Source organism: Chelon labrosus (genome assembly GCF_963514085.1).
Source record: "Chelon labrosus genome assembly, chromosome: 15".
Classification (NCBI taxonomy): domain Eukaryota; kingdom Metazoa; phylum Chordata; class Actinopteri; order Mugiliformes; family Mugilidae; genus Chelon; species Chelon labrosus.
The window spans coordinates 6,325,320-6,397,408 of NC_140348.1; the positions used below are offsets into that span (position 1 = coordinate 6,325,320).

Here is a 72,089-nt window from a genome sequence, read left to right on the forward strand (position 1 = left end):
TCGGACATACGGTTCAAAAGTTACATGCACAAATGTACTTCAAACTTTGACCCGTTGGTGGCGCTAGAGCGTGGTTAGTGCTTACATGAAACTCAGTCAAAGTAATGTTGAGACTGTCCTTAAGCTGTGTGCAAAATTTGACAACTTTTTACCATACGGTTCTATGGGCTGCCATAGACTCCCATGGCGGAATAATAATAATAATTAAAGCTGCAAGCAGCATTGAGGTGGCCAAGCAGGAAGTTCGGCAGCGCAGATTTGCCATGTAACTCAATGCAGTCGCATCAGACATAAAGCATTAAGCAGTCACAGCAGGTTTCGAGCCAAAAAAGCCAGGATCCTGTTTGGCGAATGCTTTTGCCAGTTGTTCCAGAAAGCAAATACATCGATAAGGCATGGTCCGAAGATGGCCTGTTCCAATTTTGGTGAAGATCAGATGAAATTTGTGACCTGTGAAAATGTTTTGATGTTTCTGATTAAATCCAATATGGCGGCCGAATCAATTACGATGACATCACAAGTTGACGTGGGTCGGCCTAATGACGTCTAACAGTATAACCAGACACCATTAGTACATTTTAATTCCAAAGACATCAACAGCTACAGGCCAAAATGCATGGTTGCTAATTGCAGCGCCCCCTAGAGGTCATAGGTCGCCAAAATTTATTGAGCGTTCCCCTGATCGGGTCCTGAGTCCATGTACCGAGTTTGGCTTTGATACACGCAAGGGCTGCTGAGATATGAGCTCACTTCCTGTTAGGGGCTTCGCCGCAAATTTCGATTGGCTGTTACGGGAGAACGGTTTTAGTTCCGAAGACAAAAAGTAACGCATTAATGAAGCACGGTCCGTAGATGACGTGTGTGAAGTTTGGTGTCGATCGGACAAAAGTTGTGACCCGTGAAAACTTTGAAGTGTTTTCGATAAAATCCAAAATGGCGGAAATTCCAATGGGGCGAAATTAACATCATAGGTATCGTCGATCTCGGCATGATCCAAGGAGTCCAACAGTACCAAGTTTTTGAATATCAGGCATACGGGTCAAAAGTTATAAGCGAAAACGCAATTTTGCTAATTACATCGCCCCCTAGTGGCCGAATGACACCAAATTTTCATTGCGCACTTCTAGGGGAGTGTCGAAGCGTGTGACCGAGTTTGGTCTTCGGAAGTCAAAGCGTCGCCGAGATATAAGAAAACTTCCTGTTTGGCGGCGTTGCCGCCGACTGCGATTGGCTAACGCGAAAAGTCGGCATGAACTGTCACTGGGGCAACCCACGGTATCTGTGGATATCGCAATTTCATTTCAAATAAAAACGCATCAAGAGATATGAGCAAAAACAATGTTTTGCTAATTATAGCGCCCCCTAGTGGAGAAATGACACCAGATTTTTATCGTGCACTTGGGACAGAGTCTGGAAGCGTGGTACCAAATTTGGTTTCATTGCACCAAAACGTTGCCGAGATATGAGCTCAAATGGAAAACGGCGCCTTCGCCGCCAATTTTGATTGGCTGTTACGGCCAAACGGTTTCGAATCTGAAGATGACTTCTGATAACTTTTGTGCGCATTGGTCAGAAGACGGTGTGTGCCAATTTTCGTGAGAATCGGACAGAATTTGTGACCGCTGAAACTTTTTTCGTGTTTTTGATGAAATCCAAAATGGCGGAAAATCCATCATGGCCGAAATTGACGCCATATGGTGCGTTGAACCCGGCGTGGTCCAAGGATGCCGAGGATACCTTGTTTTCAAAAATCGGACATACGGTTCAAAAGTTACATGCACAAATGTACTTCAAACTTTGACCCGTTGGTGGCGCTAGAGCGTGGTTAGTGCTTACATGAAACTCAGTCAAAGTAAAGTTGAGACTGTCCTTAAGCTGTGTGCAAAATTTGACAACTTTTTACCATACGGTTCTATGGGCTGCCATAGACTCCCATGGCGGAAAAATAATAATAATAATAATAATAATAATAATTAAAGCTGCAAGCAGCATTGAGGTGGCCAAGCAGAAAGTTCAGCAGTGCAGATTTGCCATGTAACTCAATGTAGTCGCATCAGACATAAAGCATTAAGCAGTCACAGCAGGTTTCGAGCCAAAAAAGCCAGGATCCTGTTTGGCGAATGCTTTTGCCAGTTGTTCCAGAAAGCAAATACATCGATAAGGCATGGTCCGAAGATGGCCTGTTCCAATTTTGGTGAAGATCAGATGAAATTTGTGACCTGTGAAAATGTTTTGATGTTTCTGATTAAATCCAATATGGCGGCCGAATCAATTACGATGACATCACAAGTTGACGTGGGTCGGCCTAATGACGTCTAACAGTATAACCAGACACCATTAGTACATTTTAATTCCAAAGACATCAACAGCTACAGGCCAAAATGCATGGTTGCTAATTGCAGCGCCCCCTAGAGGTCATAGGTCGCCAAAATTTATTGAGCGTTCCCCTGATCGGGTCCTGAGTCCATGTACCGAGTTTGGCTTTGATACACGCAAGGGCTGCTGAGATATGAGCTCACTTCCTGTTAGGGGCTTCGCCGCAAATTTCGATTGGCTGTTACGGGAGAACGGTTTTAGTTCCGAAGACAAAAAGTAACGCATTAATGAAGCACGGTCCGTAGATGACGTGTGTGAAGTTTGGTGTCGATCGGACAAAAGTTGTGACCCGTGAAAACTTTGAAGTGTTTTCGATAAAATCCAAAATGGCGGAAATTCCAATGGGGCGAAATTAACATCATAGGTATCGTCGATCTCGGCATGATCCAAGGAGTCCAACAGTACCAAGTTTTTGAATATCAGGCATACGGGTCAAAAGTTATAAGCGAAAACGCAATTTTGCTAATTACATCGCCCCCTAGTGGCCGAATGACACCAAATTTTCATTGCGCACTTCTAGGGGAGTGTCGAAGCGTGTGACCGAGTTTGGTCTTCGGAAGTCAAAGCGTCGCCGAGATATAAGAAAACTTCCTGTTTGGCGGCGTTGCCGCCGACTGCGATTGGCTAACGCGAAAAGTCGGCATGAACTGTCACTGGGGCAACCCACGGTATCTGTGGATATCGTAATATCATTTCAAATAAAAACGCATCAAGAGATATGAGCAAAAACAATGTTTTGCTAATTATAGCGCCCCCTAGTGGAGAAATGACACCAGATTTTTATCGTGCACTTGGGACAGAGTCTGGAAGCGTGGTACCAAATTTGGTTTCATTGCACCAAAACGTTGCCGAGATATGAGCTCAAATGGAAAACGGCGCCTTCGCCGCCAATTTTGATTGGCTGTTACGGCCAAACGGTTTCGAATCTGAAGATGACTTCTGATAACTTTTGTGCGCATTGGTCAGAAGACGGTGTGTGCCAATTTTCGTGAGAATCGGACAAAATTTGTGACCGCTGAAACTTTTTTCGTGTTTTTGATGAAATCCAAAATGGCGGAAAATCCATCATGGCCGAAATTGACGCCATATGGTGCGTTGAACCCGGCGTGGTCCAAGGATGCCGAGGATACCTTGTTTTCAAAAATCGGACATACGGTTCAAAAGTTACATGCACAAATGTACTTCAAACTTTGACCCGTTGGTGGCGCTAGAGCGTGGTTAGTGCTTACATGAAACTCAGTCAATGTAAAGTTGAGACTGTCCTTAAGCTGTGTGCAAAATTTGACAACTTTTTACCATACGGTTCTATGGGCTGCCATAGACTCCCATGGCGGAAAAATAATAATAATAATAATTAAAGCTGCAAGCAGCATTGAGGTGGCCAAGCAAAACGTTCGGCAGTGCAGATTTGCCACGTAACTCAATGCAGTCGCATCAGACATAAAGCATTAAGCAGTCACAGCAGGTTTCGAGCCAAAAAACCCAGGATCGGTTGAGATATAAGGTCACTTCCTGTTTGGCGAATGCTTTTGCCAATTGCTCCAGAAAGCAATGCATCGATAAGGCATGGTCCGAAGATGGCCTGTTCCAATTTTGGTGAAGATCAGATGAAATTTGTGACCTGTGAAAACGTTTTGATGTTTCTGATTAGATCCAATATGGCGGCCGAATCAATTACGATGACATCACAAGTTGACGTGGGTCGGCCTGAGGACGTCTAACAGTATTACCAGACACCATTAGTACATTTGAATTCCAAACACATCAACAGCTGCAGGCCAAAATGCATGGTTGCTAATTGCAGCGCCCCCTAGAGGTCAAAGGTCGCCAAAATTTCTTGAGCGTCCCCCTGATCGGGTCCTGAGTCCATGCACCGAGTTTGGCTTTGATAAACGGAAGGGCTGCTGAGATATGAGCTCAGTTCCTGTTAGGGGCTTCGCCGCAAATTTCGATTGGCTGTTACGGGAGAACGGTTTTAGTTCCGAAGACAAAAAGTAACGCGTTAATGAAGCACGGTCCGTAGATGACGTGTGTGAAGTTTGGTGTCGATGGGACAAAATTTGTGATCCGTGTAAACTTTGAAGTGTTTTTGATCAAATCCAAAATGGCGGACAATCCAATGGGGCGAAATTAACATCATAGGTATCGTCGATCTCGGCATGATCCAAGGAGTCCAACAGTACCAAGTTTTTGAATATCACGCATACGGGTCAAAGGTTATAAGCGAAAACGCAATTTTGCTAATTACATCGCCCCCTAGTGGCCGAATGACACCAAATTTCTATTGCGCACTTCTAGGGGAGTGTCGAAGCGCGTGACCGAGTTTGGTCTTCGGAAGTCAAAGCGTCGCCGAGATATAAGAAAACTTCCTGTTTGGCGGCGTTGCCGGCGACTGCGATCGGCTAACGCGAAAAGTTGGCATGAACTGTCACTGGGGCAACCCACGGTATCTGCGGATATCGCAATTTCATTTCAAATAAAAACGCATCAAGAGATATGAGCAAAAACAATGTTTTGCTAATTATAGCGCCCCCTAGAGGAGAAATGACACCAGATTTTTATCGTGCACTTGGGACAGAGTCTGGAAGCGTGGTACCAAATTTGGTTTCATTGCACCAAAACGTTGCCGAGATATGAGCTCAAATGGAAAACGGCGCCTTTGCCGCCAATTTTGATTGGCTGTTACGGCCAAACGGTTTCGAATCTGAAGATTCCTTCTGATAACTTTTGTGCGCATTGGTCAGAAGACGGTGTGTGCCAATTTTCGTGAGAATCGGACAAAATTTGTGACCGCTGAAACTTTTTTCGTGTTTTTGATGAAATCCAAAATGGCGGAAAATCCATCATGACGGAAATTGACGCCATATGGTGCGTTGAACTCGGCTTGGTCCAAGGATGCCGAGGATACCTTGTTTTCAAAAATCGGACATAAGGTTCAAAAGTTACATGCACAAATGTACTTCAAAGTTTGACCCGTTGGTGGCGCTAGAGCGTGGTTAGTGCTTACATGAAACTCAGTCAAAGTAATGTTGAGACTGTCCTTAAGCTGTGTGCAAAATTTCACAACTTTTTACCATACGGTTCTATGGGCTGCCATAGACTCCCATGGCGGAATAATAATAATAATAGGGAAGAAAAGGTACAATCACAATAGGTGTCCTACGCAGCTTCGCTGCTTGGCCACCAATAATTAAAGCTGCAAGCAGCATTGAGGTGGCCAAGCAGGAAGTTCGGCAGTGCAGATTTGCCATGTAACTCAATGCAGTCGCATCAGACATAAAGCATTAAGCAGTCACAGCAGGTTTCAAGCCAAAAAACCAAGGATCGGTTGAGATATAAGGTCACTTCCTGTTTGGCGAATGCTTTTGCCAGTTGTTCCAGAAAGCAAATACATTGATAAGGCATGGTCCGAAGATGGCCTGTTCCAATTTTGGTGAAGATCAGATGAAATTTGTGACCTGTGAAAATGTTTTGATGTTTCTGATTAAATCCAATATGGCGGCCGAATCAATTACGATGACATCACAAGTTGACCTGGGTCGGCCTAAGTACGTCTAACAGCATTACCAGACACCATTAGTACATTTGAATTCCAAACACATCAACAGCTGCAGGCCAAAATGCATGGTTGCTAATTGCAGCGCCCCCTAGAGGTCAAAGGTCGCCAAAATTTCTTGAGCGTTCCCCTGATCGGGTCCTGAGTCCATGCACCGAGTTTGGCTTTGATACACGCAAGGGCTGCTGAGATATGAGCTCACTTCCTGTTAGGGGCTTCGCCGCAAATTTCGATTGGCTGTTACGGGAGAACGGTTTTAGTTCCGAAGACAAAAAGTAACGCGTTAATGAAGCACGGTCCGTAGATGACGTGTGTGAAGTTTGGTGTCGATCGGACAAAAGTTGTGACCCGTGAAAACTTTGAAGTGTTTTCGATTAAATCCAAAATGGCGGAAATTCCAATGGGGCGAAATTAAGATCATAGGTATCGTCGATCTCGGCATGATCCAAGGAGTCCAACAGTACCAAGTTTTTGAATATCAGGCATACGGGTCAAAAGTTATAAGCAAAAACGCAATTTTGCTAATTACATCGCCCCCTAGTGGCCGAATGACACCAAATTGTTATTGCGCACTTCTAACGGAGTGTCGAAGCGCGTGACCGAGTTTGGTCTTCGGAAGTCAAAGCGTCGCCGAGATATAAGAAAACTTCCTGTTTGGCGGCGTTGCCGGCGACTGCGATTGGCTAACGCGAAAAGTTGGCATGAACTGTCACTGGGGCAACCCACGGTATCTGCGGATATCGCAATTTCATTTCAAATAAAAACGCATCAAGAGATATGAGCAAAAACAATGTTTTGCTAATTATAGCGCCCCCTAGTGGAGAAATGACACCAGATTTTTATCGTGCACTTGGGACAGAGTCTGGAAGCGTGGTACCAAATTTGGTTTCATTGCACCAAAACGTTGCCGAGATATGAGCTCAAATGGAAAACGGCGCCTTCGCCGCCAATTTTGATTGGCTGTTACGGCCAAACGGTTTCGAATCTGAAGATTCCTTCTGATAACTTTTGTGCGCATTGGTCAGAAGACGGTCTGTGCCAATTTTCGTTAGAATCGGACAAAATTTGTGACCGCTGAAACTTTTTTCGTGTTTTTGATGAAATCCAAAATGGCGGAAAATCCATCATGACGGAAATTGACGCCATATGGTGCGTTGAACTCGGCTTGGTCCAAGGATGCCGAGGATACCTTGTTTTCAAAAATCGGACATACGGTTCAAAAGTTACATGCACAAATGTACTTCAAACTTTGACCCGTTGGTGGCGCTAGAGCGTGGTTAGTGCTTACATGAAACTCAGTCAAAGTAAAGTTGAGACTGTCCTTAAGCTGTGTGCAAAATTTCACAACTTTTTACCATACGGTTCTATGGGCTGCCATAGACTCCCATGGCGGAATAATAATAATAATAATAGGGAAGAAAACGTACAATCACAATAGGTGTCCTACGCAGCTTCGCTGCTTGGCCACCAATAATAATAATAATAGGGAAGAAAACGTAGAAACACAATAGGTGTCCTACGCAGCTTCGCTGCTTGGCCACCAATAATAGGGAAGAAAACGTACAAACACAATAGGTGTCCTACGCAGCTTCGCTGCTTGGCCACCAATAATAATAATAGGGAAGAAAACGTAGAAACACAATAGGTGTCCTACGCAGCTTCGCTGCTTGGCCACCAATAATAATAATAATAGGGAAGAAAACGTAGAAACACAATAGGTGTCCTACGCAGCTTCGCTGCTTGGCCACCAATAATAGGGAAGAAAACGTAGAAACACAATAGGTGTCCTACGCAGCTTCGCTGCTTGGCCACCAATAATAATAGGGAAGAAAACGTAGAAACACAATAGGTGTCCTACGCAGCTTCGCTGCTTGGCCACCAATAATAGGGAAGAAAACGTACAAACACAATAGGTGTCCTACGCAGCTTCGCTGCTTGGCCACCAATAATAGGGAAGAAAACGTACAATCACAATAGGTGTCCTACGCAGCTTCGCTGCTTGGCCACCAATGAAATGACGAATCTGATGAACAAAGATTGATTTAGTGATGTTGCAAAGCCAGGTAAACAAAGGGTTCTTTCTACAGCATTGTCAATTAAATGCAAATACAAAAGAAAAAAAACAATAAGCTACGCTTTTCGATATAGTTTTCATAATGTGTTTTTACCACTATGTGATTATTTAATATGTGTGATAATAAGCAACAGACACTGGTTTTTAAGACAGTGGTTGGAGAAGCAGCTTTGGGACTGTGTTGTTACTGGTTCCCTCCCATCCCTATTATGTCATTAAGGTCAATGTCATGATTTACCCTGAGCATTCATCCTAAGCACCCCAAACTGATTTGACTTTTACCCATGTCAACAGGAGGCATCTTTGGAGGATATCCATACCAAAAAAGTGGGGGATAAAAAGACTGTTATGTCCCGTCAGAGGCATCCATATTTACCTTTTAATTTGTCTGTCACAGTCACACTGTTAACAAAACTCCCAGATAGCGATGTCAAACCGTAATGACTCTTGGGGAATACACTTTCATGGAAAAGCCCTGTTTTTCAAAACCCTGTGTGTGAGTGTCTGGCTGGTCGCCAGTTGTCAGGACAGCTGTGTCCACCACAGCCTGCTGTCCCGTCTCCAAACTAATTGTCAGGGACAGTCTGGTAATTCGGCAGGTAATAGGAGAGCAGCCCTCTGCTAATGGATTCCTGCAAAGGAAATGAGACTTTGGAACCACCATGACAAGATGACTGACAGCTAGATTAGAGCACAGACAGGGAGGATAGGTGAGGGAGACAGAGAGAGCAAGGGAGCGCAAGAGATGGCTATGCAAACAGAGAATGTGAGAAGAAAAGAAAAGGGAGGAACACAGAAAAAAGATGGTGGAGAGAAAAAAGGAGTTGAGATGTAGAACTTAGGGACAAAAGAAAAATAACAGAGGAGATGCAGCCCAGGAACAAAAGTTTCAATATAAATGTCTTCTGAGCAGTTCTCTCAAGGGAGGGGCACCACTGCAGCAAATGTTCAGATTGCAATTGTGCAAAATTGGAATTAATTAGCATGTTGTTTCATTAACCTTCGTCCAAGATGAGGACTAGAGATTAATTTGAGAGGGGAGGGAGAGGAGAGGATTGTTTATTAAAAAAAAAAAAAAGTAAAAAATAAAAAAAAGTGATGGTATCAGAAATGTCACATCGGCCACAAGTACAAGCATGTTTTACTCAAAAAAACACTTGCCTACTTCTTAACCCATTTAGGCCTAAAACACCTGCTAAAAAAGGCCTTTTTATGCCTAAATACTCTTCTGTAACCCCCTCTCAAAACCTGAGGTTTTTCAAAATATGTCAACGCTTACTAAACCTTAATTTCTCAGGCTCTGTAGCAGATAAAAACATGAGATGAAAAGCATTTGACAGCTTACTTCTTTGGCTTTCAACTTGACTGACTTGCTAGGGCATAATCTTCAAATGCATTTTTTTTTTTAAATCAAAACACCAAACATTTTTAAAATTTTGAAAAAATCAGTAAAGATCTATTTTTTCAATTACTTCGTCAATATCACTTCCTTCACTTGAGTCAGCCATGACGGATCGCTAGCACGGTGTTTAAAATTTTCGACCAAAACATACTCCACGTGTAGGCTTATTTCGACCAATCACAAAGCGTTTTATTAGTCACATGAGTTTAAAAAAAATCCCTAAGCATCTCTGTCACTCACCCCAAGAATATTTCAGCCAATCACAGTGCATATAATTGGCCATGTGCCTCGAAAAAGACAACAACGCTCAAAATGACACAGACGCGTTTGCCGGCCTTAATGGTAACTACGCATTGATGCGTGATCCGGTCTGAATGGGTTAAGAGAGCAACTCTAAATGCTTTAAACCACTGGTGCAGACCCAACTTTCACTGTAGCTCCTTTTCTCTGGGTCCTAATGAGACACACAGTCATTTTCCTTATAAGAGGCTTTAATGTTTATTCATTCCTAATCTCTGTGTTGACAGTCCCTCAGAAGCTAAGTGTCATGCAGAGAGATTTACTCCGCCTTGGAAGGTGAAGGCTATTAACACTCTGACATAATTTGACAACATCAAATTGTTTGCATGGAAAAGTGATCCAAGGGGAACCTTGACTTTAAATAATCAACATATTGTTACTACATCTGCAGACAAGTTTGCAGTGGTTACCTTCTGCACCAACAGACAGAAATTAAAGAATCAAAGAGAAGCAATTAGATATGTTCAGGTATGTAAAACAAATGCCATTTTTTTTCAGAATGCAGCACAGCATCCAAAACAACAGACTTATACGTAACAGAATTATATCATGGCACTGTTTCAGTAATTTAATTTGGTTTTCACTTCTCATGATATGACTGGGTGTCTCCCAAAGCAACTGGGATGTATTTTCCAAACACTATGGCAAAAAAGTAGATTTTCTGGGGATTGCTTCATTGAGCTTCCTAGGGTGAACACTATTACTGCTGGGACATCATTCAGACAGCAACAGATGGAACATGTATTACAGTAGGCCTCACTACAAGGGTTGACTTGGGTAGGTATGTTGTAACTGTGATTGGTGCCTGATTGCTTTCTTTCCCACAACAAAAGGAAATGACAGCTACAAGCAGCTGTACATGTAACATAGAAATCAAATCTGGTTGCTTTCAGATGAAATCCTCCTTGCACAAAAGGGCTGGTTTTCAGGAATTTAGATACAAACATGATAACGATCAGGCTGACCATCATCTTCTGGCTAAGCTGGGTCTGTTTTGCCATTTTAACAGCTGTCAGAGCCAGTCTAACAAGGAAACAGAAAATAATCCTTTTTTGTGTATGTATCTGCATCTTTTCTTTCCATCTGTCCTCCATCTCTCCCTTTCCTAATTATTTTTGTCCTTCTTTGTCTCCTGTTGTTTTCTATTTGTACCTCTTTTGCGAGACACAGAGGACTAAAGTACAGATGAGACTAGTTATACAGTTTCTGTTTTGTGCAGCTTCTGGTTTTCCTTCACTCCTCTTTTCCCTTTTCCCTCTTCGTTTTCTTTTCACTTTTGTTTTGTCTTTTCAAGCTCAGATGAAATGTGTCTTGTGTTTTTACTTCCGTGGTTTCTGCCTCTGTCCAATTTTTGCTGCTTCGTACAGCTCACTCTGTTTTAATAGTACTGATCTGTCTCTCTTTTCTTCTCCTCTTTCATACTTTTGTCCTATTCTTTTTTTTGAAAGCAAAGTGAGAGGATGTCTTTCTCCTTCCTACTTTTGCTTGTCGCTCTCTTGCTCTTTCAGCTCTCTGTGCTAAGATGAAAAGATCAGTCTAGTCTGCTGTTTATGTTCTGAGAGTTTTTTCCTCTGCTTTGCCACATGCTGTTAGTCTGACGGCTCGGGTCAAACAAACTGACCCACCACGCATTGCTAATGTGCTCCGGGGGAATCCGTTAAATTATACTCACTGCGGGGGTGAAGACATACATAACACTGGCATCAAAATCCTCAAGGTCATGCAGCTTTTAGCCATACAGCTTCCAGCTGTTTACAGGAGATGAGGCATGTTTTGACAAACCGATATGTCCTACGGTTTTGCTTGTGTTTGCAATGAGACTGACTGAGTCTAACATTATGGTTGTAGTTCCACACTGGCCTCCAGTGGCCTGAAGTCCAATACAAGATGATGGTTTGTTGGCAGGAACCCAGCTTACCAACTTCACTGTTATACACATCAAAGGGTTTTATTTTAAACATTTTGACCAGATCTCAGCCACATTGAAAGAGCACAAACTACACATAAACTGAGTATATTGGGTCTCTGGTTTAAGTCGGACACAGCTCAGCATTTAGACTCCAAGTAGCCCAGTATAGAACGTACTCTAATCTACATTAATCTATTTTAATCTATTTTCTTTTTACTTTTATTATGCGACACAAAGAACAGTCAAGTGTCTTATATCGTCTTCAGTGATTTTGTGAGACCCTGGCTGTTCTTGGGGAGGAGGGAGAGGTCTACTGTCTTAATAAAAGCCCCTAAAAATCTACCATACCCCAACCATTAAAAACTATTTATACAGTATATGAAATGTCTGCACATAGAATAAGAGCATGTGTTTTGTGTCAGTTAAATTACTGTAATAACGCAGTTGTTGGATTTAGCAACAAACTGTGGAGTTCACATACAGGAATACTAAACATAATGCTGTTGGCATTCTAAGGACAGATATATGTAAGATTAAACAATAATAGTAAACAGTTGACTTTCAATTTAACTTTGCTGCCTAGCTGTTATTAAGTTAAGCTACTTCACTTTATGCCTGTAGTCGTTTCCTCCGGGTTTTAACCTAATTTCTTAAAATAATTGTAAATCTCTACGGTCTAAAAAAGTCAAGGGCACAAACATTAGCTTTTAAACGGTGGTGCTAAAGTCCACTTTTATGACTGAACAACGCAAAGAGCTTCACATCATTGCGAGAGTTACGTACATTGTCCGTGCCATTTTCTCAGTCAGGTTAAAATCTGTACAGAGCCGGTGAGCGGCCGGGGTATGTGTGTGTGGAGAAGGGCGTGGGTTCAGGCAGTTTTAAGGTGAGGAGGGAGAGAGCATCTAACTAATGGGTAGAGATGCTTTTGGGAGAAACAGGGCAGAACACAACACAAACAACGTTGTTTGAGACATGCAAAAATATTTCCAATCTGGTATGAGACCATGGCTGAGTAAATTAGACCCTTGTGAGCTGCATAGTATTAACATTGTATAGGAAACCCAGGATAAAATATATTGATGTATACGACATCTTCATATGACTTTTAGGAAATGCCATCAGGGCTCAGCATTACATTTTTACTATGCTGTGGCAAAAAATGACAATGACTTGATAAATCAATTACCTCTCTGGGTGTGTGCTGAATTCCAACTGAAACTGGCTGACTTTGTAAATTTCACATTCCAAACACAATAGACAGGCGAACAAGAAGACAGGAGGGTGAACAGAAATAGATCAACAGACAGACAGAGAGGAGCAGACATGTGAAGCCCTGGGGAGGTGTTGTGTCTAGGTAAGGTTTTACCATGTGGAACATCACAACACATCCATATCAAACATCAAGAGGATTCTACAACAACTCTCCCCTTTCGTCTTTGTCATTTCTCCGACTTCCTCTCTTTCTCTCTACCACTCTTTTGCAAATCTTTCTGGAGCATCTCCCTGCTGCATCTTTGGTTCCTTGTCAAGTCTGTCTTCTTTTATTAGGGGTAGAAGGAGACAGATAGTAACTTATTTTCTATATTTCCAGGCATTATTCTGCTGAAATTTGAAATCTCAAGCTTTTGCCTGAATAGTGTTAGAGTATATGTCAATAAATAGCTATTTAATATTTTTGTCGTTCATGAGAACTACAGTAGATAAACATGACTTGCCACAATTTTTGCCAAGAGTACAAAACTTTTTTTTTTAGCATTTGTTTCATTTACTCTGACAAAGTGTGCACTACAGCAACAATAGTGGGAAGGGGAGAGAGATGTCGAAACAAGCTAACCTCAAAAACTATTTTTCTGAAACAGAATAGGTCTAAGGAGGAGAATGATTATGATGAGGCTGAGATGCAATTTGAAATCTTGGAGACCGCCACAGATGATGCCATGGCTCCCGCCAAAAAGAAAACGAATAGTCGGGCGTGATCACGTCATCGCGGTCAGTCTATTTTCACAGCAAACAGCAATGAAAGGCCACTGTGAGAAGGCAACAGAAACTTTAAACGAGATAGATAGATAGGTTTTTATTTGTCACATGCACAGTTATACATAGTACGATGCACAGTGAAATGTATTCTTGTACCTGCACCCAGTAGTAAAAAAAAAAAATAAGTACTAAAGTAAAACTAAAGTAATTGCAATTTCTTAACACACACAGAAGCTGTGCTCTCAGCTACAGGTTGTATTCTATATGACCAAAAATAGCATGTCATCAGTATGAGGGATTGACTGAGCTACTTGGAGCAGTTAAGGCTCCAGATTTTGTCACGCGTGAAGGTATTTTCCGGCACAGCGACTCCGTTGATGACATGGAAAAGGCGCTAGAAAGCGTTGTGATGAAGCAGCTGGATGAAAAACTAAAGGGGAGTGACTTCATTGGAGTTGTTATTGATAAGACGGTAAATAGCAGCGCTCAGTGATGAAGACATGACAAGTCTGAAGCACCCGTGCATTTACGCTGGTTATCATTGCACAAGGCAGTGGAAAGCGTGAAAAGTAACTGGCCTGCTCTAGTGATGGAGCTAAATGAAGAGGCTGTAGGAGGAAATGCTCAAGCCCAAGGTATCCTGGGTCAAATCCAGCCATACAGCTTCATCGCCTTAACTCACACACTGACTGATGTGTTACCTGTGATGACCAAATTGAATTTGGTTTGCCAGACAGACGATGTAAATCTGGCCACAATCAGACCAATGGTTCAAGCATCAGTTGCGGCACTAACACAGCTACGTGATGCGCCAGGTCCTGAAGAAGAGCTGTTTCAGGCGGAGTGCAAAGACAACATGTACAAGGGTGTCCAAGTGACACGCGCAAGAGACCGGGCCGTGCAGCCTTTCAAAAAAGCCAGAGCACACTCATCCACCATCTAATAGACGCGTTCACTGGATCTGCTTAACTGCTCTGATGTCCTTCTGAACCCCTCTCCATACCCACAGGGAACGAGCGGTAAGTTGAAGCAAATTTGATAACCTAAAATGCCTGTATCACGAAATATACGGTCTAATCATCATCATCATCACAAAAATAATCATAATCTATAGGCTGCATGACAAAAGGTCCCTGTTCTAAAAATAAAGTGCCATAGCCTATATTTGCTATATTTAGCCTATATTTATTTTTCAAAAGTTGTTTATTGATGTTTCAGTAAAAAAAAGAAAAAAAAAAAAAAGAAAAGGAAAATCACTCATTATTTATCATTCTGTCTTTTCAGAGCGCCGGGAGTATGCTGAATCAGCCATCCAAACCATTATCGGTCATTTTGGCAAAGAAATTTCAAGTGAGGACTAGTTGGCTCCTGCAGCAGCCCCGCTCATCGATGCCACAAATGCGCAACGAGACGCCACCGCTGTAAAGACAGCGCTCCGTGGTTATGGAGGCTTGAATTTCTCAACAGCCTGCAAAGTTCTGATCAGAGATTTCAGCGAAATCTACCTGGAGTGAGCTAAACTGGCCAAGATAGCCTGCGTGACCCATCTCCAGTGTGCCAGCAGAGAGAGGTTTCTCTCTGCAGAACAGAAGCAAAACAGCGCAGTGAAGTCGCCTGGAGGAGAACAAGGTCACAAGACTGCGCATTGCAAGTTGCGGAGAGACACTTGATACTTTTGCTGCTGCACACTTCACTGCAGCAAAAATGCATTAAAAGTAAAACAAAAACAAAAAAACAAATTTTTTCAGTTTCTTTATATAGCGTTTTTATTGCATATATTTCAAAAGCATATAGTGAACAGAGTTTTTTTTATTTCAAGTTGGCAGCACGCTGCATTACTAAAATGGTATGAGCCATTCCAGATGTGTTGCTTGTTTACTAATTGTTTTATCTGAGAATAGACCTTCAGTTTCTTTATGTTCATGTTAATGTGCAATATTTATTTTAGAACTTACAAATGTGAGTCAGTTGATGGCACTTTCAATAAAACCATTATAAATTGACATGCCTTGATATCATTCTTATATAGCCTGCATATCATTTAGCATTTTAAGTACAATAAATTCAGATAATATTTGACCAGAATTTCAAACATTTGTCCAGTAAATTGAAAAGCTGCCGGTCACGTTGTCCGGTGCCAATTCTTTCTAGTGGAAACCCAGCTAGCTACTATTTATGAGTTCCAGCAAACCATGTAATCGATTTGAGTATTCACAGCATGACGTTTTCTTTGTGGTCATTTCATTGAGGTAAGCTCCAAGTCGCAAACCTTAAATGTTAGGAACTTCATAAACATTGATGGTTTATCAAAGTGTTAGTAACTGTAACAGTATCTTAGTCTTAATTATTTAAGGGTTAGCATACACACACACACACACACACACACACCCAGTCTTGTGCTCAAAGAACATATGGTGCTGAATTCTAAGAAATGAATGACATTTAAATTCAAACCTTAGATAAAAAAAAAAGCCAAATAATTTGATATTAAGCATCTCTAACACTTTAATTCAACACACCACACTGTTACAGAGGAAAAGTGAGAGCGATACAGAGAAAGAGATCCCATGTAGGTCACTCTTTTGTGTGATAATAACTGGACAACGTAGCCACAAGACCCAACATCAGTCACCTATCAGTATTTATGTACCTATCCAAACTATCAACACGTCTGAATGGTCTTTTCATGAGGAGCCACTGTAAGATGTCAGCTGTAAAACTCTGCCTATTTCCAGTTGTATGATCTTCCCTTAGAAAAGGCTAAAGATTGATTTGCCCTTCTCTATCCAATCATACGCATCAGGCAGCACTGATAATCATGACCAGGTACAGGATACCTCATCCCCAAAGGATTGCTGGTGTATGGACCATACCGTATCTGAGAGTATGTGTGTGATCATTATTTTAACATCAAGAGAAAAAGTCTTTTACTTGTTTGTTCAGTGTGATAGTGTCAAGTGTGATATCATATGTATTAATTTGTGTGTGCGTATCTTTTGTTGTGAGAGAGAGAGAGAGAGAGAGAGAGAGAGAGAGAGAGAGAGAGAGAGAGAGAGAGAGAGAGAAAATAATGAAATACCAGTGCTGTCAGTTGTACTTAGCTCAGAGCCCAGTGATGAGTTCTCCACAGTGGCTGCAGGGGGCACAACCCCATTATACACAGGTCACACACTGACCCTTAGTGTGTGAGTTTATGAGAGTGGAAGTCCTGTGTTCTGATTGTGTACTTCATGCTTTACACACATTGTGAGTGACTGTGTGTGTGGGGGAGTGTAAAAAGTGAGATTTAGATAAGCATTAAAGTTTAATATCAGTTACGTTATTGCTTTTTACTAATTTGTATGTCAGTTTCAAGTGACTCTTCGCTGACAATTTAGTCAGTGAAAACAAAAAACTAAAAACAAAACTCAGATAAAAAAGAGAAGCTAAAGAATGAGTGGACAGCTGATGAACAGCTTCTGATTTTTTATGTTATGGGTATATATGGCACAATCTTACACCATTTTTATATCAGATAGATCATGTGTTACTTAACTTTACAAAAAATAGTGAAATTACATTCTCTTTCAAGGAAACTGCATTGGGGTTGTCATCTAAAACGGATACCAAATATAATATCTCATAGAAAAGACCTCTCTGAACTCACTCAACTGTTTGGGGTCATAAAAATTGACTTACTTTCAGCGGCCATTTGTCGGAAGTAGAAACAAGCAGAAAGCTATAGTATATAGGCCCATACATATCTAATAGAAGTGGTTTAGGATTACAAGTCATCGAAGAATCCATACATCCAGCATGAACAAAATGATTAAACATATACCGTACATGACATTTTGTTAAAATTTCTCTTTCCTTCTGTTTTCCCCATTAATCCACAAAAATGTTTTTAACTGTAAGATGTCCATGGCTGAGGTGCCCTGAGCAAGCATCTAACCCCCAAATTGCTCCCCAGTAGGAACTGCAATTTCCCCATTGCAGTACAATTAAGGGTTAAAATTATTGATTATTATTATTTTGTCACGTTTTTAATGCATACCACAGTATTTAAATAAATAAATAAATCTTGAGGGTGTGATCTTCAATGCAATGAAAATCATGTACTCCTTATTCTATTAAACTGACAGAGGCTGGCTGCAGATGACACCACTGGGACAACCTGCTGGCTTTCTAATTAGACAGATTAAAAATGAACAAAACAAACTTTCTCTTGTAATCACCAAACCACCCACATTACCTCGGTTCCACTTAGGGAAAAAAAATAGTAAATGTAGGTAAATTTAAAACACATCATGTTCTCATCTTACAAGGACAAAATGCAAGTAAATATAGAATCTCAACCAAGAATCCAGGCTAATTAAAATATACTAGGACTCTTATCATTTGGGGACTTAAAACGTGATCATCTCTCACCTGGGGCTTGTTCAAAAGGACATTTGTGATTTGATTTCCCCTTCCTTATACACCTTCTTTAAAACAAAAGAACACGTAAGACTTTTCTCTCTTTCGAAGAATTATCACTGCAGAATCAAAGCAGAGAAGAGAAGGAGGAGGACAGGGAAACAGACTTCAAACTGAAACAAATTAAATCTCACTTCCTGCTCATCTCTTTTGTCTTTCTCCTTCTACTTTCACACTGTGTCACAGTCAATACTCCATGCTGTGCAGAGTTGAGTTTCTGAACATGTTTCTAAAGTCCATTTTGTTCATTGTGTGGGAAAACAAACAGATGAACAAGAAACACAAACTCAGCTTCCTAATGGATCCAACCCCTTGACATAGTTGAATCTGGAGGAATCTCAACTAGATAGAAGTCAGACAGAATGAGTTCTTCTGATACTTCTGCTGTTTAGTTATATTTCGCAATATTTTAAGAAATATTACTTGGAATGTATAACTGCGCAAATAACCAAGGCTGACCTCACTACTCAGCAAGATTTCCTTAATATCCACTATTAAACAATGTAAAAACATTGCAACAACAAGATGCGATGGTTAATATCTTTCCAATTGTATGTGTTTATAAAATGCCAGCTGCTGGATATTGTATTATTAATAATAGACTTGTGCTCAATATTTGTTGTGTGAGAAGACTTGAATCTTACTTGAAAAAATGGTCAGGTTCGACGAGTCTTGAGAAGTTCTAAGCAGCCTTAGTAGTCTTATATTCTTTATTGTATGATTATAATGAGAGAGATGGTATGAGTTTCCTATGACAATAGGGCTGAAACGATTCGTCGAGTTACTCGATTAACTCGATTACAAAAATTGCTCGAGGCAAAAACTCTGCCTCGAAGCCTCGTTAAATTCCTATGACGCGCACTATACGCGCAGGGATCTGATTGTTCCACACGGACCGTTGTTTTGGAAGCACCTATGCGAAGCACACCACTAGCGCCTGATACATTGTGTATACTGCAAAGTAGACCTGGCGTACCACAGCAGTACAAGCTCAATGAGCCAGCATCTAAACAGAAAACATCCACATGCTGTTTCACCAAGCGTCGCTGAAACATGGTAACGTAGCCTAAATGATGTTCGCTGATTTTAATTGCATACTGTATTTGTAGCGATGTGATGATGCGGTTTGACTAGATATGATGTTTAGCTTTGATGTTTTTAAGTAAACTTATTCACGTTCAATTGCAAGACAGTATAGCCCAGGGGCGGAGTGGCAATCGGGACGACCGGGACTTTTCCCGGTCGGCCGGCCGAAGGATTTACGCAGCGGATCACAAATTGAGCGGCCGCGAGGCGAACGCGACCGGCCTGAGCTTATCAGAATCATTGACATTACTAAATTCTCCTCGAATAGCGGCCAAATACGCCCATATATATTATTATTATTATAGTATTATATTTGGGGGGGGGGGGGGGGGGCACGTGCTGTGCTGTTCCTCACGCACAGGACGTGTTCACAAACACACAGGTTGCTAGGTTATCATAGGAAATAGGCTCACCCCAGAAATTATGTATTAAATTGCAATAAATGGGCTTAGTTTTGGAGCCAAATGTTGGAGTTGGAGTTCTCTGTTTTTTTGAGAAATAAAAGGCAAATGCTTGATCATTTTACAGCCACATAATTTTTGTTATGCATTATTTGTTTTGGTTGTTTAAAAACGTTAAAAAAAAAAATCCGATTAATCGATCGATAAAGTGCTAGATTAATCGATTACAAAAAGAATCGATAGCTGCAGCCCTATATGACAATTCAAAGCAAGAAATGAAAAGTTAAGCCATGTTCCTTATCCAAGAAACCAAGTAGTAAACTTCTGGATCACAGATGTTAGAAATTATTAATGCTGCAGAACAAAAGTAAATATTAAGTGCTTTTATGCAAGGTACACATCTGATCTGAAGCCCTGAACGAATGTAGTGATCCTGATAAACCTTTGCACGGAGTGGCTCTGATACAAGGGTTAGAGATTCAAGCAGTCTGGTTGTGTTATGGCATCGTTCTATTTCTGCTCATTTCACTCACTGTTGCCAGCAGTTTCCACCCGACTGCATGTGTCCACCATGACACAGTGTCTTTCAGCAAGTCACTGTTTGCCTAAAGTTTCACTGGTTTCACAAATACCCCGTACCTGCCCAATGTTTTTTTTACCAACTATGTCATTTAACCTCCCAGAAGGGTTGGTACATGAGAACATGTAACACATAACGTATTTCAAGCTATCTGTTAAAAAATGTATTACTTCCATCTTTTGTGTTCTCCATTCTCCAAAAAAAATATTATATTATATTACACAAAATTATTTGTTGCACAAAACCACATTTAAGGAAACCATAATAGGATGAGGTTGCTTTTATTGTGTCTAGTAAGGACACTTTCAATTCTCCTAGTGTTGTCTCATAACAAAGGCCTTTAACAAAACCTGCTGAAATAGGTTTCATTCTTCCTCTATCTCTTTGTGTGCCATATTGTAGAATAAACTTAATAAATAAATAAATGAGGATATGATGTCATGGACGAATGACAAACTAATATATCTATGCCCTTTTACACAGTCTGTCAAATTTCGATTAGGCCCCTAAAATGTGAACACGTTAAACATATTCCTGTCTGGTCTTTTCAGATTCCAACCAGTGAAATGGGAGTTCTTCACCAGACATCGCTTGGCCAGCTGGAGAAATCTGTTTCTTCCAATCTTTGGACATCTTGCATGGATATTACTCCCACCTCCCTTTGTAGTGATTCACTAGCTGTGGAAAAATCAACACCTCAGACTGTAACTGTATATAAAACAAATGTACTGAAAATATGAACTATATGGTATGTCTTCAAACTACAACTACTAAATATGTCACTTATTTAACTACAAAACACAACCATCCCTAAAACAAAGAAGCACCCACAGCCAAGAATAAAGAACAGTTTGAAAAACCAAAGTTTAATTAAAGACATAACTTTCTTTTTTTGTTACATCGAAACACTAGTGTATCTTTAGTGTATAACTCTAGTAAAATCCTTGATTTACTTTGGCCATTCCTTGACACTTAGCTGTATTTATAAGGGATAAATGTCAATTAAGACTAGTGAAGGCTTATATTCCCATATTCTACTTTGTGAATTGCTGCCCTCATCCTTGCTGTTGCAGTTCAAACAGAAAAGAAGTCAATTTTAACACTTTCTGGCCCAGATTCTTATTACTGCTCAATCTCTTTATTGCTTGCCATGTCTCCCTCTAGACAAAGCATCAGCTCATCTGAAAACACACACACGGATACTCATACATTGTCCATCTGGGTGCACACATCTTAAGTAGGTCTTCTTTAACAGTCTGGAACTTGTTACGGTGATCTTTCAAGTTTCAGGTTTTGATTCTAATTTACACGGTCCTGATTTATTTCAAATCAGGACCTGTTTCAAAACAGTTTTTCATAATTATCAAAACTAAAAACTAAAACTAATGTTGTTGTTGGGCGTAACAATTGGTTTCCAAGATCTGTTGTATCAATAAAGAAATTAAAAAAATTAATCTGAGGGTTTTAAGAATTGACGTCAGACCAAGTATACCTTTGTTTTCCTGATGTGCTGAGGAAGGTGCTTTACTTTTGTTCTGGAGTTGATATGCACTTTTCACACTAAAGCACATTCATCTCTAGAATACAGAACTTGACTCCTTCCTCAACAGCATAATGGCTGCGTGGGCCAGTGGTGTTTATGCTGGCATATTGTTTGTACAGATGAATGTGGTACCTTCAGGCATTTGGTAATTGCTCCCAAGTATGAACCAGGCTTGTGGAAGTAGACAGGTCTACTTGGTTGTTGTTGTTTTTATTTTCCCTATGATGCCAAGTAAAGTAGCACTGAGTACAGTACGCTATCAGAAGGTTAGAGACTTTTCTGGAATTTTCCAATTTGTTTACAGATGCAGTCAACTTAGTGTATGTAAACTTTAGGATAAACACAAACAACAGTGTACAACATCTAACATGTACTTCCAATTGTGTAATCACTTGAAAAACATAATTTCAAAAAAATTTGATGTAATAATGTAAACAAAATCTATTTTTAATACTTGTATTTGGTTTGTCGTCAGCATAAACTTTGGGTAACTTCACTCATTCAAAAAAGCACACAGTTATATTCCCTTCTAAGAATTAGTCTCAGTTTTGTTATATGAGGGAGACAAGAGAAATATATGGAGGTCTCAAGAAAATGAACGGAGACAGGAATGAAAACAAGGAGAGGCAGTGACACAGACAGTCAGAAAGGGCAACTGAGAGAAAGTAAAAGAGAAGCCAGATGGTGATAAATGTACAGATTGCCAGGGAAAAGCATACCTTAGAGTGCCAGACAGAAGGAAAAAGGCAAACAGACTGAGCATGCTCACACATATACGCTTAAAATACATATATTCATCCTGGTGCAGGTCATAATGCCATCGAGCATTGTGCTGTAGTTTCTTAGTCTTCCACTGCCATCTAGTGTGGACAGCAGTGGTTTCACTCAGGTTTGTGTTTATTTCACACAAAAAAGTATGAACAAAGCTAACTTCATATGAACTGCCCACATCCTAAAACGATCAGTTCACTGTAGGCTGTGATTCTTATAAGCACAACAGAACAACTAAAAGGTGATTACTTGGTAATAGTAATAATGAAAAGAAGAGCCATGTGGTTTGTATGATCAACAGGGAACTCGAGTCAGAATAACACGTTCACTTTAACACAGTCAAATGTTTTAAACACTGTGATATGTTTGAATGTGGTTTGTAGACTTGTTTAGCTCAACAAGTACAACTCTGTTTTCCTGTTGGATTAAAGAAGTAGTGTCTCCTTTAAAACGCAAATTTCACATGAGGCAACATCTGAATCCTGGGATTTCAAGATATTCATCGCAAAATATTGTGCATCTGCTGCTTCAAAGAAAAATAATAACACATTTTATTCTCTGCTCCAATCCAGTTTAGAGGTTTCGCCACATTAAACCTTTATTCCCACAGCTGCTAATGGCTCCTTAATCTAATCATAAAACCAATTGATCTGTGACAAGGCTTCTGACCTGAGAAGTTTTATCACATACAGATGAATATCATCTGAAGAGACAAATAAACCAGGAATGTTTGTTGTCAGTGGCTTCTCTCTTTCAGGTTTAAAATGCTGGATCCATTTGGTTTCACTTCATTAATCTGTCAAGCAAACCAACCTGCAAGCTCAACTTTTACCCCTAGTTTGATGCTCTTAGCCTCTGCTGTGAACTGCACTTCCTCAAGTGGATCCTGCCATCTGGAGGATAAAAGGCAACAACCACGGCCTGGTTACAGTTAATATAGTGTAATTATCTACAGAAGTGCAATATCCATTGCCAGTGACTTTAAATGAGTACTCCTTAATGTGCTGAATTTGATTTAGGATTGATAACAGGAACAACCAAACAATCACGATTTATCTCTGGACTGCTCTCTTATATAAAGTAATTGATCAATGAATATAAAAACAGTCCAAGATAAAATAAAAACATATGCTTTGGAAAACATATTGCTATTTCTTAATGCCATAGCCACACCAGCAGCTATAAAGTCTTCAATACATAAATATCTGAGAAAGGCAAATGAATGAAAGCCATATTACAAAGTTGTCACAGTTAAACTTTAAACCACTGTTGTCTGTGTAAGATTTACAGCTGGTCAGTTGTTCAGTCTGACACACACTGGTGCGTTTACTGTCATTCCATGCAAGCTGGCAGGGTGGTGGGCAAATGTGTATGCGTGTTAAGGGCTAGCAGCATGTGTGGACATACTTCTCATTCCATCAGTGACAGCTTTCAGCTGTCCTTCTGTCTGCCTCCCTGTCTCTGTCCCCTTCTGTCCCCTAAAGAGTCTGTCTGTTTGTCTTCCCTCCTTTGCGCCATGCTGTCTGTCTCTGACTGTTCTCTGCTACTCTATCTCACCGACAGAAGATGTTATGTTGTAGTCATTCCCCTAAGAAAAAACCTACCAGACACGTATGAAAAATGACGACAGTGTTGATGCGTTTATATTCAACACACACACACAGCATACACACACACCCCCAGCTGTCTCTCGTGCCTTGAAGTGTGCTGAGAGGTTGGGATGCTGTTAGGTGGGGGAGGTGGAGTGGAGTTTGCCATGAGAAAGAAGAGCTCAGAGTTCACATGCTGGTCGATCCACCTCCACTGCCTACTTCAACTCTGAAGTGACTGCTGTGGCTTCCGTGCATATGTCAGCTTCTGTTTAAAGTCAGTTAATAGGTTAGGTTGTGACCTGCTAACTGGTTAACAACACCTTATTAATCGGATGCAGTGGATTTTAGGGCCGTTTCTGTAACATCTGTGGAGATATGAACCTTCCTAAGGCCCAGATCTTGTTGGCATGGACTGTCTGTGTATACTCCAGTAAGTCTTCCTCTGTGTATATGCATGTGTGTGAGGGGGGGCACTGGCATTTCAACCTCATTGGTAATGCTTCGGGGCTTGTAGAAGTAGTGCAGGTCCTAAAAATGTAATAAAAAGAGGGGATCAGTCTGTTGTTTCCAACATTTTAGGAAACCACCTCACCACCCAAAAAGCCCATCGTCTACTCTGTAACATTTTCAACAGTGGTTGTATGATAAATGTTTAAACAGAGTATTTTGAATGTTGTTAAATTCATGTCATCTGCCCTGTGAATTATGTACTAATCTCCCTTGAAGACGAACTGCTGTGTCAAGTGGCCATGCAATGAAACAGTAGACAGCTTCCTGACACATGGCCTGGCAACCAAAAAACAGCTACAATGCACACCGGGGGTAGACTTTTAAAAACCCTACGCTGTGGAGTACGTCATTTTATTTTACGGTGTGAATATATACAGGTTTATGGAAATAACAACAACAGGATAGTGCAAATCAAAGTTATTTATCTCATCACTTCAAAAATCTAACCCCATCGTATATCAGATCCGTTTCCTATGGGAATCTTTAAAAAATATATTTCCATAGGAATTCTAATTCTTCTCTATACCTAAATTCTCATTCAAAAAAGGTGCCTCCTTCAATTTGATGATATTCCCTCTCTTGTTTCTATGTTAAGTACTTCTACTTATGACAGAGCATTAGCATTTGTCCTTCAGGTACACCCTTAAAAAAGGCAGCTCAGCATTGCTAGCATTTCTCACTGCATTCATATTTAAGGCGTTTAGTGTAGCTGATGTCCTCTTCAAGAATGATTTATATTTATCAGGTAGCAGGTTTGAATTTAGTGCTTTTAGTGTTCAAGGACACTTCGACAGGGCGCATACATGTTGCTGTACTCCAGGAATTAAAACTGTGACCTTTCAAGTACCGGACAGTCTAACAACCAGGCCAAACATGTCACCACAAAACATAGAACACATTTTTTCAACCATCATCCAAACATCAATATTTCACCATCTCTTGATTTTTAAATGATTTTCTATATAATGAATGCACATGTTTCAGTCATGAGGTGCATGGTCTGCTTATCCTCCTCCACTGATCCGTGCAAATTTATATACTTAATTGCCCATAGCGCGTTGAAAGGAAGACGGTAATGATAACATAATGTTATCTGGTAAATAACAAAAAACATGCTTTTGGCAGTATATCAGAGAAAACATAAGATTTAAGATCTCCTACAAATTAAATCAAGCAGAAGGATCATAGGAAGAAAGATTACCCACTGTCCTCGGAATTTGTCACAGTCATAAAAGTAAACTTGAGATCATCTCTATGGAGATAGTGTAAATGAAAGATTTCAAGTCTTATACAGACATATTGAAACTGCTGCTGTCAGTCATTTTTTTGTCACTTCTATGTTCAACATATAATTTATTTTTCATTTCAATATTTTCTATAAAATTTCAGTCTCGTTCAGTGGATTACTGTTTATCTCCTAGTGTCTGCAACAGAGAGATTAGCAGACAGTCCATTTCAGTAGGAATTATTACATTCATTTTATTTTCCAATTCAGTGATTTGAGTGCTGGCAGCTTTTATGAAACACAGTGATGACAAATTGATGTGATGGCTGCATTAGAGGTGGTATGTCAGCTTATAAGCCACGAGTTAGACATTATCTGCATCACTGCAGATGAGCAATAAAAATGCTCCTAAGCTCCTAATCAGTGTCTAATAAGCCCATGTGGGCTGGGCACCATGGTGTTTGACACTTAAATAAACTTAATCAATCAATCAAAAAAAAACCTAAGTAAATCATTCGAAGAGCTTTATTCCCGGATGTTAATTTGGAAAAATATTTACTACCTGGAGCTGCTCATGTCAGTATTTCAGGCTATTCAAACTTGATTGATTTATTAAGATAAACAACTCAAATTCTGTGACAGCTGATTTTAGAATTACTGTCTTTACTCAGATGTTACTGATGTGATCAGGTCCATTAGTGCAAAAACACATTTTCAACCATTACTTTCACATAGACTGCACAGTCACCAACCTACAAACTGGAATATGAAAATGAAATGTTACTCAGGTCATATTTATAAAACTACTTTGTCCATTTTATGTTTATATACAGAGAGCGTAGTGATGATGTAGTGATAAAACCATATTTCGATTAAGTGGCGTGGCTGTCATCATGAACGCAATTCAACAATGCAGAGTTAGCTTACAAGCTTTCTATAGCCAACCATACTGATACAGCAATGATGAGCTCATAAAGACAGTCTGAAAATGCTAGCTATACCCACCCTTCTATTTGAAGGCCTAAGCCCTGCAAAGACCTAAGGACAATGATAAGTAACACTGACTCAGTTTCCCAGGAGTGTATGTGCCTCACACTAGTGATATTTGGTCAAAAGCTTGCTTCACAACTTGATATGCAACCTAATTTAATATCTATGCACATGCTTTTACTCCTTTTTTCCTTCAACCAGAAGGTGACAGAAAACCAAAAGACTCTGGGGAGTATTTTGCTGTGGCAGTTCAGTATTATGCAGAAACAAGAATTGTTGCAAAGAAGTGGGCAATGAGTGACAGCTCCAAGTGTCTCTCGTGTCCCGCCTCCCCTCTATTTTTGTATGTGTCTAGATCAAAGCGTGCTAGCAGGACAACAGACGGGGAGTGAGCAAACAGCAAGAGGCTCAGATAAAGGCAGACAGCCAGAAAAATGAACATCAGCACTGTACACAACAACTCCACACTCCTTGTCCTGATCTTTGAGAGAGATCCCAGCTGAAGTCTCGAAAGCAAACCAAAACTTTTTGTGTGTATCTGCTTTGTGTGCGTGTCTGATTTGTGTCCTTTGCTCTTGCTGGCTAAATGAAACAAGATCCCAGCCTGCTCAGTTCATGCAGAGTGTAGCACGCCAGCAGATTCCCGAAATAACATGCACAGGATGTGACTTAGCTCGCAGATCTGTCTGCCGGGACATAAAATACAAGATTACATGATGTGCTTTTTTGTGATTACACAAACAAAGGTGATCCAATAGCCCACTTGCTGTGGGATAGTGGCTATACATGGGGGTAAGACAAAGCCAAGTTAATGACAAATTGGTCATGTTTTGAGAGTGCATGCTTAGCAAAGACTGTGATTGTAAACAGTACTGGCAAACTATTCTGGGTTATTTCCACAAAAGATTTCAAGCAGATCCAGACCAGTTTGATGAGCCACTGTTGTCAACTAATACAAACTAGTCATATAACAGTGTTCAATATTAAAAAAGAACACACTATTTAAGAAAGTAATTTTAGTCAAGCATGCCAAATATGAGAGACAGAGAGCAAATCTGTAAAGAAATGCATTGTATTGCATGAGCAAATTTTCAGTTGACGAAAATTGATTTCATGAATTCAGTCTGGCTATCCTTTATGATAACACAGGTTGAATTTCTGCACAACAAAAGCTCACGAAACGTTATATTTTTCCCAGGAAAATACTCACAAAAACAAACAGAGCACAGTTTTAGTTTCATACAACGTTGAGGAGGTTAGTGCCATGTTAAGCATGTCATGTCACCCACACGACGCACTTTAGCTGTATTAGAAGAACTAATTAATATAATATTAATTTGTTATTTTTTGTCTCTAGTTTATTAGAATCCAGCAAGTGAATCTAGTCTTGGCTATACTGAGCTGTAGAGGATTTTTTTTTTTTTTTTTTTTACGATGGATGCGTCAAAGGCATTGCATGATTTATGAGCTCATAAAGATGGTTTAAAACAACTATAAGTCTGTTAGCGGAAAACACTTTTCGTATGAAGAGGTGTTAAATGCAGGTTAAATATTTTGAACTCCAGCTGATCCAGACTTAATGTCAAGTGGATTGGTCAGGGGCGGTTTTCCCAAACACCCTCTTAACACTCAGAATAGGTTCACCCAGGAGTTACAGAAACAGACTGGATTGCTCTGCTTAAAGAGCTCACGGGACGTCCAGTGCAGAGGCTTTTCACCAGTATGGAATGCCAGTCACTTGACTGCTGATCCCTTTGCATCCGCCTGTCACTGCCTCTCTCTCATCTGATAATTCCTCTTCCCGTCTTTCTCCCTTCTTCCTATAAACTCTGATGACCTCCTATGACTCTCTCTCTCTCTCTCTCTCTCTCTCTCTCTCTGTGTGTGTTGCATTGAAGGGTTTTAAGTTGCTGGTTGTAAGCCAGGGAATTCTTTGGCGTGTGAATCACAGTAAATGTAATCTGCTGGCTTCACTCTCACTTCAGCAATGCTTTCACCTCCAGTGTGAAAACATTTGTGCAGGCACTGGTGTCTGTTGGGTGGTAACATGTTGAACTGATAATGTCAAAGTGACCTCAAAATAAAATTCGTAATCAATATGTGGTAAAGAATTTGAGTACAGCATAAATAATTTATAAGTGACCATTGTTCTATCAAGATTCAACAGTTTTTAGCTGAATTCCTCTCCTACAGACTCCACAGCCAAGTCCTCTAAACTCTGATATCCATATGGTGAACGTGATGTGGCTATTAAGCAACGAGACTGGGCTCAACCCAGCTACACCTAACATGTTCAATGGAATAACTCAACAAATAAGCATGACCACCCAATTGTTGTGTGGCTGTCTGTCTGTATTCTAGGTGGAGTATTCTGCTCAGAAGATGAGACCCGTCTGGTAAAAAACCTGTTTACTGGTTACAACAAAGTTGTTCGTCCAGTTAACCACTTCAAAGATGCTGTGGTGGTCATTGTGGGACTGCAGCTAATACAGCTCATCAGCGTGGTAAGGAAGACGGTCTTTCTGTAACTCGATGTCGGCCTTCTACATGGAGAAAGAAACGATTACTCTAATCATTCCGGTCCTCTTTAACAACATGCAGCATCTGAAATTCTAGTTCCACTCAAATATTGTTATAGTATACAAAACACTGTTTATTTTGAAATATATTGTAGTTCCTCAGTGAGTTATGTGCCGTTTTCCTTTTGCATAAACACCATGATTGTATATTAAATTAAGAGTTTTCATTGTGTTAATTGGCAGAAAAAAGGGCATCAAGAGAAAGTCGTAGTAAGTAAGACTGAAAGAAGATCTGGACGTAGTCTATTTTTTAGATCAATCAACAGGATCAGACAACCTAACAGCAACCAGTAAATTAAATCAGGCGAATAACAAGTCTTATGGGAAATATGCAAGTCGTCTAATTCATTTTCGACAAAACCATAAACCATAATATATGAGCAAACAATCCCGTCATGGAAAGAAAGTAACCGCAGCAACATCCCCAACCACATCAAAGCCCTTGGTAATGCAATAAACCAAACAGGTCAGTGGCAAAGTGATGAAAGAATATCTTTCCAGTCATCTAATCAGCAATACACCAAGAAACACTGTCTAGTTCAATGAATCAATTGCTTACAGGCAGAAAGTCACAAGCCTTGACAACACATGAAGTCATGGCAGCCACAATGAAGCGAGAACATCCCACAATTTAAGAGATGTTGGTTCACTGTAAAGAGCAAATCAAGACACTTAGCTCAAATCAACAAGATGACGAACTCCATATTTAGGCCCCAATGTAACTGAGCTGTATTGAATAGGCACGGCGGCCATTTCTGCTTTTGTTGCTTTCTGCTTTACTTATTTGCTCATTTACTAAATTTATAGAGAGACAGCAAGATTTATAATAATGCAAAGGCAGAAATTCTTTAAGAATCTGTTTGGACTTACAGTTGAACAGTTCATGAATAGTTCAATTCAAATTATTATAATTATTTCCTGTTTGATTTACACATTCAAGGCCACATTTATATACTGCTCTGCTGAGAATTAATTTTATAAAAAATAATATAAAATGTCACTATAACTGGTGCAAAAAGCTCCATTATTCCTTCTGACAATCTCGTTGTTACCATTTCCAAAGCTGATTGTGGTCAAAAAACCCACACAGATTTGTTTTCAAACAACTGTGCCCAGACAAAACAACCACAACCGACAACAGCTACAGAGCAGAGTAAGCGACGGCACGGCGGCCACAAAGGTCAACACAAGCTAAATTCAAAGTCCTACTGTTGTTGCTCTCCTTCTGCGCCTCCGGCTAGCTTGACCACGATGTAAACTTGACGACCGGCTGGCAACTCCGTCCTTGTTCGTCCCCTTTAAACGCCCAGCATGTTTCCTCTTGTTTCGTTGATTCAGAGTTCAGTTTCCCATCGAGCTGTTGTTAATTTACCAGCAGTGTTGATGAAGAAATGCTGACAAAACCAGTTTTTTATCCTCACATTAATGGCTGCTTGACGTTAGCCTTAGGCCAGACTTTTTACTTCGCAGGTGTGTCCATTTTCTTGTCTGTCCCTTTAAAGCTGGCCGAGCAGCTTTTTTAAAAAAATTTATTTCAGTTTAACTATCGTGAAAACTTATTCAGAGCTCATTTTAGCAACAAAGCACGGGACAAATAATATTTATCGACACACGTCAACCTCGCGTTTGCATTTTCGTTAAGACGCGCGCTTGTTTAACGCGCATGCGCAGTAGTGAAACAGGAAAGGAGAACGTTGACCCAGATTTTCTTATAAACTCGCAAATAAAACAAATTTCGTCGTGAAAATCCTGACTGTTTTTTCTCTCTCTCTATCTCTTTTCCCCCAGGATGAAGTCAATCAAATTGTGACCAGTAATGTCCGCGTCAAACAGGTTAATGTGATAATAACTGTTCATTTAGTCAACAAGAGACATTTTTGAGCATTTTGTATTTATTTATTTATTTATCATATAAATTAAGGCTGTTCAGTTCTTTACCATACCTGAAATTTGCAGAACACTTACTGAGTTATCGTGTATTATTTATAACAGATTTTAATCATTCATGGGGTAATATTACATTTGGATATCACAGAGAAGCTTGTGTTGTTTTTGTTTAGTCAAAAATGATTTAGTAATACCTAGAATATTGAATAAGGCATGTGTGTTGATACATCATTGATCTAAAATTTTCCCAATTCTCCCACAGGAATGGGTAGATGTGAACCTAAAGTGGAATCCATCGGATTACGGAGGCATCAGAAAGATCAGAGTCCCTTCCACTGACATATGGAAACCTGACCTGGTGCTATACAACAAGTAAACACATATTCCCTCTTTTTTTCCCCATTTATACTTAGACACACCAGCGTTCTTTAAATATCCTCCTGCTCCGCTTGCACTCTCTCTATTTTTGCTAACGTCTCCCTCCTCATCCTCCTCCTCCTCTCCAGTGCTGATGGTGACTTCGCCATCATCCATGAAACTAAAGTCCTGCTGGAGTACACTGGAAAGATAATATGGAACCCTCCGGCCATTTTCAAGAGTTACTGCGAGATTATTGTCCTCCACTTCCCCTTTGACCTGCAGAACTGCAGCATGAAACTGGGAACCTGGTCATACGATGGCCTGCTGGTTGTCATCAACCCGGTAAGTTAAAAGATTCCACGGTTTTCTGTGAATTCATGCCTTCTCCAAAATAGCTGAACATTGGGGTTGTTGAGGACCATAAACCTTCTGTCTTTTAGGACAGTGATCGGCCTGACCTCAGTAACTTCATGGAGTCAGGTGAATGGGTTTTGAAGGACTACAGGAGCTGGAAGCACTGGGTTTACTACACTTGCTGTCCCGACACACCATACCTCGACATCACCTACCATTTCCTGATGCTGCGGCTGCCCCTCTATTTTATTGTCAACGTCATCATTCCCTGCATGTTGTTCTCTTTTCTCACCGGACTGGTCTTTTACTTGCCAACTGATTCTGGTACGTAGATCTTGTTGAGTGTATAGTTAATGGTAAAACAAAAAACAAAAACAAAAAAAGTCTAAAACTCCTGACATCTGTGTACAGGTGAAAAGATGACCCTCTCTATCTCCGTCCTGCTGTCTCTCACTGTGTTCCTGCTGGTTATTGTGGAGCTGATCCCGTCCACTTCAAGTGCGGTGCCCCTGATCGGAAAATACATGCTCTTCACAATGGTGTTCGTCATCGCCTCCATCATCATCACCGTCATCGTCATCAACACGCATCACCGCTCGCCCAGCACGCACACCATGCCCGCGTGGATCCGCAAGGTTCGTGTTTTGTTTTTACTGTAACAACGTAACAAATGCTGATCAAAATACCGGTTTGTAATACACTTAATAACTATCTGCTGCCTCTCAGGTCTTCATTGAAACCATCCCCAACATGATGTTCTTCTCAACAATGAAGCGCCCCAGTCAGGAGATCCGACAGAAGAGACTATTCCCTACCGACATGGACATCTCTGACATTTCAGGCAAGACATTTTCGAAAAGCGGAGCATGTTCTGAGCAGCTTGATCTTCGGCTGTATTCATGTTTGTGTGAAATTCGTGGTTTGGTTCCTGAGACACAGATTATGATTCGAGAAGACGTTCCTAAAACTCTCTGCTCTGTCCTCTACAGGTAACCCCACACGCACCAGTGTCACCTACCAGTCTCCCATCGCCAAGAACCCCGATGTTCGCAGCGCAATAGAAGGGGTGAAGTACATCGCTGAGACCATGAAATCAGACGAGGAATCTAACAATGTAAGAGGACGTCTGCATGAGTGGGGGGCAGTGTATCGGTCCGTACAGTTGGCCAGTCATGCACATTTTACTTACATCCTATCTCATTCCAGGCTTCAGAGGAGTGGAAGTTTGTGGCCATGGTTTTGGACCACATCCTGCTCTGCGTGTTCATGGCCGTGTGCATCATCGGGACGCTCGCCGTCTTCGCCGGGAGACTCATTGAGCTCAACACGCTGTAGAGGCCTGACCCATAAAGGAGTGTGATCAGGGTAGACATCAGGCTTGGAGAGGAATCGGAGAAGTGTTTTTGTCAGTGGTCGCTGGTGTATCTTCCACTGATTTGATTTTTTTTTAACAGTACTGCAAAGTGCTCTCACTCGTGTCTCCTTTGAAAGTGTAAATTTGTGCATTTACTGAAATCTGGAGAAGGGAAGTCCAGGCATCTTAGAGGCACGAATCTCTTGATGTAGATGGGTGAAACTTGAAGTCATTCTTGCCACTAACTCCTTTTCCATTGTTTTTCTACAGTTTGTGATTGCTGTTACATACATTTGTGTAAAAGCCAGAACAGTAATAAAAATGTTGTTTATTTTGGCAGCTTGATTTAAGGTGTGGGTCGTAGGATCCTCCTAAATGTTGAATGTGTTGGTCTTTGAGCACAGGCAAGATATTTTCCTGTCAGGAAGTTTTATTGATTGGTTTTGCCTGATGCTCATTTGACTTCTGGACATCTTGGTTTTAATCATCTATTCATTTGTTTTCAACTTACAATAATATCAACGTAGTAAAGTTGCTTTATGTATCTGTTTGCTGCATTTAAAAAAAGAAATCTGGAGTACAAACGATCGCTTGACCTTCGCCTTATTTAGAATTTATTAGTCACGTCTTGTGCCTGGAGATTTTCCGGCAGTGGCCATACAGCATGTGGCATCAAAATAGTCATTTCAATAACAGTGCATCTTTTATTGTGCCATAATGAATAAGAGAAACAGTGGCACAGTGGAGGAAGATTGTTTAGTCAGGGAGAACATGCAAACTCCACAAAGAAATGCCCCAGTCGGCCTGGATACAAACTCAGAACCTTCTTGTTGTGAGGCATCAGTGCGAACCACCACACCACTGTGCCAACCCAGATGTGAACAATTCCATTTAATTTAACTTTGAAATATCATGGCTGCAGTGTTGCTGCTTGTGTTTCAACAAGCTAAAGGGCAACTTGATTTATTTTGCAGCTGTGTTTCCTTAAGTGAAAGCTAGACCATTCATTTTTGTTCTGCTGCTGTTCTGCAGTGCATCATTTATTGTTTTTTTATTTGCGTAGATGTGGAAGAGTGGAAAATAAAGAACGTATCAACTTACCATTTGTTACGTGTCATCTTATTTTTTATTGACTGATTTTTTAATAGTGGTATTCATAAAAAGCTCAGCCATCACTGACAGATGTTTGTGGAAATTCTCAGCCGTCCAGGTCACGGTATAACTAATACGAGACTAAAACTTGTTTGAGATTTCTTGGGAGGCGCTTCACCCTCTATTCAAGGGGGTATTGGGTCTTTTACAGGTCCTATTCATGTGGGTGTCAGGTCTCAGGGCGCCACCCACAGGTCCTTCTAAAATAAATTAGGATCTGTGGGTTATTAGCTCAAGTCTGCCTTGTTTTAAATAAAGTCACAGATTATAGCACTGAACAATTTTTCACAAGAATCACCTAAGCACCAGCTATAATGGAAAAACCCTGCTGTGAAAAAACACATGGATTTCGTGGACTTTAAACAAGCACAAGCTGAATTTAAATTCAAAAGTTAACCCCAATGATATTTTTTTCAGTGGTATCTGGGCAAGAGCTGAAAACTAAATGAGTCTCTGAGGGAGGCAGTGAAAGGATTTACAAAGAATGACAACACAACTACTGCTTTCCTTTGTTGCTGAAAAACTTTATTAGGCGTGCCATGCGCACACACATGACAAACAGCATTGGCGTAGATGCACCTCATAAATCTAGCAAAGCAAAACTACGAAGTAAACAAGTATTACACGTGTTCGTGACACAATTTGTTCTCTTCATATATCACACTGACAGCTTTAACCACAGTTATCCCCAGCATGAATTGGGAATAAAAAGCTTTGTAATATTGCAACAACAGTAAGAGACAAAGCTGTGGGGTAAAAGGAGGTAAGGACAAAAAAAGAAGTGTCAAGCTGAAGTCAAGACGTAGAGACACTTCATTCATGTAGTCGTCTCTGGTTAACATTTTTGCTTCTGCGGGGGTGTGTAAACCTTTACAGCCAGGTGTCACCAAATGAAGGAGTTAACTACAAATCAGAAACGCCAATAGAATTAGTGAAAATCCCAAACCGCACACTTGAATGTAAACACGTTGAATCAAATTTAACATGTCATCTGCGTACCCCCAAAATGATATTTTACACACTTATCTAAGGTGAGTTTCAGGGACCAGACATGCACAACACATTTCATTTGCATAGACATTCACTATTCATTCTGTTTCCATTTAATAACACTAGGTCTTGGTGTTGGTCAAACAATGAATTTCCTTTCCTACACCTGCAGCTGCAGATAGACAAAGGACAGGTTACACTGTACAACAATGAGTAAGCCAGCTGTAACCAAGGCACACATTATGATGGCACCAAGTATGTTCTGTGAACATTTAAAATGAAGGTAAGCAAAGAAAAGAAAACTCTCCAAATGGTTCAGCAGATTTTTGAGAACCTACTTCCTTAGTCTACAGATTACTGTTTAAAAGTGTTCAAAACCAGTGCAGCAATGTCTTGAACTACAAATTAAAACACAATACGGTCAAATAAGTAAAAAATGACAAAACTCAGTGCAAATGCTGTAATCAAATTCAGATAAAACATCAATGCATTTGGCAAATTATAATCCTACTGAGAACACGTTTGGCAATAAACACAAGTAAATTGGCAGTTTTAGCTCCAGACCTTTTGTTTCTTCTGCTTGCCAAATGTTTAGAGTAGATTTCACCGTTATCTTAGCTAAATCAACACTTAAACTTACACTCAGACTAATAACTTAAGTTAGCTTGACGAACATCTAAACAAACATAAAAACCGACAACTTAATTTAAATTTATAGGTTTGATTTTCTCATTACGGGGAGGAAAATTAGCGAGTCATCACATGAGTTCTGTTTCTGTTCAGCAGAAAAGCAGCAAAGTGAGAAAACACAACTACTGAGGCTGAGGCCGTTTTTGGGTGGCCAGTTTGATGCCGGAGTGTCTTTTGGTAAGCTTTGTATGTAACAATTGTAACTGTGAAAACACCTAGAAATGCTTGGTGTTGTCATTGTCTGTGGCCATGACTTTACGCAAGCAGACCATCAGTCGGCTTTGTTGGAAAATGAGCCATAATCCAAACTTTGTTTAATGTTTGATTGTTTAAATGTTATGTTACTGCAGATATCTGCTGCTAGCCCTGCAGTGATTCAGTATTTGGTCACGTTTTCTCACTTTGCTGTATTCTTAAATATGTTGTGTCTGTGTTGTCAGATGTTTTCTGTCCATTTTCAAATGTTTTCTTAAAAGATTCAGGAGCCGCCGAATAAGGGTGACACTCTCTATTACTACACATTTAGACAAGTTTCATAACAAACATGTGCCTCCGTTAAAAAAAAACGCAGATTCGTGTTCATTTAGTGGGTGGATCACAGCTTTTGGCTCAAAGTTAAACATTACAGAGAATAATTTGCTATCATCTTTCAAAAAGTTAAGAGTGCATCTAATTTAGTCGTTCAATCATCTGGCGCAGACTTCCAGCAGATGGTGTTTGTGATGTGTCATCCTGGTTTTCCCTCTCTAGAGATGCACATGGTGGTTACTCTACTCTGGTCCATTGCTCTGTTCTGTCTGCTCACAGCACATCTCAATGCAACTAGCCAGGGGACACGCTGGTGAAACTTCACCAAAGAATCAGCAGAAAAAATGCACACATGAATCAATGCTCGGTAAAACTATAACAAACGTATCGTTGGTGCTAAATGTTTAAATATTAGATTAAAAATCTTAAATGAGTGGTTAAAAGCAGAAAGAATATGTATCAGTACCCTGAATCTTAACAGCACACTTGTATGCATATAGTGTAAACACAACTGTTGATGTTCTGGTTTGTTTTAACACGTTGTGTGTCGTGAGAACCAGCAGTCCTATCTAAAACTTTGCTTTGACAAATCCTACAGCACCCACCTACTTTAAACCTAAAAGGAACTTACAGTGTAATTCATAGATCATTAAACCATGTCAGTTTGTCTGTTGCCACCTACAGTGACATATCAACAGCCGACTACTCAACCAAGAAACAGCCTTAAGATATAAAACTACAATCATCAATCTGACACCTTCCCCGTCAACCACTCACACTGCCACGACCATGATAAATTGGCATCATTTTAGGCAATAATGTTGGACAATTTAACTATTAAATAATAAATATGACAGACTCATTAAACTATTGTTGGTGACAATCTTATCCATCAATATTGCGTTTAAATGCCACCATCTATCATGGCCAACAGCTTTTGTTTGGACAGAACAGTCACGCATCTCCGGTCCTTTTCTGAACTCTCTGTAACTATGATGGCTGAGATTCTGTCTCACAGGTTTCGCTCTGACTCTGCTCCAGTTCTTCTTTTGCCTCCTCTTCCTGAACCAGTTCTTCTTCCTCTTCTTCTTCCTGCTCCTGCTGCGGGGGTTGCCCCTCTGATTGACTCTCTTCGACTTCTTTAGTGGTTCCTTCGTCTTCTCCAATTTCTTTCTCATCTGAGGAGAAGATGTGTGGGTAAGTTGTGTATCAAGGGACAAAGACAATAGTAGAGAAGGGTAAGAGAGAAATGGGGAGTAATACTACAAATGATTGGTTGTTGAGAGTTAAAATCAATGTCTGAGAAAATCAGCAGCATTCCCTTCATAAGAGTTGACATAAATTAACAAGAGACAGGAAGAAACACAAGGTTAGGGACTTTAACATACTCTAAAATATTCCATTTAACAAGAAAACCGCAGAAGTCTAATTATAAGTGAAGATTTGACATTCCACCCTCAAAATCATCAATATGTCATAGAATTATATTTCAGGAATCAAGATGATGGCAAGCCGTGCTCAACAAGGATTAATATCATGATTATTTTGATACATATGTGCTCTTAAAGTTTGATTCAATAAATTGATTTTATGACAAAGAACGTTACTGTGTGTCCACACTGGATTTCAGGGAAAGATGGGCAAAAATCACATGATACACCTCACCTGGTGATTTGAAGCGTAAATGCAGGTATTTGTGCTTTAAAGTACAGGGTGTCTGCACAGAGTGAACTTTAAAAAATGAAGAGAAGCTTTTCTGTACTGTAACTGATACCGGCACTTGACATGAAATAAGTGTTCCAATACTGAAATCACCCAATCACCTAAAACAAAAAAACTAAACTAAAAAATTTGATATCCCATCTCAATAGAGGTTAAATTTAACACGAGAAAAAACATATCTAAAGGAAGCCAAATTGAGAAGATTAGGCAATTTACCATAGATCAGGGAGCAAATCACTCAGGAAGATGATCAGGTAAATTTTGGACACTCAGTAAAGACCAAATCTGGGCCAAACAAGTGTAATTCTTATTAATACTTTGGTATTTGTTCAGACGACTAATCTGACAATTCTAGTTTAGCTGCCAATAGAAATATAGTACTTCACATGTGTTTGTGTGACTGTCTACACTCTGAATTATAATCCTTCAGTACAGATAACATGTAAACACTATTTGACCCAAATCTGGTACGTTAACATCCAATTACTGCCAACACCCATTGTTGCTTTAGTGTGATTAGAGGTGGTAGTAGTAGTTAGATAGACATTGGCTGCTTTCTACAATGTTATGGATTCTACTGCAGAGATAATGGTTTCATTTGGTGCCAATCAGCTCGAATTACACCAGATGGCACAGAGCAGGGAGAGTATGGGCAGAGGAACCTGGACTCTGCAGAGGTCGGTTCTGAGGGTTCTTTGGACTCGGCTGGATCTGGAAACTGGAGAAACTGTGGACCAAATTCCACGGAGCCGGAGCTTTGGCTAGAGGCAAGATAACACTGTTAAACCCACTCGTGACTGTAATACTAAACTGGAAAGGTGCTGGAGAATGCTGGCGGAGTCAGACCCCTTAGGGAACCAAAGTACATGCTTAAAGGTTGAGGTTTCTGCTTGGCACTGAACAATTTTTACAATATAGTTTCTTAAACACTTCATTATGTCCTGAGGATTGTGATGGTGACAGAGAGGACGGTGATATTTGATGATTGGTGATGTCCTGCCTTAGCTGTCTCCTTGCTCATTGACAGCTAAGATAGGATAAAACTTGGCATCATTAAAGTTAAGAAAAGAATCAAACAAACAAATGTAAAAGGTTAGGACATGGTGCACAGGAGAGGGTAAGAACAGGTATAAGAATACGTGCTCACGCTCAACTCTCATGTTCAGGTGTCAAGTCTGAATCAATATTCTCAACTCTTGCTTCAGATCCAAGATGATGAACAGCTTTAGCATTGGACCTAATTAGATTGAATGCTTGCCATCTTTACCCTAGACTTATCACAATCAGACTTGAGGAGGGCTTGCCCTGTTAGGATTGTCTGTCTATGCATCTGGGTTTTCCTGTACCTCCAGAAGGGGGCGCGCTCTCCTCCGTGTCTGTCCCAGAACGTGGCGCTGGTCCAGGGGAACGTGATTCTGCCCGCAGCCTCCTCTCATAGCTGAACTCTGGAAGCCTGGGAGCCTGAGGACGTGTCTTCCTGGCTGGATTCAGAAAGTAGCAATACGCGCAACGAAAGGCTGGTGGGGAGAGGGACAGAAAAAAAAAGAAGAGAGAGAACATGAACAACATATCAGAGAGAAGACTACGTTATTTTAACATGTATGACACCGAGAATGTTTGACTGTCCTGGTTCTGGGATGTACATGTAAACTCACGGCTGAGTTTTTTAATCTCGAAACATCACCTAAAATATTTTCTTGATTGAGAGTGCATCTCAAACATGCACTGCAGTGTATCTAATCTTACCTAGATATTCAAATTCCTCTTTTAGAGCCATGCCATTATGAGAGTAGCATTGCTGGCAAATCAGTGCATATCTATAGGAAACAAGGAGAGACATGGTGATGAGAAAGGAAACAAGAAATATAACTGTAATTCCACAAACAGCTGTACGTCTTAAAAAAAATATATATATAATATTTTCACCTGTTCTGTGGTCCATCTCCCACCAGGTACTCGATGACTCTGTCCACAGCTCCCCTATCTTTAGGCAAAATGGGTCTTGCTAATGGAGGGCCTGGAGGGTGCAAACCTGCAAAAACGTCCACACATATAAAATTAAGATAGAGAAACAGATGGATCCACTACTCTTTCTGACATACTTTTGCGTGTTTTACAGTTAGTTTCACAGTTTACAGTGGTTTGCTTTGTTCTACCATCAACAGACTATAACTGGTGATACCACAGCGGATTCTTTGAAATTGGAAATTTCAATATGTCTTACATACATATGTTAAATGTCTGCACAAATACATACATTTCTGCAAAGATCCACTTGAAGGCTTTACAACCTACCTACACCTGGTACAGGGGAGCAGGGGGTCCTGGGTACTGCCCCTTGGAGGACAGAGGCAGACAGGGCAGATCTCTCCGGCGGTCCTCCTGGAGCTGAGAGAGGAACAGGTTCTGTTGGAAGAGCAACATGGGATAAAGACACAAACAGATGCCTAAAAGAACCAAATCAAAGGTAACTGGGTTGGTTGATCATCCCAGTTGCCTTTGACTTGATACTTTGCCCACGGCCTCTCTTTACTAAGAATCTTCACATATAGTATGTAAAATATTCTTGCAGACACGTCCAAGGGTCTAGGATACTTCATTACACTAAATGTTGAGTATCTCCATTTGTCCCCTTACCCACAGGTGTGCCCCCTGGTCCCATCATGGGCCGTGCTCCCGGTGGGGGTGTCATTACCATTGCAGATGGGGTGCCCATCGGCATGGGTCTCATTGCCACACCCCTCTGGCGAATCTCTACAGAGAGGAAAGGAATTCACTACAGAATTAGTTCTTCTCCATTGGCAAGAATTTGATCAGCGTAGTGTTTCACAGAAATCCTCTCAACAAACTTTTAACAGATCATCTTCTGCAGTATTGATGCATACTGTACCTTGCCCTGGCCTGGGAGTTATCTGAGACCGCACCGGAGTCGACTCCAGTTCCTAAAACACAACAGTAAACAAAGTCCACAAATGTGAAACAAAGCCAAGACGAAAGATAAAACTAAATAAACAGACAGATAAAATACTAAGCAAGACAACACTCACAGCTTTCTTTTTAGCTTCAGGATCAAAGCGTTCCAGGATGAGTTTGGCATTTTTGTACGTCTCCGTTTCCATGACTTCCTCCAGCTGAAAACACAAACCAGAGAAACATAACTTACAACACACAGACTCAACGGCAATTCCAACTTTAAAACATGAAGGAGCACTGGGAACATGCAAGGCCACAATGTTTCTTCTTGAGCAATAAAAATCGGACAGTTGTAAAGATAAACTACATACAGATTAGGTTTTCCAAAGCTTCTGGAAGGCACCATAAAGCCAATCAATTTTAGCAGGAAGCAAAAAAGAATGACTGAACTACTACACGAGGGAAAAAAGTTGACAACACGAAAACACTCAGGAGAAATTTATAACCCACTGAAAACTTACAATCTTTTTTTTGGCAGCCTTCAAGTCTTCAAGCTTATCACCTAAAAAAGAAGTGTAAATAAATTAACACATCATTTTCCTCCACTGCTGACTTGAAAATCCAAAATATCAAGCTTATTTTGCAGTAGTGCTAAGTGAATACGTTATTAAATGATTGAGTTTGTATTATATTACAACTATTTTTTTTTTTTTTTTAAATAATTGTGCAGTTTTATATTCAAGGTGGTGATCTAAATGAATGCAATTCTGTATGTTACGGCTCCAAATATCAGATAGCAGCATAGTTTCACACTGTAAATAACATGCATGACAAAAACGTATGGGTAATCATAACAGTGTAGAGTGGGTGGTGAGATGGCGAACTGAGAAAACTTTGTAAGAATGGACAGGTGGAAGGACAGGCCTAAGGGTTACTTACTGTTTCTCTCAGTGCGTTTGGAAAATAGGAAAATCAGTAACTTTCTGACGAACCAGACGCTGGTAAACAGACAGAAAGAGACACAGATATTTTTCATTATCACCACCAGATTCTAAAGCAACTGTCTTTGTACTGTGGAACATAATCAAATGAAATGCAAAACATATTTACTGAATAATTATTTGTCCGTGTCAGATACAAATAACATATGTATACTTTGCACAAAGCTGGGAATGGGGAATGACCAATGACCAACAACTTGGACACTCACAGCACAGGATATATGAAGAAAGGCAGGGTCATGGCTAGTCTCTGCAGCCATTGCTCGGGTAGGTAGAGACAGTAGACGACCAGAGACGTCAACAGGTAAAGGACAGACGAGTAGAAAAGTAACCGGCCAACCCATAGCTGCAGACAGATACATACAAACACATACATGAGGAAGAAAAACGCTTATTTTAAGAATAACGTTCATTCATTTATAGGCCGATTGCAAATCTCACCTTTTGTAAACGCTGGTTTTTGGCTCTAAACTCTTCTAGCTCTTTGATTTCCTAAAATGAAAAGATGGAGAGTATTTAAACATAGAGAACTTAAATATTAAATGTAGTTGTTCCTCACAAAAATCACTAAATAAGTGACAGTCTTTAGTCAGTACCTTGTCCAGGTTCTCAAGCTGCTCAACTGTGGTTGGCTTGGTCTGGATAGAGGATAAAGAACAGAAACTCATCATCAGCTTCTTTAGAACAATTAGCATTTGGCATTTTAGTGGCAGCACTCACAGCTAACAGTTTCAGACCTGATTGACTGGAAGTACTTAATTGTCAATAATAAATAAATAAATCCTGTAAAAACCCTGTAAAAAATGTTTACTTGCGTCTTGTCAAGGGGTTGGTTCTTGGTTCACAAAAAATGTCAGCTACATGTAAAATTAAAATAAAAGAAAATGTTTACTTTCATTTTTACATTTGAATGGATGAAAAAATAAGGGCTGCACTATTGCATAGTTTGTCTTGCTGTCTCGCCACCTTTCCCTTTGACTTGTCTAGCATGTCTGAAAATAGTATATGAATTTTATTTCCCTTGGTGCAGAGTTCAGTGTGTTCACAGCTATAATAACATGATTTTACAACTACTCAAGCACGTGAAACCTGGAAACGACAGATAAATGACAGTGGAAAAGCAGTCTGGTAAACAGCATAGAAAACTGAAGTTTTGATTGGCACCGAATACATTTAATTATTTATTAGACTATATAGAGAAATCAACTCATTAGTTAATTCAGAAAATAATCTGTTGATTAATTCATTATGAAAATGACTGTAGGTTGCAACCCTAGCCAAAAGAGTTAAACCCATATTAAATAAACTTGAGGTTAGTAGGAGTATTTTAAGAATTAAGCTGTGGTAAAAATGAAAAAATTGAAAATATTAGATTGAAAATATCATGACCAGAAACAACCCCGTCAAAAATTATACTATTTGATATTTCAAAAATACCAAGTAATAAGATTCACTCGTTATTTGATTCATATGAAACCAGAAGTTATTGAAGGTAAAGAAGACAATAAAGAAGAAGTTGTCTGGCCATGCATTTTTATAAATCACGTTACTAGAAAGAGAATTAAGTCCAATATTAACTTTCTCCTTTTCAAGATTTCTTTTTTCATGTCTGGTTTTAAAAGCAAACTTGAAATATCAAAAAATGCACAGAGCGTAAATACAGCATCTGCTCACTTCTTGGAATAACATTTAACGGATTTAAAGACACCAGACACAGCTCACAGTGCCAACATTTGATTCATGTTGACAGGAACCACTGCACAAAGCCTTGCTGTCTGAACCACTCTTTCACAATTTGAGTCCGATGAATTCTGGCATTGTCATCTTGGAATATGCGCGTGCCATCAGGGAAGAAAAAATAACCTGGTCATTCAGTATATTCAGGTAGTCAGCTGACCTCAAACCAAGAATTGAACTTCAATTTAAAATTTTAAATAAAACTGAATTCAAACAAATAAAAAGTGTTCTTGTGAGTAACTAAATAAAAAAAAAAAAAAAAAAAAAAACGTCATTATTCTTTATCTCCTACCTTTTACAGTCTTCTCAAGGGAACTGTCATTGAATAGATAATATTTGATAGTTTAGACAGATCAGGTAATAGACAGTGGAGATTCCCTTACCTTCCATTTGGATATCAGGGCCCCCATATTGATAAATTACAGGAACCTCCTCTTTGATTTCTTTGGTTTGCTACAAAACACAACATTTCAGGTCAACATGTATTAGGTGGCATTTGAAGAATTTCTACTACTGATGTAAAGTCCACCTACTGAGTTTACACAACGCACAAGCCGCCTACAGAATCACACACAATTGTTACTGTTGTGGATTTACTGGGATAATCTTTTCCTATAGCTCCTTATACAAGTTAGAAAACACATAGGGCTGCACAGTAGCAACAAACGCCTTATTGCAATGTAAGACTTTTTGCAGGAAATTAAGCATTATTTCGCTCGAATGAATGCCATAATCATTCTTTTACTGTGGGTTACAGTTCTGAGCCATTAGCCAAGAAATGAAAGTACTGACATGATACCAACTAACAAGTACTTCGTATCAAGCTAACATAATATCATTGCTAACTTTAGCTACTCCTTCAAAACACAGTCAATTTCAGGCTGCTGCTAGTAAGCTACAGTACTATCACATAGTCATAAGAAAGACAGACCACTTCTGGTTGAGTTTTACAAATACATTTGATGAGAATAAAACAAAATTATGCCGTAAGAGTGTGTTAAATTAAGCTAGCTGATGCAACAATAACACAACGGTACTGCAGTCATTAGCAAACACTCTGTAGCAAGGCTTGCGTTGTTCCTTTGGCTTTTTCAAATGAATATCCAGGTGAAATGAATACTTACATCAGGCGGTGTCCAGGTGTTTCTGTTCACCGGTCATTCATTCAGGTCAGAGCACAAACAGGTAAACAGCACACGTTGGCTGCTAACGCTACTTGAACTGACATCTCAACTGCCAACCAGAAGAGACTTTGGCGCGGCGTCAGGACTTAACGGACGTGTCACGTGGATGACGTAACTCAAAAAAGGACAGAGTCATTTCCCAGAATCCTTTGCGGTGTAGTCTTATTCCCTCTTCCCGTTTCGATGGATTTTTTCTGTTGAATAGGCTTCATCTTCACCGTGTTAAGGTGTTTAATGAACAAATTGATTTGTTGGGGGTAAAAGAAAAACAGCTACTAGTTGATTTTATGCAACAAAAATATTCTACAGAGATCTGAGGATAAGCACTTGCAACAGAGCTCTGATTAGAAACAACTGGGTGACCCTTAGACTGAGGTCCTATGAAGATATCTCCATAAGTCTATATGATTGACAATAAGATGTACAAATAAGTAGGCAGTAGGTTTGATAAATAACAAACGGATAGCACCACATAAACAATACCAGTCAAATTTGGCTGGACTGTCATTCAAATATTAATGGGATAATATCCAAAAGCCTGAAGTCCTCAAGAAATGGTCAAAGTTTCTGTAAAACCAGCTGAACTTCAGGATTCTGTCACCAAAAGACTCAGAGTTGATCAACTGAGTTTTGAGGATTTAAACGAAAGTTCTCTAACACATAATCAAAGAGTCTGATATTATAAAAGTTTAAAGAAAACTTTGTCATTCAGACTTTAAAAAAGGACAGAGCAGGAGTATGAACGTTATATAACTTTTTCTCTTCACAAATAACCCATAAAGTCAATGCAACATTAAATATAAAACCCTATTTTATGCATGGATTGTAGTCACAGTATATTCTGTGTCACAAAAATTGAGGAAAATAAAGTAATTCCAGAAATGCAATACCAAAATACACACAATACGTTCTCGTATAGAAGCCATACAGAAGCCACATATTCTTGTTAACATCACATCTTATGTTGGTTAAACTTGACTTCAGTCTTGTACAACAACTGTAAATATGTTTTGTAAGTTTAATATATTCTCGATGTTATATTATTTGCTTTTATTTAATCTCTATTTTATCCAACTTGTGTTTTTTTTCTTTATCTTGCCCTGACATCTAAATTTGCCCTCCAGGTTTATAAAATCTTGTTTCTCGTCTGTTTTTAATGGTGTCATGTAGTTTTAAGATGTCGCCACTAGATGTCGCATTTTAACTATTTGATGGCAGCTATAGTCATCAGCCAATGCCGCATTCAAGGACTGAATCGGGACTCAGAATAATATGGGTTGAGTTAGTATGATAATTTCACATCTTCAATTAAACTAACGTTATGTGCAAGTCACAGACACACATGCATGTGCAGATAACTACAATACACTCAGGTATAAGTGATACGTTTTGTATGTTTCTATTGTATTAACATCCAGTGAATGTGACTTATTTACAAAAATTAAACAAACTCTGATCTTTCAATTTAGGTCACCCCACACATACACCGGTTCCCGTCGTTTCCACCGTTATCACGTTGTAGAACATGCAGTGAAGCCGTGGTATCTCGCTGATATTTCGCCGCTTTTCCTCAACTCCCAGCTGAGCTGTTTCAGATTTGGCTGCAGCGTGCAGAGATTTGGCCTTCAACTTTAATGCCTAGAGCTTCCTCTGGAGTCTGAAGAGTTATGGGTCTAATAAAACTCTCCTTCTCTTTCCCCCTCTCTCCCCCTTTTTCCCTCACACTCTCTCTCTCACACACACACACTCGAGATAGTCCTGTATGCTGTAGATATTTATTATAGCTGATGAGTAATCCTGATGCTAATGTTATTTCCGTTTCATTAACCCGTAATAAATTAAACGCCGAATGAAAATGAACAGCAGGGACTTTTTCCAACTCTCCTGCTAACTCAGAGTACACGCCTTAAGTATTTTTATGTGAGGCAAACTGATGTTGCAAAGTCACAGAACACCGAGCCGTAACCACATCACGTGAATGCAATGAGTGTTCGACAAATTACACACAATAAAATCAAACTTTAATTGGTTCTGTTCTGTTGTTTCTTAATGAACAATTGGAATAAACCGCGTTTTTAATATTAAAATGGAAAACAGAGCAACGAGACAAGACGCTTCTTTAAAAATCACTGTCTTCTCATTAGATAACTTATTGAATTGTTGTTTTGCAATACAAATAGGTTACCATCCAGTGGATTATTAGCAAAAAAAAAAATAACAAACTAAAACAAACGAGAAACTCTGAGGGATTAGTCAAACCGCTGCTTGACTGTGATCTATCCCCTGTTTGCATTGTTCTAATAACATTGCAGGAAGCTTGGTTTATTCTTGCAGGCTTTTTCTTAATTTAAAATCTCTGTCGTGAATTACATTACAATATTAATTCCGTGTGCTTTTAAATCAAAAGGCACTAATATTTTTCCCCCCCACGTTTATCCCAGTGACGGTGAAAGGCCTCCTGTATGAAGCCATTTGCTGGGTCTTTTGTTGACTAAACTCTCGGAGTGGAAGGCACATGGTTCAAAGACACTTGAGTTTGGGAGGACAGGCCATTTGTTGGACTTGGCAGTCAGAGTGTCTACGTCAAAATAGAGACACTGAGGTCCGCAGCGACGCGCAGGAGCCGTGAATTTGGTCTGGATCCGCTGCTGCTAACAAGGTAATGTCTCATTACTCTGCTGGATTCATACATTTAATTAAAATGTAGATATGCAAATATAGAAATTAAACCATTAGAGCATATATTATTTAGTATTTTATTTTACTTGGTACAGTGCCATTTTTTGCTTTATTTGCCCTTGTAAGTTTTGTCTGACCTCTTTGTGCGCACCAAGATTTCTTTCTTCAAATTATTATTATTCATTTATTTATTGTATTTATTTTCTCATTGCCTATAATTCGCCGAATATTTGTACAGCATTTCACTATTAAAAAAAAAAAAAATCACTCACGATGTTGTACTTCAAAAATAATAAATAAAAAAATAAAAATACAATAAAACGATGAAGCAGTAGAGATACAAATAAGACATTTAACAGACGTGGACGTTTTGCGGGGATTATCGTGACCTATAAAATTCTAGTTATGTAAATGAACTCCCCCACTACATTAATAAAGACACAGTGTTAAATAATCAGGATATGATTTTATATTCGGCAACAATCATAAATACATACACATAAAAATCATCACCTAATGATATTAACAATAATGATAAATTCTGCATTTTAAATTGGTCTTAATTGTCTGGAGTCCCTTATTTTATTTTATTTTATTTTATTTTATTTTATTTTGTTTCATTTTATTTTATTTTATTTTATTTTGTTTTGTCTATATTGTAATGGGTACAGTTCAATTCATTAATCAGTTCAAAAATAATACTAATAAACTGATGGCCTCCACTGATGGCAACATCAATGTTACATCAAATGTTTTGCTCTTCTCGTGGCGGCTAACATACTTTTAAGCCTACAAAAAAAGCACAAACGGTATTGTGATTGGTTATATTTTTTCTTCTTCTTCTTCTAAATAAATGTAGACAACTCTAATTCTGAGAGCACCGTTTATTTGAACACATACAACTTGATGGAACTTACTGCACATAACGGCTCTATCCAGACAGCCTGTTTACCAGGCCATCACTACTGAATGGTTCTGGATGTCAAACATTAGAGCAACAGTGAGTGATGTGCTACAGTACTTAACATAATATAGGATGAAAACGGGTGAAACACTGCATGTTTCATTTCCATAAGAGCCTGTTTCATTGAAAAGGCTTTGTGTATATGACACCATAAACCACAGAGAGATATTTAGGCCTGTAGACCATTTTCTAAAGGGTTTCTGACAGGGTTTCATTTAAGGACTTCCCACCTGGGTTTGGACTGAGATGACTTACAGTAGAGTGAATGGAAGTCATTGCTAGTATTGTAGTCCAGTGGGTACCTGCTGAGGCAGGAGGCCTTCGTGTCACAGTCATGATCAATACCAAAGCCTTTTGCAAATCAGAACTATCTGTCTTTTTCACATTCGTGTTGCAATATCAATATGGCCGTCACCATACAAGGACTGTTTGCATTCTATTTTATGACAGTAATATTGATTGGATCTCTCCCAGGCCTTAAACTGAGGGATGTGCATCCTTCCAATAGTAAAACAAACAAAAAAAGTATCCTCGTTCCCTTTACCGTGTCGTCTGTTTATTCGCCTGAGAATCTAAGATGTGGTTGAACCTGAGCAGAATAAGACAAAGGGCTAAGATGGAGAGAAAAAAGGAAGAGGGACAGAAAACAGCTTCCCACAAACCTTCATTTTAGAGGAAGAGGTTACCATTAGTCGGATTTTCCGGTTTTGTGTCATGGGTTACATTTAGAGTTATTGCTTAGCTCAGGGGGTATCAATCCCCACCAGAGATTGGCGGCTGCTCGCCTTTTACACCTTTAAACATTTAAAATGTTATTATGTTTCAAAGTGAACATGGAAACATTTGCAAAATGGCCCACAGATGCACTGCATGTTGTCAGTTGTTCATGAATTTGGTGCATAATCGCTGCTGTTGTCTTGACTGTGTGAAGAGTTTTGCAGATGCCTGTACTGAATCATGCAAGTAATCATGAAAACCAAACTCTTTAACGGCCACAGTGAGACAATGTGCTTTAGTGTAATCAGTGCCCAAAGGCTGATCAAAGGGCGTGTCAAAATCAACTGCATTATGTGGTCTATATATATAATGAGATCATCATAAAGACTTTAAGTGCAAGAGACTCTTCTATCAGGATAGCACACAATGGAATATCCTAATAATAAGTAGCTGTCTTAAATTGATTAGGCATATATATTTATTAGGTAATAAAAATGTAAAATCCCCTTACACCATAACACTTTTCTTTTATCGAGCTCTTACTTTATGTACTTCATAAGGAAACGTGTCAGGATGTAACCTGAGGAATACTGCTCATCTACTGCTGTTACATTCACGCACACAACATCTCTCACAGGAGGTCTGGAGCTCAGCCCAGCTTATGGTCAGTCACAGCAGCTGCAGTACTGATGTTATTTTCCAAGATATCTATCAGGCCTATCAGATGATCTGACCACGGATCTTGAAACATTGGCTTCCACACAGTACCCATTTGGGAGCGAGCTCACTGAGATGCAAAAACCCACAACCAAACATCTAGATTTATTCTTAAAAAAAAAAAAAAAAGCAGAAAGATAGACAAGGGACACTAAGGGTAATCGTGTGTAAACTGAAATCACTGACATTAAAACAGAAATAGGGAAGAGGCATGGATCACATACGACCACAATTTTCGAGGTGCTGAAATAAGACTCCAGTAACACTTCCAGTTTTTCTAGAATTCTTCATGTTTCATGTTGTGTCTCAAAGAAAAGGTCAGTTGTTCTGTGATATAAATTTCATGACTTATTTCAGATCAGAATTGTTGGGGCTTTTTACCAGTGACTATACTGAGCCGTTTCCCGGTTATTAGTTTTTGCTACCTGCCAACAGTGTTTGGAATACATATCCGGCATGTTTCCATGAAATTAAAATGAAGCTCTGAACTGATCATTGGTCTAATCTCAGTTACCACGTCCACCCATAAAAAGAAATGTTAGGATACTCCCACAATTTTACGAAAATGACAGAAGGACCTGTTTCCACACACTTTTTCACAATACTAAGGATACAATTCAACAGGGGGAAGAAAAAAAAAAAGAAATCTTTTATAATGCTTTTGTATTTAAATAGACAAATCTAAGAGCAGAGGCAAATTTTAAGTAATTTTGTTATCTTCCCTAAGACACAAGACCTTGGTGTCACTCATCAAATGCGTCATTGTATTTTGCAAATAACAAAACAGCTTGACGTGGCACTTCATTAAAAAATAAATAGAGGAAGAAGCTAAACTGACACTAATCAGATTGTATTGTCAGACCTCAGCTAAGATATTTTCTTTTAATATGACTCAGCCTGGCCACATTTTAAAATTTGAAACAAGTACATTTAGCCCTGCCTCTCCCTCCTGTATGAGCAGCATGGCCTTTAAAGTCTTTTGAAGTCTTGTCTGTGCCCCAGGAATATTTGAAGATGTTTACAATGGACATCAGGTGCGAGTTTATAACTTGGAAATACCCAACAAGTCTTATGACTTGCACGCACAGAGAGAATCAATGTACATAAAACAAGAATGATGGTGAAGAATGTTTGGCTTTGCGTTTGTAAAAACACCCTCATACACACATAAAACCCGTCTTCTTGGCAGCTCCTATTCCTTTTCATGTAAATTAATTTGTGTTTCACACTGGTTAACCACAGTCATGTTGTAAGTGTATTTTGTGTGTGCGTGTTTGGGACTGGCTAGGTTTGGATTTGACATGGCCTCTCACTAAAAACATGCGGACCACTGTAGGTTCATTTAATTGCACTCAGAAGACCCAGCTTGGGCAGGCTCAGTGCCAAACACAGTTTTCCTCACTTTCTAGAGGACATTGAGAGGTGGTTTCATTGTGGTCTGGAGGGCAATGAAGAGATGAGGGTTATGCTTTGTAATTATATCACTTGTTTGGAGTTTCAGAGATACGAATATACTAGCTTATTATATTGTCGTGTATTAGGCTGCAACTCCACGTGGACAAAAGACAAGGACGCGATTTAGATTACTGACCAAACTACAGCTAAATTATCCATGTATTTACCAAGGTGCGTCTCTATGCCAAGGTCCGAATTTGGCGCAGTTTCTTCGCAATGTTTCGCGGAGAAAGGCGCAGTTTTGTTGGACTACAGCACCGCTTCGAGAGGACAGCCGGAGTTCCGGAGCTACAGCTACCATGAGCCTGTGCAGCAGCAGCATCCTCCGGGCACACTGGTCCCCAACCAGGCGGATCTCCCGCTCATCTCTCCGTCCCCGACTTTTCTTAACTTGGCTGGGGAAGCCGTTTACCACGAGTACGGCTCACCATCCCCGCCGGCATCCGTATTCAGCAATAAGAACAGATTTCTGTATGCCGGGGAGGTTTACGGCGCCTCCGCTCATTTTTACGCACAAATGTTGAATGCGCGGAGTTTCTGCGCGAAACACAGTGCGTTCAGTCCGGACTCGCACCTTCTCTCCTCGGTAGATCAGAACAGAATAATTCCGCCGAGAAGGAAATTTACACCTGATAACCAGAAGGAAAAAGAGACCAAACGGACCGAGTTGACGAGCTGTCACCGCGGGGAGAGCAACGAGGTGAGGGCGGGGTCAGAGCCACCGCGGGCTGGGAAGGAGGGCGAGGAGGATGCTGTGTCAAGCAGCAGTGGAGGAAACTGCAGACACCCGAGTGAGTCTTACAACTCCATAAATAAGTAACTAATGGTTTCATTCTGGTTTATGTTTATGTTTTTTCTTATACTAAAGAAAGCAGAAGCTCACATTGTAGCGCATCTATCTATCTATCTATCTATCTATCTATCTATCTACCTATCTATCCATCCATCCATCCATCCATCCAGCAGAATCCGTTGTGAAGAGGAAGAAGCGCTGTCCTTACTCCAGGCATCAGATCAGAGAGCTGGAGAAAGAGTTTCTTTCCAGCATTTACATCAACAAGGACAGACGCGCTCAGCTGTCACGTCTTCTGCACCTGACAGACCGGTGTGTGCATGTTATAACCAATCCTTACTGCAACTGAATTCAATAAAAGTCAGATATTGCATTGTCAAAAAAAAAAATAATAAAAAAATAGTTAGACTAGACTGAGACCCAGGAGTTACACCTCGGACAAAATGCTGAGACACTTCAGATGAGGGTAAATGACTTTGTTCTCCACTCACCATTGGGTTATTCATCCTACTATACGGCCTGCAGTGCAGCACTTTTATGGAACGTATATATGCAAGGATTATTAACCTTAATATTTATTAATAGCTCCTTTGTTAATTATTACTTTTCTTAAACTATGAAAGGTACTTCTTTAGTTTCTGATTCTGCAAGGAGAACCCGTTATTTAAACACTGGCTTTAATAATTTTATGCACAAAAGTGAAAAACCTGATTTGTAACAATAAGCCCTAAAACTAGACAGTTAATGGATAAGTTGATTGACAGAAAATTAAATGACAGCTAATTTCACAACAGGTTTGTCTGGCTTGGCCACTGTGGGTTATTTATTCCTACATTTTGAGTTATATATTATTATAGACTTAATAGTTTGAAATATAAATAGCCCTGTTTACCATTAATGTTGACTTCCAGGGAATTGCATAGTCCTACTACTATATTTAGAATTGAAATTTTAATTTTTGCATACTCCTGGAATGATATGCACACAGAAATGTCAAAGAACTGACTTTAACCAGATTGTTTTAATGGCTGAATTTCATATTAATCAGTTTGTCGAGGAAGTGTGATAGGAAGAGTCATTAAAAATGGAAATTTTATTTCGTATTTTGAAAAAGGAAGAAAATCAGTGTTATACCATAACGTATCAGCTGATGCAGACAACAGATACAGATTTGTATCTCTGCATGCTCGTGTTTTTAAATGAACTCTGTCTCAGCCAGCACACTGCAAAGAAATGAAATAATAAAACATTTCCTATGGTTTTCTAGACAGGTGAAAATCTGGTTCCAGAACAGAAGAATGAAACAGAAGAAGCTGGACAGAGAGAGACTGGAGTACCATACAGAATACTACATCTTCTGACTCAAGGGAGAAGTCGATTCTCTGCAAACCTGGCCCCAGCATTGTGTCAGTTTCAAAGGCGGTCAATAGAATAAAAGTACAAACAAGCAGACAAATACACAGATGCAGTTAAAGGTGAACCCTTAGCTCAGCCAATTCTCCAAGAATGCGCCTTTTAGCCTTATCTGACCCCAGCTTCCCTCTGAAGTCATGTGGTTTACTGTGAAGCCATTAACTCTGCCTCAGGACCTCATGTCCTTTAAGTACTCAGAAATGTGAGCATGCATTCTTTATCCCTTCTGTTAGAAAAAAAAAAAGAAAAGAAGTATACTAAATATACATACTTTCAAGTTTATGAGAATATTTGATTATGTACAAGATGTTCTGATTTTCACACTGTTGACTGTTAATGAGATTTGTTTGACAAAGGTTGGGGATTACAATGACAATTTACCTAAACGGCTAACGGCTTTATTTAGAATGTGACCATTTTAGGCAAGCGATGACAATCAGTACTAATCATTCCATTTTGTGACGTTTGATATTTGTATTGTTAACATTTTGTTACTGTGTTTTTATGCAACAAATCTTTACTAACAGGTGTTTTCTTTATTGTTCTTTGACATGCCATTATCATCAAGGCATTGTTTCATGTCTATTTGTGTGGAGATTGCATCTATTGCAGCACTTAAATCAAATTTATTTGCAATCTTATACAACATGAAAAGCCCTGTTTTATTATGGAAGGGTTTTTGATTCGATATAAAAAGACAGAAGCTAACTGAATTTGAGTTGTAAGGGATTAATGATAAAATTTCCTCGTTTTAGATTTTTCTAAATTTTCAAACCTACAGATGCGAAAACACAAGTTCATGTGATGTTTAGAGTTTAGATTTTGTAAACATTATAAATGTTACATTGTAATGAGTTGCCTGTGACAGGAAGAGTTTGAAGACTTTAAATGTGTTAAAATAAGTAAGTATTCACACAGATTTTTTCTGCCTGCAATCTCACACATGGTGTTGTCTTATATTTATATTGGCTTAGCAATAAAATTAAATTAATGTAATGTGTAAACGCAATTGAAGCAAAAGGAGTATAAACAAAGGCATCGTCAAATAGGCCCACATTTGTAAACTCAACAATTCTGACAAAAAAAAGCAGGTTATCAAGCAGCTTTCTGTGGCTTGAGGCTTGAATTCCAATAAAACATAACACTAAACATCAGAAATGTCAAACTGCTGTACCTAAAACGTATATGAGAGTATCATTTCAACCATGCATCCTGAGGTCCTGACTTTGAACAAAGCAGACAGCAGAAACACACAGCGAGTCCAAGGCTGCAAAAAAACCTTGAACCGCAAACAAATCCCAGCACGCCATCACAGCCACCATTTCCTCAACTTGATGACTTTTATTGGGGCAATCCAGACAGTCTGCTGCCTCTTTCCGTTTCTGTGGCTGCGCCATGACTGTGTATTTGTGTGCGACGTCAAAAGAAAGGCAAGGAGATGAAAGGAGAGGATTGTGTTTCTGATTTGGAACTAAAGGCACTCAACCTAATAGCCTACAATAAAACCAGTATGAGCCTCGTGCTTCTTTCCCTTTATCAAATAAAACCCCATTTCAGACTGTTTTTTAATATATATTTTTGGTGCATTTGGAAGTTTTGTGTTTTTGTAATTTTAAAGGAATTGTTATACTGTCACATATAATTGTTATATGGCTACAAATAATAAAGGTAAATCTTACTGTGTTTTTTACAATTTGAATGTGCGGTTACTATGTCCAAATAGCAATGATGATATAGTACTACAAGGGGCAGTAGTAATAGTGGTATTTGTGGTATCTGTTTTTTAAAAATATCTCCTTTTATCATTGGCATGTTTTATTTTTTTTTTAAAGAAATTGATATCTTGGCACTAATAATTGTATGGCCCTAATTAACAAAAGTAAATCGTATTGTATTGTATCTTTAGGATTAGCAGCAGTTATGTGTCATTTGGACTTTTTTTATCATTTGGATGTTGTTGGTTTATTGTTTGTAATTTTATTTACACAACAATTAGCAGTAAATGTTTTGTATGGCCCTGATTAATAAAGGTGTATCGTATCGTATCGTATCTTTTGAATTGAACAGTCATGTGTAGTTCTTGTATGGAAATAGTAACAATAGTAGGCGTACTAGAAGAGGTGGTAATAGGTTTGTCTGAGTTACAGCAGTAGTAATGGAAGCATTTGTAGCAACAGATGCTTCAGTAGCAATTATATATATATATAGTGGTAAAGATTATTAGTCATATTAAAAATAAAAATAGTTGTAACAGTGACAATATGCATTAATAAGAGAAGAAGTATATAAAAAATAAATGCTGTTTAACGCACAGACATACAGTTCTCTGCAGGCTTGAGTGTTGACAACATTAGCTGACACTCATAAGTGGAGTGTAGTGGTGATGAATGACAAGTCAGAGTTGTAATAATGTAAAATATGGCCTCATTGTCATAATATTTGTTCAATAGTGTGTATTCTTGTGTTGACATCACCTTAGAGCGATGCATTGTGGGCAGCGATGCCAGCATCTTCCCATCACTCCTCACAGTCTGTCATATAAATTCATATGAGTGACTTTAACACAGCAAACACTCATGATTATTTTACAGTAGCTTCAGCTGGACCCATCCCTACTACAAGAGTAGTTATTGAGAGACTGCCACCTACAGGCAGTTACTGCACACAGCTCTGGCCTGAGTCCTTGAGGGTCCAGATAAATTAAATGACAGGCACTGAATCATGTGTTTACTCATGTTGTTACTAAAATAAAAACAGTTGTCAGAGGTTGTAGTAAACAGAAAGGCATTACGTGAACGCTGAAATAGTGCAGAGGCCTTCTGGATTGGCAGCCTAAATATTAAACTTTATATACTGAGAAGTTATGGAGCCTGGAAGTTATAGACAATAACTGCTTTGTTCAAACTTAAGTCTTAAGTCTGGAAAAAAAATATTTAAAAAGGCGTTTTAAAACATCTCAAATTATATTCCACAGAACAAGATCTTATTAAATGTCCCCGCTACGATACACACTGACTGATTTATTTGCTCCATTGTTGTATCATCCAGCCAGCAGATGGCGCTGCCAACGCACAAAAGACAGAGATCAAGGTCTACGTTAGAGGACTGATTCAAGTTTTGCCAAAGAGTTGGAGCGTTTGGAAGTTGAGCCCACAGCTCGACTGTCATCCTATTTTCCAGTAGGTGGAATTTTCCTTTCACACAAAAACATAGACACGATGAAGTAAAAAGAAAGAAAAATAACAATAGTAATAGTAACCAGGCATTAGGCCAGATGTGCGTTTCTAATTTCGAAAAGTTTAAATATAAAACAGATAACTGCTTATATAGGTTAAATTATTAGACTAAATAGTAACTATTGATTGTCTGTGGTTTCCTAAAATTATGGAGGTAGATGAACAAATGTATGATTGGCAAATATAGTTCTTTCCATTAGTTATTATTATATTATTCTATCTTATCTTATCCTATATATCTTATCTTTAGCTACATAAAAAAAAAAAATCACATGATCAACAAAGATTGTGTATTTAAAAAACTGTGAAATCTTCATGAAAAAGCAAAGAACAATCAGCCTTTTCTGTCTTTTTGAGATTTATTAGGTTTTATTTTATTCCAGTAGGAATTTGAAGGCTAGGTCAAGAAAGTAAAAATAAGACAAAAAATTGAAACGGTTTTAAACTTCTAACTTGTGCACTCATATAAATCCAACTCATGACAACGTGCTACTGTAATTGCATCAGTATATGCAAAAAAAAAACAAAACACCATGAACTTCGAGGGAGAACAATATGCTCACTGTGAGCTACCCAGATAAGGGAAATCCCTTTTTCACACAAGGAAAAGCCAAAGGACAAATCTGTTGTGTTGATCAGTCAAGCCTCGAGGAGGATTTTGACACCAATGTTTAAAAAGTATGACATGTATGAGCCATTCATGTCAGTGTTCTGCATTTCAGGCTTATCAAGGCTACAAAGCTACTTTTTATTCGCCGTGTAAAACGAGTGCAGAGTTGAAAAAAACATATGATACATTGAGGTCCATCTGCAGGAGGCCTGCTATCACATTTCTGAACACAAAAGAATGAATTGATTTATTTCCTATACGGGCTAAATACAGTCTAACCATGTGATCCAGAGTGTAACCAATAAGCAGCCGAGGAGAAGGTAAGGGCAGGAAAAAAATTACTACCATTTTAGGGGAGGATGTAAGCCACTATACCAGCCCATCTAACGTTTTACAGTCGCATTTAAGTGTCTTTTTATTGAAATAATAAAATAAACATGTCGCTAACGAATTATTATTCCATGATGGGTCTCCAGACCGAGGAGCCGTACGGTGCACATTTCATCCCGGGAGGCTTGCAGGGTTCGACGGCTGGCTGCGCAAAGCCTGCCCGGGGAGCAGAGGAAGAGGAGGGGACCCCCGGCTCGCACATCCCGGATTTTTCCCATTTTTCCAACAAACAGACTAGCTTAAATGGCTTCTCCCCTTGGACGAACACCTCTACGTCCTCATCGTCCTCTTCTCCACAACTGCAGTCCGCCCCTGGTGCCCCCATCCCCAGCCTTTTCCATCCACATCACCTCCTGAGCCACCACCATCACCACCCTTACTACGGCCCGCAGGCTCAGACTCACACCGAGCACGTCGCGTCCGCGTCGGAGAGCAGGTTCGTGCGCTGCTGGGAAGGTGCCACTACGACTTCGGACACCGCTTTGTCGCAAGTTTCGGCCAATTTCCCCGCGTGTCTCCCCGTTCAGGGTGACCTCTCCAATCCGAGTCTGAGGTACGAGACAATTAAACCAGAGAGTTCACCGCCCACGCACGACAGCCCCGATGATTCCAGCTTCGCAAGCCCGGCTGAGGTGGTCCTGGAGCGGCTCGGGACTGTGGATGAGCCCTCAAGGAAACCTGAGCCAAAGAAAGAGGATGAGGAAAGAAACACGCAGCAGCAGCAGCAGCAGCAGCAGCAAAAGCAGCATGACCCGGGTAAAGACACACTCAAGAGTGTTTATTAGCTTTAAGAAGTGGCAATACACAGGTGTGTGTGTGTCTGTGCGTGTGTGTGCGTTGGAGATCGTGGCGTATAAGTAAGTGAGGAGTGTGTGTGACTTTTACAGCCCTATAAATGTCTTGTAAACGGTCAAATATAAAACTTTATCGTCCATTAAAATAATTAAGGTGCTATTGTTATTTAGCAATTTGTCACCATAGGGAAAAGGGCACGTTGGCTGCATTTTCCTGATCACACCTCTGCAGGATGTAGATTAGGGAGTGGGCCTGTATTTAAAAAAAAAAAAAAAAAAGACTCCTAAAAGCTTATTTTACCAAAAATAACCAATATAACATTTCCATACAAAACATTAGGGTAATAAATAGACTACAGGCTATACTTTTCTTCCTTTTCTTCCTAATGTTAGGCTAGGGTTATTTATGCATTTTCTAAAAAAAAAAAAGTTACAATAAAGAAAATGACAAAGGAAACAAGAGAAAAGACAATAACATTATCAATAATTAGCATTATTATTAGATTAAAACGCCATTAAATTTTAGAGTTTTGTGTGTTTAAAACATTTAAATAACCAGGATTAAGGGTATTACTTACTTATTATTTCCTAAATCATTCAGGATTTTTTCCCCCCGGCCTCAAGTCCATTTCATCAAATCAATAATTCAGATATTGAAGCTAAGATGTCTTCTCTTGTCACAAAGATGGTGTGAGTGAGTGGCTACCAAACCAGAGCCAAAATACTTGTTGCTGTCTTGGACTGTAGGTGCTCTGGCTGTCAGTCCTGATGTAATTTCACTGCACTCTGTGGCCACTTTACTTGTGTAAGAGGCCCGTAAAGCATTTCATATAAGCTGAAGGTTTAAATACCCGTCCCCAACTGCAGTTTAATATTTCCAAAAATGAGGCAGTTTATCAGATCTGCTTGGACTTTTTTTTTATCTTTAGCTGCTTGCCGTCCCTCCAAAAATATTTCCATTTTTAAAAGCTACATCAGACCACAGTTTTATATAATGTCACATTACACTATATTACTCAAATAACTCTGTATTTATAAAACCCTCTTTGGAGATGTCATGTTGTGTCTTCTTCTAATGAGCCAAAAGTTCTAAGATCATAAAATGTACTCCTTTCTTTGATTTTTACATCTTTGCTTGAACTGCACTCACACACACACACACAGGCACATAAATACACACCAGTCAGAGAAAAGTAAATATCTTGGTGTGAAGCGGTGGAGTCTAAGTAAAATTCTTTGGCTTCCTGTTCTTTCTTCTGCAGAAAATCCAGCAGCCAGTTGGATCCACGCCAAATCTACTCGGAAAAAGAGGTGTCCGTACACCAAACACCAGACCCTGGAGCTGGAGAAGGAGTTCCTCTATAACATGTACCTGACTAGGGATCGGCGCCTGGAGGTGGCAGGACTCTTAAATCTGACAGAGAGACAGGTTAAAATCTGGTTCCAGAACAGACGGATGAAGATGAAAAAGCTGATGATCCGGGAGAGGAGGAGTATTAATGACTGATGGATTTGGAGGCTTTTTTTTTTTTTTTTTCCAGGATATGCGAGGAGGTGGTGAGCTGATGGAGGAAAAGCTGTGATGCCTAACATCCACTGGCATGATCAGCTGTTACTAAGCAACGGATTGTAAAGCCAAAATGGCAGACTTGGAAAACTGCAGTGGCAAAACGCTACAGGGGGAGACCAGGATGTGCTGTAACACTTCTTAGAAGAGCACGTCTTTTGCTTTTCTGAACTCTGGAATTCATCCACCTGCATGTTTCAAAATGAAGACAGTCAATGTGCAGCGCCGGGTAGTTGTAAATACTAACATTTACAGGGAGATCCCATAAATTGAACACAGCGGTTCATATCAAAGACTCTGCTCATCTTAAAACACATCTGTTTTAATACGGCTGCATATCTCTGATGTCCAGAACTGGAAATGCTTGACACATACTTGACTTCACATAAACTGTCTGTGCTTTCAGCCAAAATGTGAATCGTGTTTTATGACTCAACGTTAAAACCGTCGTCCTCATGAAAACTGCTTTCACTGTGCCAGACGAGACAAATCACAGATAAACCCAGTGAGCGAGCCTACGGCTGGGTACCTGTTTGTTGTGGCCTGAAAAATAGATTGTTCATTTGAAATAAGAATGAAATATTTGTGGAAAAGAACTGCAAAACATCCAGAAACATTCCAGGCTAGTGATAAACTAAATATAAGGTTGATGTAATAGCTAACAACTGATGCAATGCATAGGTGAAATAATGTAAATACTCTTCCTTAAGAGACAAAGCACATTTGCTATGGCTGGAGTTATTCTCTTGTTTGCTGCTGTTTGGTCTCACTGCAATCTCACTGCAACCTCTTGAAAACAACACAAAGGAAACATGTTTTCATGGGCACATGTGAATCTCTCACGTGCCAAGGTTTATGTGTGTGAAAATATGTGTAACATCTGAAAATGTGCCTCCAGGTGAAGGGGTGGTAAACATGTGCTTCAAATGTGATGGATTCACATGTGCTCTCCTTTTGTTCAGATCAGAGGGACAGCCCTTTAAAACCTCACGGTGTATATGTTATAGCAAAATAACAAGCTACTGATGATGAACACATCCTCTCTTCCAAGTGTGACCGGATGCTTTGCCATATTACATCAAACACTGCATTGAAAGTTGGAGAACCACTTCTTGTTTCAGAAGTTTTAGGGAGTTCTCTTGTCTCTTCCTGATCATAACAGTTTGTTGGTTAAAAAAAAAAATGCAGAAATGTATTGTCTATCCACAACCTTATAGAATATTTACCAAGTTACATTTGTGACATTAATGTGGAAAATTAACCAATGACCAAACTTTTGTAACATTTTATCTATACAATAAAGAAAAAAAAGAAGCAAAAGCTTAAATATATCCAATAAAACATGCTTCCTAATGTATTTTAGTTGAGAGGCCGTCACAGAGGCCTGTACATGTATAGTCATGTGTTGGAGAATTCATCTGTGTTACAACCAGCCCTGGTCTCCCCTGACATATAAAGGACTCTGAAGCTTTTGTTTTATAAACTTTGCATGTTGCCTTTACGGCATATTTGTTGTCATTGTTGTCGTTGTCATTGTTGCTGTGTATACCTGTTGTTACTGTGGGTCTGATACCCAGCTATGGTCATGCCTATATTCCTCTGTACACATCCAAGCCAACACACACACACACACACACCCATACACACACACACACACACCAGTCATGGCTAAGCTATGGCGTGACAGCAGTCTGTCGGTTATGTTTCTGTGTCACTGTTACCTCTTGTCAGAACAAACAGCTGCAGTCCCTGTGAGACGTTTTATGCATACAAAAAACGCACAATTCCATTTTTAGAAAGTATGGTGCGGCAGTTATGGGGACACACATTAAGGTCTTAATTTTTTCCCCCCACGAAGATGAAATGGACTCAAAGGCAACACACAACTCAACAGGCTATGTTAGCCTATACAGCGGCGGGCCTGTGCTGTGATTTAAACTGGAGTCGAAAATATAACGGAATAAGGCCTTCCTCCTTTCATTTAGGCTAAATATGCTGCTCATGCTGACTTTTTAAATAAAATAATAAAAATTCTTTACAACATCATTGTTAATTATGCCCTTTTTGTGTCGTTTTGCCTGTCTTTATTGCCATTCTTGGCCTTTTTACGCATCGGATTCTTCCGGCTACGCCAGCTTTGTAGGCTTCTACATTGATATTATTAAATTTGTTGTAGAGTGTGACATTATTGAGCTATAATTTCGGGAATCATTTAGAATAATATAAATTAAAATAATCCATTATTCTTCTGCTACGACTGCTAAAATATTTACGCAAGTGTAGTAGATTATTATAGTTTACAAATCATGTAAAATTATAATTTAATTGCTACAGTGTTGTGTTAACTCAACACATTCAGTGCTTATATATTAAAATGTTTTTTTTTTTATAATATTTTCCCACACTACGTTGTGGTACATATATCATAAGAGGAAAATAAAAGCCATGGCTGACATTCTCCTGGATAATAGGCCAACAGTCAGATTTATTAGGCTTTTCATTATGATTATATTCCGAAGTCAAGGTGTTTCACTGCTCTCAGGTATGCAGTCTGAGTTTTAGTCCACAGAGAGACATTTCTGCCTCCTTGTTTTGTCAAAGTCAGCGCAGCGCCTCGTAGTTTCCCTCATTTATTGCCGCCATATAATCTCCTCAGCGCTCATCCTACTGCAGGGTCATAAAGCAACAGCATGCATTTGGAGAATAAACGTGACTTTCCCCCCCAACTCAAGACACACAGAGACGCACAGAGAGAGGTGCCATAAAGTAATTTAGCCCAGACAGTCATCGTGACTGGCCTATATGGTTTTATTGGACACCCTTTCCTGCCTTAGAGCCTTAACTGTCCTTCGAAATGTTAAAGTCATTGTCTGCGGATGAGACCAGACTGCTTCAGTCACTTCTTTTTTCCCAGACAGCGAGACCACAAAACACGGGAAATGTCATTATGTGTGGAATTAAAACGCATTTGTGCCTAAAAAGCATGTAAGTCTTAATTTGGTGTTATTTGTTTTTTCGAAAATCATTCGAATTTACAGGTTTGATCATTTATCAGTTCAGTGTAGCGGCATAGCCCAAAGTAAGAAACTAATCTACAGCCTAAATGCACCCTAATGTCAGATTTTTTAAATCCAAATAACGGTATTTACTAGGTCCCTTTTCATATAAATTAAAAAGCTGCTGAGCACCTTGTCTTACATTCCAATTCTCCAAATTATACAATACCTTTATTAAAATTACGCACGCAGTGTGTGTGGCATACATACCTCCTTTATCCTTGTAACTTTATACATGTGGATATTAAGAATATTTTGTCTCAAGGTGAGAGAAAGGGGCTCAAAGAACATATTATTCCATTTCGATTATGGACGTACCAGAATAATTAAATAACCTGCATACAAAAAAAAAAAAAAACACATTGATGCACTCAGCAAAAACATTGCGCGCCATGAGTACGCGCCATTAAGAAACCAACGTTTGCAAAATTGAGGTTAAATATGTAACATGTAGCCGGAAATAACTAAATTAAGAGAAGAGGACAACAGGGAACATTTATTGTGCAGCATGAATTTAAATACGACGGCAATCGATGTTCAAATCATCGTTCCGATTAAATCCTGAAATGTAATTTCTGTTGCTAATAACGTAAAATAAACCCAAAGGGGTTCAGTAACAGGGTGTAAACATTAGGTGCAGTTTAGGAAAAAAAATATTGACTAGCTACACCAGCATTTGGATTATTATTATTATATTTATTATGAGGAAATTCCAGGAATAGGCCTAAATATTATATTACGTCTATAATAATGAGCGTCGTTTCAAATTGATTATCTATTATACAGTTACAAAACGATCAGAAATCTGTTTCATCAGTTTTAATTCAAGGTAATGCCTCCAGATATTTATAGATATAAGCAGGTTTTTAATAATAAAATAGGCTATATGAAAAACAACCAGCATTGATGATTTAAGGTGCAGTAACTCCATCTGTCCGCTGGGTGGTACTGCTGTCACAAAGAAGCAGAGCGGTTCTATGGTGTAATGGTCGGCACTCTGAATCCAGCGATCTGAGTTCAAATCTCAGCAGAACCTCATCTTTTATTTATTTATTTTTTATTTTGGTTGGTCTGCATTTTATATTTAGAGCCAAATTTCGTTTACTCAGACGGTAAAGTCGAGTGTTTCTCTATTTAACAAATCAGTTATACCATTATATTCACTTTTTCTTTTTCAGCTCAGAAAAGATAGCTGCTGTCAGGTCTACCTTTCAAGAAAATACCCCCTTTCTACAAATGTACTGCTTACTTGAGGATGTTTTAAGCATTGTAGAAGAAAGAGCTTGTCTTTATTGGGAATGGGTTATCTGTTGTTTCGTTTTCATCCACCCTAATAGAAACAAATCGTGTTTTGAATTTGTAAACGTTCGATAAAACAGAGTCCACAGTGAGCAGTGCGATGCTACTTCCGCTTTCTGCTGTCTCTTCAAAATAAAACTTCAGAAAACTGCATCGTGTCTGAGAAACAATAACATAAATGTCTCATTTCACCCAAACACCTGCTTAATTATTTGCAGCTATTTATATTAAAGGCAATGGAAGGAATAACTGCAAAAGTAGGTCATAACAAAATTAGAAAAGTGTGTATTTTTATTTTTATTTATTTTTTAAACAAAGTAATTCAAAAAGCAACATGACTAATATAAATGTATAAGTCTAAGCCCAGTATCTTTCATCACAGCCTTGGATTTTGTAATAACGGGTTTATTCTGTTTTTGGCTTACAAAACAAGAAAAACAAATTATGTTGTAGCTGCTAAAGCGGATTCATATAAATATGACTTTTCCTAAATGTTTCTTAGAAGAGGTGCAGATGAGCCATTTAAACATGAAAAGTAAGCAGATTCATATTGCGGCAACTACTTAAAATAGTCTGGTTACCATTGTCATGGAAATAGAAATGAGTATGTTCACGAATAACGATTCTGAGTACAGAGTCCGTTTACATCCCAAAGGTGCTGAATAAAAAATAAACGACAAAAAAAAAAAAAGCAGAAATTTTTAACTTAATGATTTTTGTTAGGTGTTTTTTTTTTTTTTTTTTTTTACCATTACAATATTTTTTATCTGGTTACAGTTATGTCCGTTTTAGTTAAATGAAGACGGAAACGAAGGTAATCAAAGTCACAGGACTACAACATAAACAGGACACATGACCAGTGTCTGTATTTACCGTGGTATTTAGTGCCACCAGGCACAAAATGGCCACTTGGGGCAGACAGATGTTATAACGTTACGGTATATTTATAATTCCGTATAATATCACAATATCCAAATGCAGTTCAATTTCATATGCCACCTTAAATTAACTGTGTGTCCATCGGGAAACAATAGGACCTATGGCTCTGTTATGGAAGAAACTGGCTCTGTACTTTGAAAACCAGGCCTTAAATCAATAAAAAAAGTAATACAGGCGCTTAAAAAAGATAATAGTTATAGTACTGATGCTTCTTTCTTCTTAGTTTAGGTCGTCTTCTGCCTCACAATAAATAACACAAGTAAACTCCAACTCTATTTAAGAAAAAAAAGGAAGAAAAAAAGATGAAGCTTGAACGTGTTTCGAAAGAAAAATATTTTTCTTAAATAAATAATCTTTGCTTTACCTTCAGTTATATTAGCCTAAAGTTGGGACATTGTGGTAATATCAGTTAGCATTAATATCAAAATGCCTGCCAAATTCCTTATGCTATAAACAATCTTAACAGTTAAACGGAAAGTTAAAAATATACTTTTAAAGAATTCTTCATTTAATAATTTCCATCCCATTCCATTAGTTTAATCTATCCTCTTAATGGCACTGAAATTATACATAAAGAAATAAGAAAACAGACTATGCATGCCTTCATGTCAAGAAGTTAACAATAAAGTGTCACTGAAATGTTTAAGTTTTATATTTCTGATGGTGCACTCTTTAAATTAAAACACATTTTGTGTTTTGCTTTAAACTATGAGTAGAAGGGAATCGTGTAGGTCTGTTTTATTTATTTTGTTTTGGTGCTGCATTACATACTTTTGTTTTGCCTTCCAACATATATTTATATTTTTATACAGATAAATTACTGATTTCTCTTTATATTAAGTTGGTAGTCACTTTGTATCTAAATAAATAATCACCAGATAAAAATGCAGCAGAATTGTAAAGAGGACAAAGAAGCTGGATTTATTTTTGTGTTATTTTAGAAACGCGGCTTCCTCTTGAGTACAGCTGCCACAAATTCCCTTATTTTTTCCCCCCTGTCTGTACAACTCTCTCTCTCTCTTTAGGCCATAAAACCGTTTTACGAGCACACACTGCTCCGCCATTGGCCGCTAACGGTCATGTGCGCGCGCGCAGTGCGTACCTTCGCGGGCAGCCTTTTTCCTCGCGCGCTCTCGGTGGCACAGGACTGCTCCATGGCACCCGCACGCCTCTATGAACGGTAAACGATGTCTCTGTGTGTTTTCTGCAGGTTTTCTTCCCACCTCAAATATGAATTTATACAGTTTATTCGTTTAATGTTGTTTTTTAATGCTCAGGTGTGTAACATAGATACTCTTAATGCATTTATACACATTATTATTATATAGTCAAGTCTATCAGCAACAGGCTGTAAAAAAAAATTATTTTGCATGTTCTTTCTCTTATTTAGACTGCTAGTCCTTTTTTATATCTTATATGCTGTATAAATACAATTTTCACTCATTCCGGTTTTAAAAACCGTGTTTTTATTTATTTTTTATTTCGTCTATCTCAAGATGCTGCAGGGGAAAATGGAGTCTGTCAGGCAGCTCACGTCAGGTACATTTCTATTAACAGTTGATGATGTGAAAACTAGCAGATAATACTTGCCTCACTCGTTGTTTGTGTGAATTCATACTGTAATTGTGTTTTGGCAGTTATTTTCTGAATATCCGTGGTATTATTTCTATGTTCATGGTTTATTTTTTGCACAATAGAGAAACAACTGCAAGAGATTTTTGTACAGACTGCACTGTGTACAGAATATCAATGAATACTTTAATTGCAATGATACACCAGGCTCTTTTGTGTATGTACACATATGATCAGACTGGCAATTAAAAATGTACTCTTGTTTTGAAATTGCAGCAACCAAGTCATACAGGAAGTACTGTAAAGGGAACCAGTGCTGTTCTTTTTAAATACATAATAGTACAATTCAATTTGATTAATTGCAACACATGAGTTAGGAAATCTTTAGCTATGTCTACATTTAGATTTATACATGCCAGTCCATGAACAAATATATGCTTTTTCATTTAGATCTTCATGCATTCAATAGGTATACAGACAAACTACAATGAGGACATATAGAAGGAATGCCTTCTCAAGTGCAGCCAGTCGTTTGCAGACACCAATGATGCCATAAGACAGTGCATGCACCTTTCCATAAATATGGAATTGATTCATTCAACAATACAGTGTTTAATACACAAAGAGGCTTTATATATCCCAAAAAACAGAAGACAGCTGATGGTTCTTTCAATGCAAACAACAAAAGGAATTTAGAAAATGGGCCTTTAGGGAGTTTTTTTCCACTCTCAAGGGATCGTCTGTTCTCTGAGAACACATATGATCCTAACATATCTTACTTTTACATTTTATCTTTCGTAATATTGATATATTTGGGGCATCTGGGTGAGAAACTAAAATTCCTCCACCATAAAATGCACTTGGACAGATGGACAGGAGCAGACAGAAGGAATCCTCTCCCCCATGTTTTTGTTTTCAGTGACGTTCTTTTTTTTATGAGGGCAGCCCAAGTGTCAGAGAGACAAAGGGACAGAAAGACAGTATTTTCTCCCCTTTTTGGAATTTTACATTTCTTTTTTTTCATGAGGGCAGCAGGCAGGGTGTGAGAGATAGAGGGAAACAAAGACAGTATTTCACTGGTGCTGCTCAGTGGAGCTCAGCTGGCACCGAGTATTTACAACCTACTGCAATGCGGCAGAGAATCACTGTGTGTCTCCGTGAGTGTGTGTGTGTGTGTGTGTGTGTAAGAGAGAAACAAAGAGACAAAAGGAGATAGGGAAGACAGTGACGCAGAGAATGAGGCAGCCATTAAATTAAAACCAGACAGAAAGACAAGAAGACAGGATCAGTGGCTGAAAAAGAGTAACAAAGACGTGTGAGATATGTTTGATGTTATTTACATGCCCGTCTCTCTGTCCTTGCAAGATGGTGCAAAGACCACAAATCCAGCTGCACATTTATGAAGAGAAAAATAACCCACAGGTTTGTCCATAGAGCACGATTTCAACTGCAGAAATAGACCACAGTCAAATGTAAGAGCTGATTAAAGGGATAATTTCTGTTGCTTTGTATCTGCTACCAATCCACACATTATTATGTTTTCGGAAACTCATTGTTATAGATGTCACTGATGTTTCTTTTCCAATGTATTTTTCAGAACTCACATGGCTCAAGGCAGTTGTCCTTTACCATCAGATGCAGGTAAACAAACCAAAATGAGGAAATATTTATTTTACTTATCTATCAGAAATGATTAAAAGTGTTTTTTCTCGTTTGAACTAAATAGAAATAATACTAATCACATTTTTTGTACCAGATCGAACAAATTCAGGTTATATTACCCCTTTTGTTTTCAGTCAGTAGTGCTATTTGTGTTATAAACCACCAGGGGGAGGCAGCAGTTAGGAAATATGTGACGCACACTGCAGATGCCACTAGGAAATATTCACCTCTGTCCACTCGCGTGGAAACAAATCTGCATGGAAATACACATACTGAATGGCAGATAGTTGAAAGTAAATAATTAAAATGCGATACTTAAAAAAATGTTGCTACATCATGTGCATCGTGTAAATCGTAAAGAAATGTAAAAAAAATGCTGCATCCTTCATTTGCTTTCCACAAACCTCAAATTGTACCTGATTGTAACTGTATGTGAACACATGGTGGCGCTACAGACTAAAGGATAACATTTCAGACAACAGCATCAGCGCGCCATTCAGATAGAAGCTATGAGGATTTTTTTCCAGACTCTGATAATGACCATATCTTGGTCCTCGTCCTGAATGCACCTCAAACAGAGCGGCGTTCTGTCGCTGCTGTCCTACATCTGGGATGTGATTTTCCGTTACCGCAACTAGGAGGCGTCATTAGGCAGGACGCCAAGCCAAGGCGGCATAAATCAGGGAGTCAAGTGGCTTCTGGTTTAAAAAGCGGCGGTGACCCATTGTTAATGGAGAGAATCTCAAGAAAAACACACTTTTACGCACTGAAGTTCCTGGATAGAGGATATTTGCTTTAATAGCTTTAAGATAAGACTGTTTTCAGTGGAACATAAAACTATACGCAATTAGATATTTATTACAATTTATTTATTGTTAATATAAGAGCAGTGGTATGCAAGTAGAGATGGTATTGTCATAAACAATTTAAAGTGTAGGCTTTTATTTGAAAGATATGTAAGAAACTTTTGGTGTATCGTTTTGTTTTGACACTTAAATGTTCTCAGCAGCCGCAGAGCCGCTAAAGCAAGCAAAGCGGTGTCCAGTTTGACACACAGGGCCTAGGTCTGTTTTCACAGAGCCAGTTTATGGCTTTATTGCTCCCCATTTACGGAAATCAAAGCAGGAAACAAATGCTCCAAACAGCATTCCAGACACATCCGGAAAAATGCAAACAGCTTGTTTTGGAGGAAAGTGCCGCCGTGCAAACATCACGGGGGACTCAACAAGGCGACGGCACGCACACGAAATATCCATTTTACGCACGAATCTTACGCCGTCCACAAAGAAATGCGCGCTTTGTTCTTCATTTTCACGGCAGTCGAATGACTCAGCCAGATCAAAAACTGCAAATAATTCCATTTAAACTGTGTATGTACCTTAAAAGGAAATTGCATTGTCAAAAGAACTGGAACAACTTACTGTTTAAATGTGTCTCAAAAAACACAAGAAAGAGGACAAATACATAACATGGGAAAACACGACCAGAAAACTGTTAATACTTTAACTCCAAAAGCACCAATCCCCAGAGATTAAAGGTCTTTTTTTTTCTTTGGCGCCATTATCGAATAAAGTGGCTCTCGGTGCAGGGCCTAATAATTTATGAACCCTTGTGGGAGTAGCAGGAAAAAAAAACTGAGCACGTGACGGTAATAAAGTGTGTTTTATTGCCGGTGGTTTGACAAGCCCCAAAATATAACTCAGAGAGAATAGCCGACAGGCGGCCAGATGGGATTGGTAGCCGATATTTGTCCGAAATCAACAGAATGCTCTTTGTATTGCTGAGAGAAACAACAGAGACGGTTCTGATAACCTGAAGCCGCTGCGACGGGACTTTACAGTAACGAACGATCGTGTTTTAACGCGAGAGCAGGAAAGAGCAAGTAAGTCTTGTTTTCATATTTGGCACAGATATGAAGTTATGACTGTGAGGGACTGGGGAGGGGGGGCAGGAGGGACAGGGGTGGGGGAAGTGTTCCCCGAATTAAAGCGGTGGTCGGGGGACCCCCCAAGAGCCCCGTGATGTAGTGAAGGGTCCAGAGATCCACCTGTATTTCAACATATAATCTAATTAACTAAGTCTAGAAGTCATATCTTTGACTGAGAGGGGACTCGCACTTATTTGGACATTCTTACGTCGAATCCAATGACTTTCAAGGCCTTATTTAATTTAAATTCAAGGTGTGTTTGGTAAGGTTCCTTTAAAATATTTTCAATTCAAGATATTGTCTATTTTAACTTGAGCTTCTAAAACTGCAGATATCTAAACAAATATTCTACAGACCAGAGATACAATTTGTCAGAGATGCGGAATTATTTTCTAATTTAGTGCAGCTACTACCCTACACACTTGAGAGCATTCGTTAATTTAGAAAAAACTAAAAGGTATCTTGGAATTCTTGATCTTGATCTTTTAAAGGTGGACTGTTAATTTACATCCAAATGCAGAACGGATATCATTGCCAAAAATCTGTTCCTTGGGTTTTTGTTTGCATGTTTTTCTTTTTCTTGAAAAAATAACCGGAGTGCGTTTCAGCGTGTTGTGTAGGAAGTCCGTAACTTGAAACACTATATGTGTGCCTGAGTGTGTGTGGTGCATACTATCCGTGTGTGTTCTTAAGTCGACATACAGTAGCTATATCATTTACTGAAGAGGTAAAGCCTTTTTCCATGTGTTGAGGATTACCAGGCTTAGGAAGTGTGTTGACATCAAAATCTCCTACAGGAGATTGCAGGACTAAATAATAATAATAATAATAATAATAATAATAATAATAATATCGCGTTTAGATTGTTTACGTCTTCAGAGCAGCTACAGAGTTGTTTGTCGCATCCACAAGGATTTTCTCATTCCTTATTCTCGTCGCATCGTCGGAAGTCCGTGTGGAGTTTGAGTTAACAGGAGTTATAGCGCTTTGCTGAGATGTTAAATTTTACAGCTATCGCTCCGACACCAAACCTCACTCCTCTATAAACAGAAGCAAGAGGAGAACTATAAAGCCGTCCGTTTATGGCAGCGAGAA

General features: G+C 39.2%; 4 protein-coding genes across 8 annotated transcripts; 3 read left to right on the top strand and 1 right to left on the bottom strand.

Annotated features, from left to right (window-relative positions):
- Positions 1-13,979: 13,979 nt before the first annotated feature.
- LOC311500892 (acetylcholine receptor subunit alpha-like) lies at positions 13,980-33,824 on the top strand (the record flags this gene model as incomplete). The annotated part of the gene is made up of 11 exons (XM_084562521.1): positions 13,980-14,069; positions 24,377-24,458; positions 29,115-29,257; positions 31,121-31,165; positions 31,482-31,591; positions 31,726-31,921; positions 32,020-32,257; positions 32,345-32,568; positions 32,660-32,774; positions 32,923-33,047; positions 33,140-33,824. 11 exons carry the CDS (start codon positions 13,980-13,982, stop codon positions 33,266-33,268), a joined length of 1,497 nt encoding a protein of 498 aa, XP_084418647.1. The 3' UTR covers positions 33,269-33,824.
- Positions 33,825-34,946: 1,122 nt separating this feature from the next.
- lnpk (lunapark, ER junction formation factor) lies at positions 34,947-45,247 on the bottom strand. 5 transcript variants are annotated; one of them, XM_084561097.1, is made up of 15 exons: positions 45,145-45,247; positions 44,404-44,473; positions 42,880-42,921; positions 42,725-42,775; positions 42,493-42,629; positions 42,222-42,280; positions 41,804-41,844; positions 41,417-41,500; positions 41,260-41,311; positions 41,007-41,123; positions 40,665-40,757; positions 40,296-40,401; positions 40,116-40,186; positions 39,716-39,886; positions 34,947-37,825 (listed from the first exon to the last, which is right to left on the bottom strand). In XM_084561097.1, the coding sequence occupies exons 2-15, from the start codon at positions 44,428-44,430 to the stop codon at positions 37,638-37,640; spliced, it is 1,239 nt and encodes a 412-aa protein (XP_084417223.1). In that variant the 5' UTR covers positions 44,431-44,473; positions 45,145-45,247; the 3' UTR covers positions 34,947-37,637. The 5 variants fall into 5 exon arrangements, with proteins under 5 accessions (XP_084417223.1, XP_084417221.1, XP_084417222.1 ...); XM_084561095.1 differs by having other exon boundaries at positions 40,665-40,775; XM_084561096.1 differs by lacking the exon at positions 45,145-45,247 and having other exon boundaries at positions 40,665-40,775; positions 44,404-45,046.
- A 6,564-nt stretch (positions 45,248-51,811) lies between these two features.
- On the top strand, positions 51,812-54,900 carry LOC311500184 (homeobox protein Hox-D11b-like). Its single transcript, XM_084561427.1, has 3 exons — positions 51,812-52,548; positions 52,703-52,841; positions 53,797-54,900. Exons 1-3 carry the CDS (start codon positions 51,894-51,896, stop codon positions 53,888-53,890), a joined length of 888 nt encoding a protein of 295 aa, XP_084417553.1. The 5' UTR covers positions 51,812-51,893; the 3' UTR covers positions 53,891-54,900.
- A 3,094-nt stretch (positions 54,901-57,994) lies between these two features.
- LOC311500438 (homeobox protein Hox-D9b-like) lies at positions 57,995-60,479 on the top strand (the record flags this gene model as incomplete). The annotated part of the gene is made up of 2 exons (XM_084561847.1): positions 57,995-58,934; positions 60,235-60,479. The coding sequence occupies exons 1-2, from the start codon at positions 58,226-58,228 to the stop codon at positions 60,477-60,479; spliced, it is 954 nt and encodes a 317-aa protein (XP_084417973.1). The 5' UTR covers positions 57,995-58,225.
- Between the last annotated feature and the right edge of the window lie 11,610 nt (positions 60,480-72,089).

Excerpts from the sequence above, each read along its gene's own strand:
- lnpk (XM_084561093.1), bottom strand. The coding sequence starts at position 42,978 with ATGCTAATTGTTCTAAAGAAGCTGATGATGAGTTTCTGTTCTTTATCC. Across the intron at positions 42,281-42,492 it reads TTCTTCATATATCCTGTGCT|CGTCTGGTTCGTCAGAAAGT; the intron begins GTGAGTGTCCAA and ends TCTGTTTACCAG. Across the intron at positions 41,501-41,803 it reads AGGCTGCCAAAAAAAAGATT|CTGGAGGAAGTCATGGAAAC; the intron begins GTAAGTTTTCAG and ends TTGTGTTTTCAG.
- LOC311500184 (XM_084561427.1), top strand. The coding sequence starts at position 51,894 with ATGTATTTACCAAGGTGCGTCTCTATGCCAAGGTCCGAATTTGGCGCA. Across the intron at positions 52,549-52,702 it reads TGAGTCTTACAACTCCATAA|AATCCGTTGTGAAGAGGAAG; the intron begins ATAAGTAACTAA and ends TCCATCCAGCAG. Across the intron at positions 52,842-53,796 it reads CTTCTGCACCTGACAGACCG|ACAGGTGAAAATCTGGTTCC; the intron begins GTGTGTGCATGT and ends ATGGTTTTCTAG.